This window comes from Lepidochelys kempii, chromosome 21 (genome assembly GCF_965140285.1).
Source record: "Lepidochelys kempii isolate rLepKem1 chromosome 21, rLepKem1.hap1, whole genome shotgun sequence".
Classification (NCBI taxonomy): Eukaryota; Metazoa; Chordata; order Testudines; family Cheloniidae; genus Lepidochelys; species Lepidochelys kempii.
Window position 1 is genome coordinate 74,891 of NC_136400.1, and position 71,288 is coordinate 146,178.

General features: G+C 48.0%; 1 protein-coding gene and 1 pseudogene across 2 annotated transcripts; both read right to left on the bottom strand.

Moving 5' to 3' along the window:
* Positions 1-13,801: 13,801 nt before the first annotated feature.
* Positions 13,802-41,864, bottom strand: LOC140901439 (uncharacterized). The gene is given in 8 exon segments (XM_073320294.2): positions 13,802-20,171; positions 20,173-21,443; positions 21,805-21,918; positions 29,260-29,386; positions 30,069-30,136; positions 32,508-32,562; positions 41,234-41,373; positions 41,730-41,864. Coding segments are annotated over 5 exon segments (1,677 nt in total). The 5' UTR covers positions 30,126-30,136; positions 32,508-32,562; positions 41,234-41,373; positions 41,730-41,864; the 3' UTR covers positions 13,802-20,063.
* A 13,532-nt stretch (positions 41,865-55,396) lies between these two features.
* On the bottom strand, positions 55,397-59,842 carry LOC140901474 (uncharacterized; annotated as a pseudogene). The gene is made up of 3 exons (XR_013634887.1): positions 59,818-59,842; positions 56,800-56,913; positions 55,397-56,439 (listed from the first exon to the last, which is right to left on the bottom strand). The product of XR_013634887.1 is annotated as an uncharacterized LOC140901474 (transcript).
* Positions 59,843-71,288: the final 11,446 nt, after the last annotated feature.

Below are 71,288 nucleotides of genomic sequence, written 5' to 3' on the forward strand. Positions count from 1 at the left end.
TGCCCGAGCAATATTTTTATACTTTTCCCTGGTCATTTGTCCAATCTCCACTTCTTATAAGCTTCATTTCTGTGTCTAAGATCAGCAAGGATTTCACTGTTAAGCCAAGCTGGTCGCCTGCCATATTTACTATTCTTTCTACACATCGGGATGGTTTGTCCCTGTAACCTCAATAAGGATTCTTTAAAATACAGCCAGCTCTCCTGGACTCCTTTCCCCCTCATGTTATTCTCCCAGGGGATCTTGCCCATCAGTTCCCTGAGGTTGTCAAAGTCTGCTTTTCTGAAATCCAGGGTCCGTATTCTGCTGCTCTCCTTTCTTCCTTGTGTCAGGATCCTGAACTTGACCATCTCATGGTCACTGCCTCCCAGGTTCCCATCCACTTTTGCTTCCCCTACTAATTCTTCCTGGCTTGTGAGCAGCAGGCCAAGAAGAGCTCTGCCCCTAGTTGGTTCCTCCAGCACTTGCACCAGGAAATTGTCCCCTACACTTCCTGGATTGTCTGTGCACCGCTGTATTGCTCTCCCAGCAGATATCAGGGTGATTGAAGACTCCCATTAGAACCAGGGCCTGCGATCTAGTAACTTCCGTTAGTTGCCGGAAGAAAGCCCCGTCCACCTCATCCCCCTGGTCTGGTGGTCTATAGCAGACTCCCACCACGACATCACCTTTGTTGCTCACGCTTCTAAACTTAATCAGAGACTGTCAGGTTTTTCTGCAGTTTCATACTGGAGCACTGAGCAGTCATACTGCTCCCTTCCATACAATACTACTCCCCCACCTTTTCTGCTCTGCCTGTCCTTCCTGAACACTTTATATCCATCCATGACAGTACTCCAGTCATGTGAGTTATCCCACCAATGGGCAGCCTCTTGGGAGAATGCACAAAGCATTTCCCTAATGGAACAACAGTGACACTGGGTGGTCACTCGGGGTAATGCACAGAGCATTTCCTTCATGGAGCAACTGTACATTACTTGAACAAGAAAACTTCAGAAACAGACTTCAAAGAGAAACAGCAGAACTAAAATTCATTTGCAAATTTAACACCATTAATTTGGGCTTGAGTAGGGACTGGTTGGCTCACTACAAAAGCAGCTTTGCCTCTCCTGGAATTGACACCTCCTATCAATTATTGGGAGTGGACTACATCCACCCTGATCGAATTGGCCGTCAACACTGGTTCTCCACTTGTGAGGTAACTCCCTTCTTTTCATGTGTCAGTATATAATGCCTGCATCTGTAATTTTCACTCCATGCATCTGAAGAAGTGGTTTTTTACCCACAAAAGCTTATGCCCAAATAAATCTGTTCATCTTTAAGATACAGCTGGATTCCTTGTTGTTTTTGTGGATACAGACTAACACGGCTACCCCCTGATACTTGACACCCAGTGTCACTGTTCCTCCAGGAGGGAAATGCTGTATGCATTACCCCAAGTGGCCATTTGGTATCACAAAGCATTTTCCTCATGGAGCAAGATTGACACTGGGTGGCCACTCGGGTTAATGCACGAAGTATTTCCCTCATGGAGGAACAGTGACACCAGGTGGCCAGTTGGGGTAATGCACAAACCATTTTCCTTATGAAGTGACAGTGATAATGGGTGGCCAGTCTGAGTCATGCACAAAGCATTTCCCTCAGAGCAACAGTGACCTGTCAGAGTAATGCACAAAGCGTTTCTCCCACAGCATTACAATGACATCCGCTGGCCAGTTAGGGCAACGTACAGAGAGAGCCCTCGAGTAGCAGCGAGCACAGGGGTTAGGACCCAGGAGCCTGAGCTGGAGCAAGTCAGTCCAGAGTGCTGTGCATAGCCCTGGACCCTCCACATGCCCTGGGTGATGCAACCTGGTGAGTGGAGACACAGGCCGAGGGCTACTCTCAGACCCCTGCTCACATCTTCTACTGAATATGGCCTGCTTCAGAGAGGACGACGAGACTGGCATGACCACTGATGTAGAAGGAAGACTCCTGAGGACGAAGCATCTCTTGTTACAGTCAAGTTGCTCTCCACGAAGTTACTGGACTTCAGGAAGATTCCATAGCACCTGACAACTCCTTGGGAGGGCACAAAGGATTCCCCCACGCTTATCGTGCCCCAGTTAGATGCAGAGGTCTTTTCTGAGGGGCCCACCCTGTGACGGGTTTGACCCCCATTCTGGGATGCCACCTGATGTACTGGGATTTCACTGAGCCTGCCTGCTGCACTAGCCTGGCCTCCCTCTCCCTGTTTTGCTGACTTAGGCTCTCCAGCCTCTGGTAGCACACACACACAAGCTGTAGAATCACACAGAGTCTGTCAACAGCTCTCTATGAGAAGACTCAGCTAGGAAATCACCCAGCACTCAAGTGCAGTTCCCCTCTGGAAAGTACACCCAAAATAATATTGTCTTGGGCTGTAGAGAAATCTATACAACATAAGCTCATAAATTCACCCCCTCCCTCAATGTGGAGGAAGATATGTACAACTGTTGCCCCCCAGTTAGAAGTTGCACAAACTGGGTTTAATAAACTTGTTTTTGTTTATTATTAACTATAGGAAAGATTTTAAGTGATTATAAGGGATAGCAAACAGAAGAAGGCAGATTACTAAGAAAATAAAACAAACATGCACACTAAACCTAAAATCTTAAAGAGACTGGATTCATGAAGTAATTTCTCACCCTAAATGTTGTTTTTAGGCAAGTTGCAGGGTTTCTGCAGCTGAGATTTCCAGTTATTTCTCTTTACAGACCAGACTCCTGTCTTAGTCTGGACTCAGCCCTGGACTTTCCCCCACTCAGTTCCTTTGTCCCTTCAGGAACTTTTAGCAAGCTTTCTACTTGGACAGGAAAGCAATGGAGAAGAGACCTGTTTGCGTTACTCCCCAGCCTTAGGTAAGATTTACATAAGGCGGGAATCTTTTGTTTCCCAGTCTTGACCTCCCCCTCCTTTCAGTGGAAAATTACTACAAGTCCAAGATAGTGTTTAGTACCAGGTGACAGGACCACCTGACCTAGTAGCGTCACAGCTACATCCCAGCACGCATCTCAGGAAGGAGAGAGATTAGTGTCTTCAAAGTCTTATTGTTTCTTCCTAATGGCCCAGCAAGGCTGATGGCATGCTGTCTGGTGGGAGTTTCCCAAGTATACACCTGGTTTTAATGGTTACATAGTCAATATTTCCAACTTTAGATACAGAAATGATACATGCATACAAATTGGATAATCACATGCAGTAAATTATAACCTTTCCAATGATACCTTAAAGACTATCTTGCATAAAATATATCACTTATCTCACTGACAGTGGCAGCTGCTCCACTCCCAAATGTATGGCTCCTGCCCCATTTCAACAAGGCTCACAGTTTCCCTGCCCTCGCTCGCTTTCCATCGCATGACTGGAGTAAACTCTGTCATTTGACTTCTTTCCCCTTGGTACCAAACCCAGCACAAGGGAGAAAAACAAAGAAGTTAGCATCTCAGTCAGCAATGTGGCATAAGCTCTTCTTCTTGCATCTAACACACCCCAGGGCTCTGCCCTCAATCCCCCTCCCATTACACTACAAGTAGAAAGCACCCCGGCAATGATACCCGAAATAGTCACTCTGCATAGCAGACTCTGGTCAAACACACCAAACCTGTAGGGAAAATGCAGACATTGGGCTTGTTTTTTGCTTAACTGGCTTGAGAGTTGCTTCTTGGTGAGTTTTTGGCTGCTGGCTTGTTGCTTGTTTACCTTGCAGCTTGTTACTTTTTTTTTTTAAAAATCGGCTCCTGGCCAGCAGGGGCAAGCAAGGGCACGGGGCAAGGAGAGGCAAAGTGGGGGAGAGAGTCAGGGGTGCACAGTGGGCCCACCACACTCCCAGACTGCACGCCAGGGGGATCTAGTCACAGAGTGTTCACGTTCTTACAGATTCCTTGTTTTGAAATGGGATTAGCTTGATTTTTGGTTTATTGTGAAAGTTGGGGTGCTTATTTACCCCGTGAAAGATGGCAACTGTGAGTGTGATACCTTCCCCAGCCTTAAATACCAGAGAGCCACGTATCCAATAAGCAAGCACACTGCCTGTGACGAAAACAACTACAGAGGAGGAATTCCAATCACTGACAGCTTACGCAGAGGCAGAAAGGGGAGGACTGTTCATGTCTCCTTAGAAGGATGCCCAAGCTGCTCAGCTACACCTCTGCCACGGCTCCTGGACAATTCCTCTGCAAGAGCAGCTGCAAAAGCCAAGCATGAGCCATCACTACACAAAGCTCTACCGGTGCTTGACATCTTTCCCTCAGCCCTGCCTCCCTTTCCAAACCCATCTACACTGCCCCCACTTGACAACCAAGTCAACACCGACTACCACGCATGATTTTCATCTGCTCCAACTTCTCCAGGGTTCCCGAGACCTCACCTGTCGGGATGCAAACCTAGTACCCCGCCTGCGTCCTAAGAAAGGAGACAACACGAGGAGAGGAGAGAGAGAGTTGGCCAACACACGAGAGTAGAGAGAAAGAAAGACAAAAACATGGGAGGAAGGCAAGCAACTCAACACCTGAAGTCATCCTCCTAGATGCAACCTTCTGCTACGGAGGACACACTGCTCCTGGCCAGAGAAATGAGCAGCCCCTGAAAATGGGGACCTTGTCTCCCTCATAACCACAGCTAGTCAGGAACATTTTCTTACAAACCCAGCCTTAGCTAAAGGAGCATCCATACCTGGAACCAGGTGGGCCCTGAGCAGAGCAATCACCAGAACAGACACTTATCTCACAGAGTGGCAGCGGTTCTGCTCCTAGTTAGACGGCTTTTGCGTGGCATCAACAATACTTGTGGTCTTGTCACTGTCACTCGCTTTCCATCGCATGAGGGCAGTAGACTCCGGCACGCAACTTCTTTTCCCTTGGGACTAAACCCAGCACATGGGAGAAAAACAAATCAGTTACCATCTCAGTCGGCAACATCTCGTTGGCCCTTCTTTTCCCCTCTCCTGCATGGCGGGGCTCCGCTCTCAACCCTCTTCCCATTACACCTTTAGCATTACAACCAAAAAACACCCCTTGCAATGGCACCCCACATAGTCACTCTGCACAGCAGACGTGGCCCCTCCTCAGCCTTAATACCACAGAGCCTCGTACTCAACAAGGAAGCACACAGCCTGTGAAGAATACTACAGAGAGGACAGATGAGGAATTCCAAGCACTGACCACTTACTCACAGCCAGTTAAGCGGGAGGCAGAAAGCAGAGGACTGTTCATGTCTGCTTAGAACAATGTCCAAGCTGCTCAGGTCCATCTCTACCACTTTCTCCTCCGGCTAGGGCTCCTCAGCAATTCCCCTGCAAGAGCAGCAGCAGAAGCCATCGCTACACAAAGCTCTATTGGTGCCTGAAATCTTCCTCTCATTCCTGCCTCCCTCTTCCATTCCATCTACATTGGCCCCACTTGATGAACAGAGACCAAGTTAATACCGACAGTCACCGCTCCACTCTCGCACCCACTGCCCTGCATGATTTTCGTCCCCTCCTACTTCTTCATGGCTCCCAAGACACAGCCTGTGGGGATGCACACCTTACACACCTCCCAGTATCCTATGAAGGGAGAAGGCACAAGGAAAGGTAAGGACAGAAAGGTAAGGGGGAGGGTGTGTGTTGGCCAACATATTAGAGAAGAGAGAGAGACACAGAGAAAAAACATGGAAGGAAGGCAAGCGACTCACCACTTGGAGTCATCCTTCTGGATCGAACCTTCTGCTGCAGAGGACACACCGCTCTTGGCCAGAGAAATGACCAGCCCCTGAAAATGGGGACCTTGTCTCCCTCGTAACCACAGCTAGTCAAGAACATTTTCTTACAAGCCCAGCCCCAGCTAAAGGGGCGTCCCTACCAGGAGCGAGGTGGGCCGTGAGCAAACCAATCACCAAAACAAACACTTACCTCACCGAGGGTGGCGGCTGTTCTGCTCCCAGTTGGACGACTTTTCCGTGGCATCAACAACGCTCACAGTCTCGTTGCTCTCTTTCCATCGCATAAGGGCAGTAGACTCCGACGCTTGACTTCTTTTCCCTTGGGACTAAACCCAGCAGAAGAGGGAACAACAACAAAAATTAGTATCTCCATCTGCAATGTCGCGTTGTCTCTTCATTCCATGTCTGCCGTATCCCAGGGCTCTGCCCTTAACTCATCTCCCATTACTACTTTAGAACTGCAACTGGAAGATACCCATTGTAACGGCACCCAAAATAGTCACTTTGCTCAGGAGACTCTTGTCCCTTCCCCAGCCATAATCCCAGAGCCTCGTACCCAACGAGGAAGCACATGGCCTGTGAAGAAAACTACAGGGAGTACAGATGAGGAATTCAAAGCACTGACCTCTTACTCACAACCAGTTATGCAGAAGGCAGAAACATGAGGACTATTCATGTCTCCTTAGAAGGATGTCCAGGCTGCTCAGGTCCACTTCTGCCACCTTCTCCTCTGGCTAGGGCTTCTGAACGATTCCTCTGCAAACTAATAAAGCTAAGCAAGAACCATCACTACACAGAGCTCTATCGGTGTGTTTAATCTTGCCCTCATCCCTGCCTCCCTCTCCCATCCCATCTACACTGGCTCCACTCAATGTACATAGACAGTCACTGCTCCATTCTCACACCCACTGCCCTGCATGATTTTCGTCCCCTCCTACTTCTTCATGGCTCCTGAGACCTAGCCTGTGGGGATGCACACCTACCCATGTCCTGTGAAGGGAAATGGCACAAGGAGAGGAAAGGAGAGAGTCAGTCCATGGGGCTGATTGATGAACAAGTTCAGTAGGCAATTTGAGGTATGCGCATCAGTGGCTTAGTCGTATGAATGACTGTCTATCATAAAATATCAGGGTTGGAAGGGACCTCAGGAGATCATCTAGTCCAACTCTCTGCTCAAAGCAGGACCAATCCCCAACTAAATCACCCCAGCCAGGGCTTTGTCAAGCCTGACCTTAAAAACTTCTAAGGAAGGGGATTCTACCACCTCCCTAGGTAACACATTCCAGTGTTTCACCACCCTCCTAGTGAAAAAGTTTTTCCTAATATCCAACCTAAACCTCCCGCACTGCAACTTGAGACCATTACTCCTCGTTCTGTCATCCGCTACCACTGAGAACAGTCTAGATCCATCCTCTTTGGAACACCCTTTCAGGTAGTTGAAAGCAGCTATCAAATCCCCCCTCATTCTTCTCTTCCGCAGACTAAACAATCCCAGTTCCCACAGCCTCTCCTTGTACGTCATGTGCCCCAGCCCCCTGATCATTTTTGTTGCCCTCCGCTGGATGTTTTCCAATTTTTCCACATCCTTCTTGTAGTATGGGGCCCAAAACTGGACTCAGTACTCCAGATGAGGCCTCACCGATGTCAAATAGAGGGGAACGATCACGACCCTTGATCTGCTGGCAATGCCCCTACTTATACGTCCCCAAATGCCATTGGCCCTCTTGGCAACAAGGGCACACTGCTGACTCATATCCAGCTTCTCATCCACTGTAACCCCTAGGTCCTTTTCTGCAGAACTGCTGCCAAGCCTTTCGGTCCCTAGTCTGTAGCCGTGCATGGGATTCTTCCGTCCTAAGTGCAGGACTCTGCACTTGTCCTTGTTGAACCTCATCAGACTTCTTTCGGCCCACTCCTCTAATTTGTCGAGCGCCCTCTGTATCCTATCCCTACCCTCCAGCGTATCTACCTCTCCTCCCAGTTTAGTGTCATCTGCAAACTTGCTGAGGGTGCAATCCACACCATCCTCCAGATCATTTATGAAGATATTGAACAAAACCAGCCCGAGGACCGACCCTTGGGGCACTCCACTTGATACCGGCTGCCAACTAGACATGGAGCCATTGATCACTACCCGTTGAGAAGCCCCAGAGAGGAAGGCAGGGGAGGGCAAACTTTTTGGCCTGAGGGCCACATTGGATTTCCAAAATTGTATGGAGGGCTGGTTCGGGAAGGCTGTGTCTCCCCAAACAGCTAGGTGTGGCCTGGCCCCTGCCTCCTATCCAACCCCCCTGCTTCTTGCCCCTGATGCCCGCCCCCCCCCGCCCCCTCCAGGACTCCTGCCCCATCCAACGCCCCCCGTCCCCTGACCACCCCTGAACCCCATCCAACCCCCCCGTCCCCTGACCACCCCTGAACCCCACACCCCTGACTGCTGCCTGCCACCCTATCCAACACCCCTCCCATTCCTGACTTGCCCCCCCAGGACCCCTGATCCCCGACCGCCCCCCGCTGCCCCATCCAACCCCCTCTCTCCATCCTGACTGCCCCCCAGGACCCTTGCCCCCATTCAACCCCCCCATTCCCCACCCTCTGACCACCCCTATCCACACCCCTGCCCCTGACCACCACCCCCAAATCCCCTGCCCTCTGTCCAACCCCCCCTGCTCCCTGCCCCCTTACCACACTGCCTGGAGCACCAGTGGCCACCCAGATTGTCGCGCCGGCGGCGGAGTGCACTAAGGCTGCGGGGGAAGGGGAACAGCAGGGGAGGGGCCGGGGACTAGCCTCCCAGGCCAGGAGCCAGGCAGGAGGGTCCCTCAGGCCTGATGTGGCTCACGGGCCGTAGTTTGCCCACCTCTGGAGTAAGGGCAGGGTGGACGGGGGTTGGAGGTCCCCAGGGTGGCTGGGAAGGGGAACCCGGCAGATTCGAGAGGGAACAGGAATTGGAGAGGGAAACCTGGCAGGCTGTGGATGGCGTGGTGGAGTGCGGAGCTGGGAAAGTGGGGCCCAGCAATGGAGAACTAGGTTGGAGGGGGTTGGGGTGTAGGGATGGGGTGTCATGGAGGATGTTGGGGGTGCCCTGAGATGGAGAAGCAGATGGGGTGGATCAGGAGGGCCAAGGGAAAGTCCAGGTAAAGGGGTCAGCTTGAGGTGGGGTGAGCGGAGTGTTGGCAAGCCTGGGGATGCGGGAGCAGGTTGGAAGATATGGAATGGGTCCTGGTGGGGAGCACTGAAGGAGATGCTGTGTGCATTACTTCAAGTGGCCACCTGGGGTCACTAAGCATTTCTCGCTTGGAGCAAGAGTGAAGCCAATCCAGGTAACGCAAAAACCATTTCCCTCATCAAGGGACAGTGAAACCAGGTGGCCACTTGCTGTAATGCACAAAGCATTTCCCTTATGGAGCAACAGTGACATTGGGTGGCCATTCCGGGGAATGCACAAGTGTTTCCCTCATGTTGCAAGAGTGACACTGGGAGAGGTGAGTGAGGGAGTTGGCCAACACATTACAGGAGAGAGAGGGAGGGAGGGAGGGAGGAAGTAAAACATTGGAGGAAGGTAAGTCGTCCTACTAGATCCAACCTTTTGCTGCGGAGGACACATGACTCCTGGTCAGAGAAATGAGCAACTCCTGAAGTTGGGGACCTCGTCTCCCTCGTAACCACAGCTCATCAGGATCCTTTTCTTACAAACCCAGCCCCAGTCAATGTGGCTTCCCTACCTGGACCCAGACTGGTTTGGTGATTGCTCTGCTCACAACCTCACACTTATTTCACAGAGTGGCGGCTGTTCTGCTCCCAGATGGACGGCTTTTGCCCGGCATCAACAATTCTTGCGGTCTTGTCGCTCTGGCTCCCTTCCCATCGCATGAGGGCAGTAGACTCTGATGCGTGACTTCTTCTCCCTAAACCCAGCACATGGGGAAAAACATTTAAGTTAATTTCTTGGCAACTGGGGTTGGGGTGTAGGGATGGAGTGGCACCCCTAGTGGCCTCAGCTGGGCACAAGGCAATGGGTGTGCTGTGGCTTGGGGGGGAAGGGGACCGGGGGACGAGCAGAGGGATTGGGGCTCCCTGCACTGCTGGGAGGGGGAGTTGGGGTGAGGCCCAGCTGGGGTGAAGTGGGGGCAGGTCGGTTTAGGACCCGCCGAGGGGACCTGGGCAGGGGCAGGAGGGTTGCAGGGGCAAGGGTAGATGAGGGGATTTTGGATGAGGAGGATGGGGGGGTGCAAGATGGGGGGTGCAGGTGTCCCGGGAGAGGGAATGAGAGGGGTCAGGGGTCTTTATCTAGTGCCTGGGGTGAGGTAGGAGCAGGAGGTGACATGGTTTCAGAGGAGGAAACTGAGACACATAAGCCAAGGGGGAGAATGGCTAAGGCTGCCCCCCTGTAACCGACTGTCCCCAGTCCTGGGGGGAGGGTCACCCATCCCCCTCATCGAGAGGTTGGCTGCACCCCCGGGCAGCACAGCTCAGGGATGCTCCCTCGGTGACGTGCTGTTGCACACACTGGGGGCACTTCTCAGAGCAGCTTGTGCTTCCCCCCCACCCCTGAGCAGCTAGAAATTTCTGGCTCCTCACTCCATGGTGGAAGACAGCACAAAATGCTCCATCTCCCACACCACCTCCAAAGTCCAAGAAGCAAGGTAGGCAAAGACACCCTACATCTCTCACAGTGCACCCCTGGACCCCTTTCCCCTCAATCCAACCCCCTGCTTAGTGCCTTGCCCCTGCTGTGACATCTCAGTAAAGAGCTGGGGCAAAAGGGGACCTGCAGAAGTCCTGGGCTATCTCCCCTCCAGCACGGTACAGGTGGTTCAGAGTGAAGGAAAAGGGGAGGAACCTGCCCCCTCTTCCCACATGTTTAGTAGTTTGTGATGTAACAATCCTGCTGTGAAGATACACATGGAGAAACAGATCTTTCTATACATGATCACAGAGATTCAATGCCCATGACCTGTCCATGACTTTTATTAAAGTAACCATGACAAAATCTTAGCTTAACAATGATGGGTCAACTTGCCACCCCTTCTCCAACACTTTAGTCCCCTGTAGCAAACATGAACCTACCCCTCCCTAGGGTCCTACTGACACTAAAATGACCTAAAAACCCCTACTTATAAATCACTATTGGTTGGCACTCCATTGCCACCCGCACTTCTATGCTGCTGCTGGCCAAACTCTCCCCCCAAAATATAAACCCCAACTCCACCCCCTACCTGGAACCCAACTTGAACCAAACTGGAACCCTTACCCTATAACCTGGTCACCAACCCTAAACCCCTTAACCAAACCATAGCCCAATCCTCACCCTAACCCTAAACTCTAGCTCTGAACCCAGCCCCTCTAAGCCTGACACCGCTTTAAGGCAGAGGCCAGTTCCCCATTCCCACCCTGTGCAACAACAGTGCAAACACCCCAGGAATCGTGCTTCTTACGACCACTGGTTTTGAAATGAACCTTTTCTTCCTTTACATTCCAAAAACCTTCATTGGCGTTGGATGGGTTATTTAGTGACAGGGGTTTACACAATGTAACTGTTTGCTATTAACTTACTGTATCCTGTTATAGTGTTTCAGGACATTTAAGCACCCAATACACTTCTACATTTAACAATCGCTTTGATCTATACTAATACACACATCAATTGGCCTGAATACACTGACATAACCTGCCCTGCCAGCGTCACACCTTGTACAAACATTACTGCAATAGTGTGTAGGGCAGCGTGACCCCCGGGGGTCTGTGAGCTGGTTTCAGGAGGTCTTCAGGGCCTTGCGGCTGAAGCCCAGAGCCCCCACGGCTCCCGCAGGAAAGAAGCCTGGAGTCCCAATGCTCTCCACAGGGCAAAAGCCCCGAGCCTCCACGACCCAGCAGCTGTAGCTCAGAGACCCGAGCTGCCTGCCTACCCCAGCTGGGCCTTGGAGTTTTTATAGCACGTTGGGGGGGGCTCAGAAAGAAAGAGGTTGAGAACCCCTGGTGTAGGGTGTGAACATGGGTGTTAGTCTGTCACGAGAGCCTCTTTCAAAACTACCTTGGGAAACAAATACATGGGCCTTTTGCCCAGTTCTTTGTTACTTATTGTGGAATTCTCTCCCCAGATCATGAGACAATACTGACCTAAAACAAATCGAGCAGCAGTGTGATTGTGTGCAGTCACTTCAGTTAGTTGCACAAGCTGGGGTGTGGTCTAGTTCGCCATTTCAGACTGGAGATTTCAAAACAGTTGGTAGCACGTCCAATAGCTTGGAGTAGTCTCTCCTGTTGATTGAACTGCACTTGAAGTTTCTCCATGTCACCATGGAGGGAGCAGAGAAAAAGCAAAAATAAAATAAGAAATGACTATTTCAGTAAATAGTCACTTTTGCAAAGTCCCCAGGAAATCTGAGCTACAGTCTGGCAAATAAAATAAACAACTGATTTTGTGACCAAATGTCCTGGAAGAGGAAAAACCCACATCACACAAGATACATCCAGTTTCATATAACTAGAAATTCTAGAGCAGGTTAAACATGATGACTGTGGCCTGATTTAGGGTATGCTAATATAAAATAAATTAATTAAATTAATGTTATTTTATCTTATTAATTAACAATATTAACAGTATTGGTTTTAGGCTTGCCAATTTGTTTGAATAGAAGATAAAAGTTTTTGTTCCAAATTAGGCTTCACGGAATTTACTAAGGACACTCGGGGGTATGACAGAAAGCTCACACTGAGACAGATATAGGCTTAAAGAGCTTTTATTAAAATTTATAATAGTAAGTAACTGGTAAAATACCCAGAGTTACAAAGTTACAATTGCATTACTGCTATTCAAAAGATACATATGATAATATAGTACTATATGCTACAAATCTTTGGTCAATACACTCACACCCTTCCTTGATAACCTGGGGGTAAGAGACACAGGTCCAGTCTTGCAGTTCAGGTTTCTCAATTCTTGATGCAGAACTTAGAAAAACTAATGCTAAGAGCTAACTTAGGGTTTACTTGACTAACTTAAACCCTAATAAAAGAAAACTAAGAATAAAAGCTTAGGGAAACCAAGCTTAGCCTAGTTCCTTTGAAACTTAAAAGTTTAAAAAGAACAAGTATAGCCTGCCAATAGTAGTAGCCATTGTAGATAGAATAGATAGAGTGAGTGTAAGACAGAGTAAGTGAAAATGATGAAGTGGAGTGGAGTGAAGTGCTCTAGCGAGGTGGGTGACCTCTTTTACAGGGCACAAGTGCCGGAAATCCTCCCTCCTATGCCCAAATTTTATTCCTCACCCACAATTATTAGGGTACACTTACCCCATAGGCTAGTAGGTTTGTGCGTATTGATGACACGTATATACGCATGTTAAGTTTCCTTGTGATGTACCTGTTAAGTCTGTGGGTACATTAAAAAAAACCCTATGCCATTCTTCATTATCTGTTGGTCTAGATAGAAGGTTATAGACATATGTGTGAATACTTATTTATTTAGGTAACAAGATATAGGTTAACTTTATTTTTCTGGGTAAATGATCTTAATATAGATGTGTTAACTGTCCTTAGCTTAACATACAGGATATGGCCTTTACGTCTCTTGCGTTACAGCCAAGCTTACTTTAATATAAATCTCTAAACCTATTACAATAAACCAAATACTTAAACGTATACAAAAAAAATATATCTATGCAAGCAAGCAGGTTAGTCCTATAAGCTACACGACTCAGAATCAGGACAAGAGATTCTCCCATTGCATTCTCCTCTGAGCCATTCAAACCTCCTTCACTCATTAGTTTTGAGTCATATTATTTACAAAAGTTCTAGTACTGTCGTAATGGAAAAAAACCAAAAAACAAACAAACCAGCCAGCCTCCCCATCTGCAAACAATCCCATCTCAGTAGGAAAAGTCCTACAACAGGCTTTGCCAACAGTTGGAAACTGGGACTTAAACTCCAAATGATCTCACTATATTTCAGATCCATTCAAATTCCCCATCCAGGTCTGAATGTATCCGATGAAGTGAGCTGTAGCTCACGAAAGCTTATGCTCAAATAAATTTGTTAGTCTCTAAGGTGCCACAAGTACTCCTTTTCTTTTTGAGAATATAGATTAACACGGCTGCTATTCCATCTAGGTCTGTGATACTTCCATCTCAGGCCCTAAATTACTGTTTTAGGAGCAAAGAAAACAAATTGTCATCCACAAACAGAGGGCTGAGAACCCTGGATCATAGGACACATTGAGCGGTGGAACTGTAGAGAGTGGAGATCAGGTCTACATGGCTCAGAAAGAGGAAACGCTGCTGGGCTAATTCGGAAGGTGCGAATCCCTCCGACTCCCCACTTCAGGTGTCACAGAGCTTGAAAACACACACTCTCCCCCCAAGTCAGAGTCACCAGGCGATGCTCTGGAACTACTCCATATGAAGCTAATCAGGACTTTGGGGGAGCATGTCTCCTCTCTCTCAGCACACTGTCACTAGGGCAAGAAGCTGACACAACTTCGACCTTCCTAGGTCTGACTGCAAAGTATTCAGAATCCCCTTCCACACAATGTGCTTCCTGCAGTGAGTCTGCCCGGACGGGGCTCCTGGGGAAGCCAGAGGGCCCTGCACCCGAGCTCCACAGTGACGCTCAGCCAGCCAGTAAAACAGAAGGTTTATTATTAGACAGGAACACAGCGTAGAACAGAACTTGTTGGCACAGAAATCAGTGACTTTCAGCCAAGTCCATCTTGGGGAGTCATGGGCCAGATGCCCTGGACTCCCCCTCTTCCAGTCCCCCCAAGCAGACTGCCAACTTCCAGCGACCCGAAGTCAGACACCCCCATTGCTCCTCCTCCTTGTTTTTGTCTCTCTTCCTGGGCAGAGTCACCTGGTTGCTTCCCATTCCTGGGTCTCAGGTTACAAAGGGCACCGTGTGACGGGTTCAGTCACAGATGCCCCCTTGGGACTGTCACCTGACATCTGAAATTACCTCAGAGCCTGTTTTCCCTGCTAGCTTGGGACCTCAAGAACCCTATCTTGTTGAGCCAGACACGCGAGCCTGCTGCAACACAGACCCAGGGTCTGAACCACGCCCCAAAGCTGCAGGTTTTAAGTGAAAACGGGGGGGAGTGATAGCTTAGTGGTTTGAGCATTGGCCTACTAAACCCAGGGTTGAGAGTTCAATCCTCAAGGGGGCCAGTTAGGGATCTGAGGCAAAAAATCTGTCAGGGACAGTACTTGGTCCTGCTAGTGAAGGCAGGGGACTGGACTCGATGACCTTTCAAGGTCCCTCCCAGCTCTATGAGATAGGTATATCGCCATATAAAAAAAAAAAATATATATATATATATATATATATATTAAAAAAAACAAAAAAAACAAAAGTGATGTTATTAAGTATGAAAAGTAGGATTTAAGTGGTTTCAAGTAATAACAGACAGAACAAAGTAAGTCACCCAGCAAAATAAAGAAAAACATGCAAGTCTAAGCCTAATACATTAAGGGCGGGTAGTGATCCATCTATCAGGGGTCGATTTATCATGTCTAGTCTAGACACGATAAATCGATCCCCAAGCGCTCTGCCGTCAACTCTGGTACTTCAGCACCGCAAGAGGCACAAGCAGAGTAGACGGGGGAGTGACAGCAGTCGACTTGCCACCCCATAAAGACGCCGAGGTAAGTCAACCTAAATACGTCAACTTCAGCTACGCTATTCCTGTATTCTTAGGTCGATCCCCCCCTTAGTGTAGGGCTGGCCTAAGAAACTGATGACAGGTAATCTCCCCCCCTCAGAGATGTTCCAATAAGCTTCTTTCACAGATTAGACTCCTTCCTCGTCTGGGCCCAATCCTTTCCCCAAGTAAAAAGAAAAGGTGGCACCTTAGAGACTAACAAATTCATTAGAGCGTAAGCTTTCGTGAGCTACAGCTCACTTCATCCGATGCATACAATGGAAAATATAGTGGGGAGATTCTCTCCCCGATGAAGTGAGCTGTAGTTCACAAAAGCTTATGCTCTAATAAATTTGTTGGTCTCTCAGGTGCCACAAGTACTCCTTTTCTTTTTACAGATACAGACTAACACGGCTGCTACTCTGAAACCTTTCCACAGGTAGTGTTAGTTCCAGCAGACATCTCAGGTGGTAAGCAGGGGATTTCTCATGACTGGCCCTCTTTGTCCTGCTCCACCCCCTTCTATAGCTTTGGCACAAGGCGGGAATCTTTTGTCTGTCTGGGTCCCCACCCCTCCTTCTAAATGGAAAAGTACCAGATTTAAGATGGATTTCAGCACCAGGTGACATGGTCACATCACATGTCACTGTAAGACCCCTAGTCTCCATTCCCCATGGGCTAGCCCACACGTACACAGGAAAGCTTTCAAGTAACTAAGGCCATTTACAACTGATTGTTTCTGGAACACACTTAATGGCCTCTACTTAATATGTTTACATCAGTGATACAATTTTATAGCTTATTCTCCTAGCTCCAGATATAGAAATAATACATGCAAACAAATAGGATGAACACACTTAGTAGATTATAAGCTTTCTAATGACACCATACAAGGGGTATTTAGCGTAAAGCATATTCCAGTTGTCATATTAATAAGCATATTTCCATAAAGCCTACAGACTGCAATGTCACACACCGGTCATAGCACAGCTGGAGCAGCCTCACCTCCCCAGAGGTCTCAGCAAAGTCACACATCCCTATTCCCACCACCGAGGTATTGGTGCAGCACACAGGAAAACTGAGGCACATGCAGTATTCATGCAAAACAGTAAAACTCACATAGGCTCAACAGTAAGACTCACATACAACATAACAAGGGAAAATCCACACTTCGTGACACCCTCTATCCCTGCACCTTCTCTGTTATATTTACATTGAGAATATATTTATATTGAGAACATAGCTAATATAACGCCAATATTTAATAAGGGCCCTACAGGTGATCCTTGCAATTACAGACCAGTAAGTCTAATGTCAGTACCGGGCAAATTAGTTGAAACGATAGTAAAGAATAAAATTGTAAGACACATAGAAGGACATAAATTGTTGGGCAAAAGTCAACATGGTTTCTGTAAAGGGAAATCACGAAAGCTTATGCTCAAATAAATTTGTGAGTCTCTCAGGTGCCACAAGTACTCCTTTTCTTTTTGCGAATACAGACTAACACGGCTGCTACTCTGAAACTAATCTACTAGAGTTCTTTGAAGGGGTCAACCTGAGCCTGAGGGGGAGACTGAATTTACTAATGTACATTGCCAAAGAGCCACAGTAATATGTCAGCAGCCCCGCCATCAGCTCCCGCCTGCTCCCAGTGCCTCCCGCCCACCAGCTACCCTGCCCATCAGCGCCTCCCCATCCCTCCCGATCAGCTGTTTTGTGGCATGCAGGAGGCTCGGAGGGGAGGGAGAGGAGCGAGGGCATAGCAGGCTCATGGGTAGGGGTGGAGTGGGGGCACATTGGAAAGTTGGCGCCTGTAGCTCCAGCCCCAGAGTCGGTGCCTATACAAGGAGCCGCATATTAACTTCTGAAGAGCTGCATGTGGCTCCGGAGCCACAGGTTGGCCACCCCTGAACTAATCTATTAGAGTTCTTTGAAGGCTCAACAAACATGTAGACAAGGGGGATCCAGTGGACATTGTGTACTTAGATTTCCAGAAAGCCTTTGACAAGATTTCTCACCAAAGGCTCTTACGTAAATTAAGCTGTCATGGGATAAGAGGGAAGATCCTTTTATGGGTTGAGAACTGGTTAAAAGACAGGGAACAAAGGATAGGAATAAATGGTAAATTTTCAGAATGGAGAGGGGTAACTAGTGGTGTTCCCCAAGGGTCAGTCCTAGGACCAATCCTATTCAACTTATTCTTAAATGATCTGGAGCAAGGAGTAAACGGTGAGGTGGCAAAGTTTGCAGAGGATACTTGTCATGGAGTCCAGGGGCGATGCTCTGGAACTGCTCCCTACGAAGCCAGTCAGGACTTGGGTGAAGTCTCCCCTCTGTGAGCAGCTTGTCTGAAGGGCAAGAAGCTCACATGGCTTCCACCTTCCTGGGTCTGACCTCGGAGCATTCAGCATCCTCTGCCTCTCTGTGTGCTTCCCACAGCGAGTCCGCCCAGGCTGAGTCCTGGGGAAGCCAGAGGGTCCTGCACCCCAACTTCACAGTCAGACGTGACTCTCAGCCAGCCAGTAAAACAGAGGTTTATTAGATGACAGGAACATGGTCTAAAACAGAGCTTGTAGGTACAGAGAACAGGACCCCTCAGCCGGGTCCATTTTGGGGGGCAGTGAGCCAGACAACCCCGTCTGCACTTCACTCCATGTTCCCAGCCTGCCCAAACTGAAACTCTCTCCAGCCCCTCCTCCTCTTTGTCCCTTTCCCGGGCTAGGAGGTTACCTGATCTCTTTGTCTTCAACCCTTTAGCTCTCACCTTGCAGGGGGGAAGGGCCAGGCCACCAGTTGCCAGGAAACAGGGACACACCCCTGCACACACCTCTAGGGCTCTGCAATGATCATACACCCTTATCCCACCACCTAGATACTTAAGAACTGCATAGGGGAAACTGAGGCACCCCCACAATATTCAGAGGAAACATTAAGAACTGTCCCACTTCATCACAATACAATACAAACTGCTCAAGAAAGTAAAGACCCAAGCAGACTGTGAAGAACTTCAAAAAGATCTCACAAAACTAAGTGATTAGGCAGCAAAATGGCAAATGAAATTTAATGTGGATAAGTGTAAAGTAATGCACACTGGAAAAAATAACCCCAACTTTACATTCGATATGATGGGGGCTAATTTAGCTACAACTAATCAGGAAAGAGATCTTGGAATCATCGTGGATAGTTCTACGAAGATGTCCATGCAGTGTGCAGCAGCAGTCAAAAAAGCAATCAGGATGTTGGAATCATTTAAAAAGGGATAGAGAATAAGACAGAAAATATCTTATTGCCCCTATATACGTTCATGGTACGCCCACACTAGAATACTGCATACAGATGTGGTCTCCTCATCTCAAAAAAGATACACTGGCATTAGAAAAGGTTCAGCGAAGGGCAACTAAAATGATTAGGGGTTTGGAATGGGTCCCATATGAGGAGAGATTAAAGAGACTAGGACTTTTAAACTTGGAAAAGAGGAGACTAAGGGGGGATATGATAGAGGTATTTAAAATCATGAGTGGTGTGGAGAAAGTGAATAAGGAAAAATTATTTACCTGTTCCCATAATATAAGAACTAGGGGCCACCAAATGAAATTAATGGGCAGCAGGTTCACACAGCGCACAGTCAACTTGTGGAACTCCTTGCCTGAGGAGGTTGTGAAGGAGAGGGTTATAACAGGGTTTAAACGACAACTAGATAAATTCATGGAGGTTAAGTCCATTAATGGCTATGAGGTAAGGAATGGTGTCCCTGGCCTCTGTTTGTCAGAGGGTGGAAATGGATGGCAGGCAAGAAATCACTTGATCCTTACATGTTAGGATCACTCCCTTTGGGGCACCTGGCATTGGCCACTGTCAGCAGACAGGATACTGGGCTGGATGGACCTTTGGTCTGACCCAGTTTGGCCATTCTTATGTTCTTATGAGAAAAATGGTACAAAACCCAACTGCTATTCAGCAGAACCCAGGGCAACGTAGGAACAACTGGGAACAAGGCAATCGGTCCCTAATGGGGGAACCTGGTGACTAACAATCATAGAATCAGAATATCAGGGTTGGAAGGGACCTCAGGAGGTCATCTAGTCCAACCCCCTGCTCAAAGCAGGACCAATCCCCAATTTTTGCCCCAGATCCCTAAATGGCCCCCTCAAGGATTGAACTCACAACCCTAGGTTTAGCAGGCCAACGCTCAAACCACTGAGCTATCCTTCCCTCCAAAAATCAGCCCCCTCCTTTTGCAGTGGGAGGAAAAGTATAAAAGTGATGCTCCAAATTTGGTTAGACTAGGAAAAGCGATGGAGGTTGTGTCCAGTGGTGAGGAAATTTGCTACGTTACCTTGGACGCTATATGGGCTATTTTCTTTATTGAAAACATAGTTGTGTTTATATCAGGATCACTAACTCAATTTAGTTAACTCCATGAAAAACCCTAGTGGAGTCAAAGCCCAGGTAGCTTTAACCTCCATGTACCGAGTAGAGGTCACTCCTGGTTCCCCCACCTGGTACTGATGGGCACTCCTGTTGGAGGGACGCACACGTCCATGACACAGGACAAAGGAGTTGATGAAAAACACTGTGCTTCAACTCCAAGGAAGGGTGAGCTGCAAAAGGGAAAAGCAGACAACTCACCTGAAGGAGCTGAGATGTCACAAATGCTGCCCTAAAGTTCGCTACTTGGGAATTAGGAAAAGGAAAAAACAATCTTTTCTGAGCCCTAGACAAGATTTTCATGGTGTTTATCTCCCTTGCAGCTTCTCTGGTGATAAATAAGAGAAGAGCTGCAATGGAAGAATTTCCCGCACTCACAGCATTCATAGGGTTTTCTCATCTGTGTGGCTCCTCTGATGTGTAATAAGCTCTGACCTCCGAGCAAAGGTTTTCCAACACTCACAGCATTCAAAGGGTTTCTCCCCTGTGTGGATTCTCTGATGGCGAATAAGGTCTGAGCTCCGAGCGAAGGTTTTCGCGCAATCACAGCATTCATAGGGTTTCTCCCCTGTGTGGCTCCTCTGATGTGTAATAAGGCCTGAGTTCCAAGCAAAGGTTTTCCCGCACTCACAGCATTCATAGGGTTTCTCTCCTGTGTGGCTCCTCTGATGTTTAATAAGGCCTGAGCTCCGAGTGAAGGTTTTTCCGCACTCACAGCATTCATAGGGTTTCTCCCCTGTGTGGCTCCTCCGATGTGTAATTAGGTCTGAGCTCCAAGCAAAGGTTTTCCCGCACTCACAGCATTCATAGGGTTTCTCCCCTGTGTGGATTCTCTGGTGGCGAATAAGGGTTGAGCGCTCAGTGAAGGTTTTCCCGCACTTGCAGCATTCATAAGGTTTCTCTCCTGTGTGGCTCCTCTGATGTGTAATAAGGCCTGAGCTCCGAGTAAAAGTTTTCCCGCACTCACAGCATTCATAGGGTTTCTCTCCAGTGTGGATCCACTGATGGTGAATAAGGGTTGAGCGCTCAGTGAAGGTTTTCCCACACTCACAGCACTCATAGGGTTTCTCTCCTGTGTGGCTCCTCTGATGTGTAATAAGGTCTGAGCTCCGAGCAAAGGTTTTCCCGCACTCACAGCATTTATAGGGTTTCTCTCCTGTGTGGCTCCTCTGATGGCGAATAAGGGCTGAGCTCCGAGCGAAGGTTTTCCCGCACTCATAGCATTTATAGGGTTTCTCTCCTGTGTGGCTCCTCTGATGTGTAATAAGGTGTGAGCGCCTCCTGAACTTTTTCCCGCACTCACAGCATCCATAGGATCTTAATCCGGTGTGGATTCTCTGATGGCGAATAAGGTGTGAGTGCCTCCTGAACTTTTTCCCACACTCAAAGCCTGTATTATCTCTCTCTCCCATCAGGATTCTCTGCTGGGCCGTGGTTTCCTTGAGGCCTTTGAGAGTTCCCAGATAGTTAACAGATATTCCAACTTTCTGCACTGGCTGGTTTCCCTGCTGCTTCTCTGGCCTGTGCTGCCCCTGAGAGCCTTTTCCCTGCTCACAACTCCTGGACACACTCCCTGTGCATCTTTGCAATAACGCCTCATGCAGTTCCGCTTGCTCATCTTCCTGCTGAGGATTCTGTTCCACGGTCTCTCTCACCATCCCATCACCTGCAAGGACAGAGAAAGAAAAACCTCAGAAACCGGAAGGGAAAAAGAAGAGAACAAACCAAGAGAATAGCTGAAGATGGAAAAAAACTAGGTACCGAATTTCCCCAAACTCTTCCCCAAAGGGGCGAGAGGAGGGGATCAATTCTGAATCCAGTTCCCATCCAAACACTCCCCAGGGAGAAGGGAGTTTCGGGAGGAATCTACTGCCAGGAGTTAGGATGGGTAGGGAGCCATGAACAGTATCTGCCCTGAGGATATGACACCTGCTGGGGACCATCCTGAATCCAGAGACCTCACAAGGTCTTTGTTGGGAATCCCAGCTGTTTCCTTCAAGCACTGAGTAGGTTTAATCATCCCTCACCCATGCGGCTGCCTCTCAGGATCTCTCTTTCCTCTGAGCCCCAGAGATCTGGGGCCCACGTCTCTTCCCCTCGCTCCAGCTGGGAGATGACATCGGGTTTGGAAACTGGGAACCCTGCCCAGGGTAAAGACGACCAGTGAGATCAGGTAACAGCAAAAGAAGAAATTACTCAACTTGTGCACCAACGATGCTTCTTTGAGATGTGCCTCCCTATGGTGCTAGCCGATTAAACACAGCTGTGTAGATCGGTGTCTTTCCACACTACTGTGCCCCTTCCACGAGTCCGATTTGTCTTGCAAATTACACCAAGTTACACCTCATTTAAAAACTACTTGCTTATAAAATCAGACAGAAAAATACAAAAGTGTCACAGCACACTGTGAATTGCTGACTTGCTCATTTTTACCATATAATTATAAAATAAATAATCAAAATATAGATATTGTACATACATTTCAGTATATAGATCAGCATAAGCAAGTCATCGTTTGAAATTTTACTTTGTATTGTCTTGGCTAGTGATTTTTCCATAGTAACTTTGGAAGACATCTGCGTACCCCAGGGGTACATATACCGCTGGTGTAGACATTGCAGCTCAAGCTTAAGAGACTGAGCTCCAGACCAATCTGCAACATATACGCAATAATATACAGCCCGCCAAGGCCAGTCTGGGTACCCAGGCTGGGAGGGTCTCTCCCAGAGGCAGCACAGACATCCCAATAGGTGCTACTTCCGAGGCTTTGCTTTTCGAAAGGGCGATCCCCACAGCTCCACCACTCTGACACAGGCCATTCTGGAGGCAGCATCTGTGTGTGTCATGATGACACCTCAGCGAGTCCCACTGATTTCAGATTCCTCATAAACATGGTCTCTCCTGGAGTGCTGCAGCCAGCAGGTATTTTCAGCAACACAAGAGAGGCTTTTCAGAATCAGACTGCATTGCTTAGGCAACGGGAACACGGGATTTACAGATCCCTTGGTCAGTTTGGGAAAGCAAAACTGAACTCTACATTCATTTTGGAAGTTTCATCTGCCTGGCTTTTTCAAAGCCTCCTTGATTTCATCTCTCTCTCTGTTGCCTTGTCTCAGTCTTTTTGCCCCAAAGAGCAGCAAACTGAAGCCCAGTCTGTTTATACCCTAGTTCCTGTGTCCCAAAGTGCAGTGTAGTTGTGTTCCCGTTTTCTGCTTCCCTCGGACCCAGTCATTACACATTAACGTCCAGTCTTTGAGACTTCCATTGTCCAGTGTGCTTCATACTATGCGGACAGTTCTTGATAGTGTTTCCATGTAAATGGAGACAGGCCTATGTTACTTCAACAGGAATTACATCCCCATCCCAGAAAAGGAATTCATTCCTTCACACCCAGTGGCTAACAAAGCAAACTGAGAGGGAAGCTGACCCATGCATATTTTTCATTAAAAAAAACCCCTACTAAATAAAGCCCCCATTCTCCAGAGGGAGACAAGGTCAAAGTGAAGGACTAGGATAATGAATCATAAAATCACAGAAACTCAGGGGTAAAAGGACCTCAAGATGTCAGCTAGTCCATCCCCTCCAGCCCTGAGGCAGGACCAAGTATACACAGACCATCGGTCTAACCTCTTCTTAAAAATCTCCAATGACCAGCGTTCCACAACCTCTCTTGGTAACATATTCCTGTACTTATCTATACTCACAGTAGGACAGTTTTTCCTAAAATCCAACCTGAACATCCCGTGCTGCAGAACCTGCCAGTTACTACTTCTCCCTACCCTAACCAGGAGAGGATAAGGGAAGATCAGATTTCAAGACGACGACCATGGTCAGTGGTGTCAGACAGCTGACAAGTCAAGGAGGAGGAGGGGGATGGAGTGCTGGTTCTGAGCTTCGCCTAGGGACAGGTGATTAGAGACTTCAGCAAAAGCAGCCACAGTGAAGTGCTACAATCTCTGACTCCCTGAATCCTTCCCTTCCTACCCCCACCAGAACCCGTCACAGGAGGATGAGTCAGAGAGACCACCTTGGGACTGTCCCCTGATGTGCTGGAACTACCTCTGAGCCCATTGCTCTGTCAGTTAGCGATGTGAAAAATCGCATCCCCACCCGACATAAATTGCAGCAAAAACTGTAGTGTCGACACAGTTATAGTGGCAAAGAAGTCCATTAAACAGAAAAACAAGGAAATTAAAGGCCCATAAAGTACATTAAGCAGAGTTAAGGATGCCTAGCACTATCTTGTGCCCTTCCAGCATGTGGATGGTGGTGAAAAATAAAACCTCTGAAAACCAGGAAATGAAGAATTAAACTACACACCACCAGTGATTTCCCTAGACCCCCCGCACCCTGTTTCATGCAGTGTTGCCAACTTAGTTGTTGGTTGGAAATCTGAATTGAAATTCAAACATTAATACGCACTTTAAAAGCATACACAGTATATGAGAAAATACTTGTCCCTGAGAAAGCACAATGGGTTTGGAAAATATGAACAGAGACTAGCCTCCTCACACGGCTATTATTTATGACAATGTCAGCACATTCGTTTCAGCAATGTTGGCCTACCTTATAATTTAAGGTTATGATTTGTAAGCAAGATCTGAATGAGCTCTCCCCTGACAGCTAGTGATGAGCCAGGGGTGGGTGTAAAGGTTTCAGGACCAGACTGTATTTACATGAACACACCTACTCTGCCTAGGTATCCAGCAGACAGAGCTGTGCTGCCCAACTGATCAATTTTGGCTGGTGTTGGCTTACAAATCCCTGTAGTATTCAATGTGGGGGTCATAAAATATTGTTCTCCGCATTGTAGGAGTAAAGGGCAGCAGACCTGTGCTGAGCCTGCCTGACTGAGGGGGTCTCCCTCAGTGCTTAATTTGTGCTAGGGCTTGCCAGGACTGAGCCCCAGCACCTCCAGGCTCGGCTGTTCAGAGCCCTGGGACCTCTGGGCTTGTCACATCCGTTATGAAAGTAACAAACTTGCTTGAGCCCTGACACCTCTTTCATTACAAATTAAGCACTGGTCACCCTCAACTGAACTGCACTCCCTAAGCAGGAGGTTTGGATGCCAGATCCCAGTGAAGAGAGAGAGGGTGGGGACAGGTGTTTTGGGTGGTGTGGGCTCTGCTTAAGAGTTATAGGCACTAGTTGACCTGTCCCTCTCTCCTGTTTAGAGAGAGAGCTGATTAGGCTTCATAGAGAGTCTTTTGGTTTATTAAATGACCACTAGAGCTGAAATCATTGAGAATCAGGTCGAAGTGCTTAGACCTGCTGTAGAAGAGAAAGCCCAGCCTGCACGAGCAGCAAGGTTCCCGCATTAAGAGCTGAAATCACTGAGAGCTGGCGGAACCGTGAGAGACCAACTCACAGAGGTCACAGTGGCAGATGGCAGAAGGTGACAGTGCAGGGCCATTGGAGACAGAGTGGTAGAATGACCAGTGGTACAACAAACAGTGGCCAGAGCATTGGACTACATTTTAGTGACTTCGTTCCAGAATGCTAGATTTATGACTGGGAAACTTATATAAATATACATTTCCTAGTAGGCCAAGATTTTTAAAATGCATTATTTGCCAAGGTCATTATCTCAAGAGGTCATTATCTGGGGAGTTTCTGAACTAAACTTTTTGATTATAATAATTATTTTTTATATAAGAATGGAGTACTGGGTCAGACCAATCGTCCATCTATCCCAGTATTCTGTCTTCCAACAGTGACTATTCCAGGTGCTTCAGAGAGTCATAGAGTGATCCATCTCCTGTTGTCCACGCCCAGCTTCTGGCAAACAGAGGGTAGGGACACTCGGAGCATGGTGTAGCATCCCATCCTGGCTAATAGCCATCGATGGACCTAACCTCCATGAACTTATCTAGTTCTTTTTTGAACCATGTTATAATTTTGGCCTTCACAACGTCCCTGGCAAAAAGTTCCACAGGTGACTGTGCACTGTGTGAAGAAATACTTCCTTGTGTTTGTTTTAAACTTGCTGTCTATTAATTTCATTGGGTGACCCCTGGTTCTTGTGTTAAGTGAAGGGATAAATAACACTTCCCTATTCATTTTCTCCACGCCAGTCAAGATTTTATAAGCCTCTATCATATCCCCTCTTAGTCGTCTCTTTTCCAAGCTGAAAAGTCCCAGTCTTTTTAATCTCTCCTCACATGGAATCTGTTCCATACTCCTAATCATTTTTGTTGCCCTTCTCTGAACCTTTTCCGATTCCAATATATCTTTTTTGAGATGGGGTGACCAGATCTGCATGAGGTATTCAAGATATGGGCATACCATGGATTTATATAGTAAAAGTGGAGAAGCCTGGTTTGCCAGACTGATCAGCTAAGCCAACTGTGACAACCTATATGAAAAGGCTGCAAAACACCATGCCTCGGGACTGCATCAACATGCAGAAAGCCTTATAAGCCAGTTACTGTCAAAGCCCATTTTAGAAGAATTTAATGAGGCTTTTAAGAATGCTTGAGACACAACTCAGTTTATTTGAACCAACATAGCTGTTGCACCATATTTTCTATTTAAGTAAGAGATACCACACACTACAAACTTAAGGCCAGTGTTAAGTGCATTGTCACTTGTTTGAAACCAGTGTCCACCTTCAGGATTAACAAGACTGGCAAATGCTCGCTTCTCTTTCTGAAAAAACTCAGCGGACTCTCTAGAAGCATGCAGTGCAACAGTGAAAGACTCAGCAGTTGAAAAAGTGAAGAACTCTCTCACCATATTCAAAATATGTGCACACATGGCTGATGAAGCACCAATGCAAATAGGCATCAGGTCATTGCATATGTTATCTCGATGTCCGTGGTAGGCCAGTCGATGCATTCTAGATGTTCAAATTATAGAAGACTCATCAGCTGCATCTGTGACATCTTAGAAGAGTTAAATGCTTGTAAACTGAACCCCAAACAGATGGATGCTTGTGCATTTGATGGAGCTACAAACGTCTTTGGAAGACATGGTGGAGTACAAGCTTTGCTCAGGGAAAAGTGTATCCCTAATCTCTCCTATACACACTGCAAAGGCCATATCATATGATGAATTAATGAAGATTTAACTTCAACTTCTTTCTCATCACTAGTGGTTCAACCCCATCTTTGTGCTATGTTTCCTGGGATAAAAGAAGTAGGAATTCTTCTCTTGCTACTCCCAGTCACAACAGCTAAAGTTGAGCGTTCTTTTTCCTCAATGAATCAAAGTTTGTGTTCTGAAAGAAGTCGCTTTCTGCCTGACCATGAGCATATCGTGAAGGCCTGGAAGTAACAGACATACAAGATGACACCAAAGAGTGCAAAATTACAACAAGAAACCAAGACAGATGTAGTGCTTTGTAGCAGGACTGAATAGACAACTTGAATTTGTGTGATGATTTTAAAACAGGAGTTAAATCTAATAAAATGGTCATGAAACATTTTTCAGTTTTTACTATGGTGCCATACAGCCCATGTTCGCCCTCACAGTCTCAACCCTCATCAGCCCTTACCCCCCAGAATATTCTAACACCCCCTCTAATTTCAATTCCTGGGGAAAACACTGCATGCCACCCCTGCAACGCAACCTGAACTCTGCCCTTACCCCCGACCTCTGGAGCTGGCAAACGTCACTGGAAATAGGTCAGTAAGGGTGGGGCAAAGGTTAACCAACTACGCAAGGAAGGGGCCAGTTTTCCATCTCTTGAAGGCTTCAAGTCAGGACACGATGCCTTTCTGGAAGATGTTCTCATCAAACACAAGGTATTCAGCGCTCTACAATGGTAACTGGATGAAACTCCACGGTCCGTGGTACACAGGTGGTCAGACTAGATGACCTAATAGTCTCCCCTGGCCTTAAAATTTATTGATTGACAGAAGTGTTAGGATATAGATGTTCAGGGCTATCTGTAAAGGCCTATACTCTAAGAATTTAGGTCTGTTCTTATCACTTGGCTAGTTATAGAGATATAAAAGAAAGAATCAAAATCACTGTCTGCCAGTGTAAGAGCCTTCTCTTTCTGTGACAGTCTGAGGCCCTGTTCTTAGGCTAAGGCCTTTGGCTAAGCAGCAGAGGCAGCCATAAGCTGGGAAGTAAATGGTCACACCCTCACATTCCAAACTAGTCACATTGAAATAAGGTGCTATTGGGCTGTTAGGAATACAATCCTGTCCTGCTCATGCCTATCGCCTCCAGAGAAAGGAAAGTGCCTTGAAGACGTAAAAGAAAACTTAGTTTGATAGCATCTTGTCTGGCAAGATCTCACTTATCAATAGCTGGGATGTGAAATCCTCATTTCTGTCTTTGTTCCATCACTGTAGTCCCCATTTCCCTATTGTTTGTCTGCATAATCTCTGTCTGGTTCTCTGATTGTTCCTGTCTGCTGTATAATTAATTTTGCTGGGTATAAACCAATTAAGCTGGTGGGATATAATTGGTTAAATAATCATGTTACAATATGTTAGGATTGGTTAGTTAAATTTCAGGAAAATGATTGGTTAAGATATAGCTAAGCAGAACTCAAGTTTTACTATATAGTCTGCAGTCAATCAGGAAGTGAGTGGGTGGGGGAAAAGGGAATAGGGGTGGGGAAATTGGAATCATGTTTTGCTAAGGGGGGGGGAATGGGAACAGGGACACAGGTAAGGCTCTATGATGTCAGAGCTGGGAAGGGGGACACTAAGGAAGGAAACTGGAATCATGCTTGCTGGAAGTTCACCCCAATAAACATTGAATTGTTTGCACCTTTGGACTTTGGGTATTGTTGCTCTCTGTTCATGCGAAAAAGACCAGGGAAGTAAGTGGGTGAAGGAATAAGCCCCTAACAAGAAGTAAGGACTAAGAACATGCCACTGTGTGTTTTATGTCCCTCAGATTTGAACAGCAGCATTTCTCCCCATTCACTCCAGTAGCGTGCACTGTGCCAGCTGTAGCTTTAAATGAATGGTGGAGGGACTAGTTGAAGCAGCCTGGCAGAGCTATGACCTGAAGAGAGGTGCATGTGAAACTGGAAGGAACAGATAGTCCTCATTTCAGTGCTGAGTGGTGTAGGCAGCGTCAATAAAGGTGCACAAGGGCGTGTTCTTGCCACAAGGATTGTCAACAGGCTGGTGCCGTACATGCTAGGGGGTCTCCAGAGCTCAATGAAGGCAACAACTCAGAAGGAATCCTCATTGGAAGGATAAAGGGTTGGTGACATTATGAAAGTCTGAGATGTGCTGTAGACTCAGTGTCTGAGTGCAGGCCAGGGGTAGGCAGCTTCTGTTCCCTAGATCAGACCTAACCCCAAGTTTTGTTTTAGCAAAGAGACAGTGTTAGCGTTTGTGCTGTCCTACGCCTGTGCTCTGCTCCCAAAGCGTTCTGTAGCAGGGAGGGTCGAGTGTAGTCTGTGTGTCATTGGCCTGTAGGGGTGTTGCTGAAACAAGGCAAAACTGAGGGTGCAATGTGAACCTTAACTCTTCATTTCCCCTTCTAAGAACCGAGGGGACAGGAATCCTTACCCAGCGAGGTGACATTCTCATAGTTCTCCTGCATGACTTCTCCATAGAGGGCTCTCTGAGTGGGGTCCAGCAGAGCCCACTCTTCCTCGGTGAAATACACAGCCACCTCCTCGAAAGTCACCGGCCCCTGAAAGAGCAAGAGACCCCAACTCTGCACCTGCTGCCTAGTGACAACCCCACCATTCACAGGGGAGGAGGGTCAATCACATGGAATCTCTGGGAGGCAGGCAGGCAGGAAACCACCCCCTCCACATCAGAGCAGCCAGGAGGCATCAGGGTGAGGGGAGAAAGAGAGAGAGCCCCAACCCCTTCTACCAGACAGAGATGGCTAGGGTCTTCACCTACCAGTCAGAAGTGGATACAGAAGATAGAGCCCCCAGGAGGGTCCAGGGACAGCCAGTCCCCTGGTAGGAATCCCAACCCCCTCCCCAGTGCCAGCAGTTGGATGGGAAGGGATGGGGTGTCTTTCCCAGGCCTCACTGGGGGTTGCCCTCTGGCTAGTAGGTTCAGACTCCAGTACTGGAGTCTGGTACATTTCCCCAGCCCAGTCCGGGGTATGTGTGTTTTCTGCTTGACAAATTAGGGAATTTCCACTCACAAACCCCATGGGACTGTTGCTCGAATCTAGGCCCCACCGTAAACAAATCCCAGCAGGTTTGTCACACCCTGTCTCCCTGCCTTTCTCCACCCTGTGTATTTCTTTGCCCCTCCCACCTCCCCGACCACCCCAGAAGCACCCATCTCCTATGTATTTACTGCCCTTCTCCTGCCAGCAGGAGCCCCACCAGCAACTCCCCGATGACCCCTACCTGAACAGGATCCATGGCAGCCATTTCCTTTTCCTGGTTCCTGGAAGGACGGGACATAACGCTGCAGTCTGTCAGGGCAAGAAGGGGACGTATCAGAACAGGACAGTAACGTCACATCACAATTCCCCCTGGCTCTTTCCCCGCAGACTGATGATCTCAACTCTACCATGCAAATAACAGAAATATTCAAAACACTATTAGTAATGGGGAGGGGACTTTAACTTCCCAGACACCTGTTAGAAAAGGAATTCAAAACAAACTCAAAGTGTCCAATAAGTTCTTGGAATGTGTTGGGGACATCTGTTTGCTTCAGAAGATGGGATGTAGTAACCGGAGGGACGGGCTGTAACGACGCTGGTTCTGGAGGGACCCAACTGAGAGTGCCAATTCAGGACAAATTGCTTCAAGCAGGGCAGTTACAGCCCAAGGCAAACCAAACTAGCCAAACAGAGAAGATTTTGGTTTTACCCCACTGGCTAACCACACGTCACACAGGCAATTCCCTTAGACACTCCAGTTTCCCAATATCACCACCAGTGCCACTCGTTATGGGGACAAATTGTTATGAAAACCAATATCCCAGTAAAAGAAAAAAGGTTTTCTCGATCCCAAAGGACCAAACCCCAGACCCAGGTCAATAAACAAGTTAGATCTTACCCACAAATCATGCTGTTGCCAATCTTTTAGAATCTAAAATCTAAAGATTTATTCATAAAAGGAAAAAGATAGAGATGAGAGCTAGAATTGGTTAAATGGAATCAATGACATACAGTAACGGCAAAGTTCTTGGTTCAGGCTTGGAGCAACGATAGAATAAACTGCAGGTTCAAATCAAGTCTCTGGAGTACATCCACAGCTCGGATGGGTCTTTCAGTCCTTGGTTCAAAGCTTCAGTGTAGCAAAGTCCCTCCAGAGGTAAGAAGCAGGATTGAAGACAAGATGGAGGAGCTGCAGCAGTTTTTTATATTCTCTTGAAATGTGGTCTTCCTTTCTTTGTTCCAAAGACAAGCTGTCCATCACATGGCACGGAAACACCTCAGAGTTCTGTCCATAGGCATGTCCCTGCATATCTTGCTGAGTCCCAAGGCATGTCTGCCTTCTCTCAGTAGGTCAGTTGTATAGCTGATGGTCCTTAATGGGCCATCAAGCAGGCTAGGTAGAGCTGACACCAACTTCTCTGTGGTGTCACCCAGAAGCATAGCACAAGTTTGAACTACAGACAGTACAGAGCCAATATTCATAACTTCAATTACAAAAATGATACACACCTACGATACGCCTAAAATAACATTTAGAGTAAGAAATTACATTGTGTAACCTGTTTTTTAAGTATATTGAGCTTAGCTTGCGTATTTTGCTTTATTTGGTCAGTAATCTGATTTGTTCTCTCTCTTATATTCACTTAAAATTCACCTTTTGTAGTTAATAAACTTATTCTTTTTTATAATTTAACCCAGTTTATGTCATTTCTACCTACAGGGGGCAAGAAATTGTGCATATATCCCTCCACATTGAGAGAGGGGGCAAATTTCATAAAACCTTTGAGTCTGTACAGCTTAAAGGGAGTGGGCACCAGAGTGCTGGGGCAAGCCCCTAAGGCTGAGTATTTCCAGAGTGGATCTCAGTCTTTCTGTGCAGCTGGGCATGGCCCTGCCCATGTGCTTGGCTGGAAGAGGCTTGTGAGCCTAACCCAGCCAGGTAAAGGACACCGAGGCTGGTAGAATAGGCTGCCTCAGTGGCACCCCAGCACATCAGGTGACACCCCAAACGACCCAAACCTGTCACAGTGAAGTCCCATGGGAATAAGATTCTAAGAAGACTAATGCTCAGGAGAGCTGGCCGTTGCTCCGTTAATGCTGTCTATGAGAAACAGCAAACTATCCCAATGGGAAGGAAAGACAGAAAGAATAGTAAGCTTCTTTTACAACAGGGTTACACTTTTGACTCTCATTTAGCTTCTGATCCACTATGACCCCCCAGATCTCTTTCCACAGTTCTCCTCCCTAGGCAGTCATTTCCTATTTTGTGTGTGTGCAACTGATTGTTCCTTCGTAAGTGGAGTACTTTGTACTGGTCCTTATTAAATTTCATCCTATTTACTTCCGACCATTTTGTCCAGATCATTTTGAATTTTAATCCTATCTTCCAAAGCATTTCCAACCCCTCCCAGCTTGGTGTCGTCCACAAACTTTATAAGTGTATTCGCTATGCCGTTATCTAAATCACTGATGAAGATATTGAACAGAACCGGACCCAGAACTGATCTTGGTGGGACCCCACTTGATATGCCCTTCCAGCTTGACTGTGAACCACTGATAACTACTCTCTGGGGAAAGTTTTCCAACCAGCTATGCACCCCCCCAATAGTACTTCAATCTCAGGGTTTTTTTTCTAGTTTGTTTATGAGAAGGTCATGCAAGACAGTATCAAAAGCCTTACTAAAGTCAAGATACACCACATCTACCGCTTCCAATCTATCCACAAGCTTGTTACCCTGTCAAAAAAAAAAAAAAAAAAAAAGCTTTTAGGGTGGTTTGACATGATTTGCTCTTGACAAATCCATGCTGTTACTTATCATCGCCTAGATGTTTGCTAACTGATTGCTTATTTGTTTGTTCCATTATCTTTCCGGGGAATTAAAATAAGCTGATTGGTCTGTAATTCCCCGGATTGTCCTTACTCCCCTTTTTATAGATGGGCACTAGATTTGCCCTTTTTCAGTTCTCTGGAACCTCTCCCATCTTCCATGACTTTTTGAAGATAATCGCTAATGGCTCAGATATCTCCTCAGTCAGCTCCTTCAGCATTCTAGGGTGCATTTCATCAGGCCCTGGTGACTTGAAGACATCCAACCCAAGTAATTTTTAACTTGTTCTTTCCCTATTTTAGCCTCTGTCCCTACCTCATTTTCATTGGCATTCATTAAGTTAGATGTCCAATTGCTACTAAACTTTTGGATGAACACTGAAACAAAAGCTATTTAGCACTTCTGCCATTTCCACATTTTCTGTTACTGTTCCTCCCCGCCACCGAACACACACACACACACACACACACACACACACTCTCATTGAGCACCGTGAGCATGTGGGGACAAAATCAGAAAGATTAACTCTCAAAATAAGTTACACCTAGCAAGGGATGTAGTAAGATGGGTCCCTGACACACAAATCCTTGTATCAGAGGCCAGGTTTGAGGCCTAAGGCCTGAACTAAAGGAATGGTCAAGACCTCGCTAACATGAAGCAAAGTTGTGCTGTGAGTTAGAGGCAGGCTCTGCTCACAGAAATTGGCAAGGAGAAGCTGCTAAAAGCACGTAAACACATATAAACACTAATAATATGTACATGTGCCAGGATGGCACCAGAACCCCCTGTACTAGAACATTCCACAGAGATAATAAGGAACAGGCAGACCCATCCTAAAGACAGGGTCAAAAGGACAATATGATGGATAGACTTGTTTGTTCGAACGAACACGCACCGGGGCGAGGCAGCATCCTAATGCGTTGAGGGACTGTACCTCACTGTGTCAGGAGCGATGTGTAACCTGCTTGTACCTGTGCATAAGAATGCATCCCTGAGTGGACATCTTTGTCCGGCCTAGGGGGCAGTGGAGAGTCCTGCCACTGACTAAGCTGGTCAATGTCAGGGGGCACATATTCGTAGTATGTCCTATAGAGTCTGCGGGAAATTACTGTGCTTCATTTGACAATCAACCTGGCTGGGTGCCTTCATGCCTTATCAGAATCTGTGGTCATTGGGGGTTCTCTCAGGGTCTGCTGTGTCAGCTATTTGAGCAGAGCCGGGGCAGCACACAGAGGGAACACAAACACACACGGCCGACTGTTATCATCATCGAACAAGAGCAGAGCACTACACTGGTAGCGTCTGACAACAAGGGACATAGAAGGCAATAAGTAGGATACTACTTAAATCATGGGGGAGGGGAGAGGGGGAATCAAACAGTTTTCAAGGGTTGGTCATGGCATAAATAGTGAACTTCATGGATGTGTTACACACCAGCAAAAATGTGCTACTTATGTAGTGAGTAACCCATATGCTACCCAGGTGGGCAGGTGGCGTATGTGTGCATTCAGTGCAAGGAGCTCCTGGCCCTCAGAGACCGCGTACAGGCTTTGGAGGCCAGGGTGGCGGAACTGGAGGAGCTAAGGGAGACAGAGAGGTATATTAATGAGGCTTTCCGGGACACTGTACATTTGTCCCACCTCTGGTCAGACAGCCTCTGTGCTGCTGAGGAGGATGAAAGGCCCAAGGAAGGAGCAGTCAACAGGAGCAGAGGGAAACCTTCCCACAGTTGGGACCCTCCTCCCAGATAGTGTTGGGGTATCCTCTTGCACTGAGGTTGCCTCGCCGTGGGAAGGAACTCCAGTCATCAAGAAAAGGCAGGTGTTAGTAATGGGAGATTCGATCATTAGAAACATAGACAGCTGGGTTTGTGATGACCAGGAGAACGGTATGGTGACTTGCCTGCCTGGTGCGAAGGTTGTGGATCTCTCAAAGCATCTAGATTAGACTTGTGTGTAGTGCTGGAGAGGACCCGGTGGTCTTGGTACATGTAGGTACCAATGACATACGGAAGGGTAGGCGAGACGTCCTGGAGGCCAAATTTAGGCAGCTAGGAAAGAGACTGAAATCCAGGATCTCTATGGTGGCATTCTCAGAAATGCTTCCAGTTCCACGTGCAGGGCCAGGTAGGCAGGCAGAGCTTCAGAGTCTCAATGCGTGGATGAGACGATAGTGTAGAGAGGAGGGGATTAGATTTATTAGGAACTGGGGAAACTTTTGGGATAGGGGGAGCCTACAAAGGAAGGATGGGCTCCACCTAAACCGAAGTGGAACCAGACTGCTGCTGGCACTAAACTTTAAAAAGGCTGTAGAGCAGTTTTTAAATTAAGAGATGGGGAAAGCCGATGGCTCCAGAGGTGCACGTGGATTGGACAGAGACTTCTCTTAGAGGAGAGTCGAGTGATAGAGATTCTCTAGTTTTTAGTCAGGAGGAGAGGATGGAAGAGGATAAAGTAGGGGTCAGATCAGACGAGAAGCATTCACATATAAAAGAATCTGACATCAAAAAAGGGCAGACAAATAAACAGTGATAAGTTTTTCAAGTGCTTGTACACAAACACTAGAAGTCTAAACAATAAGATGGGTGAATTAGAGCATCTCGTGTTAAAGAAGGATATTGATACAATAGGCATCACAGAAACCTGGTGGAGTGAGGACAAATCAATGGGACACAATCATTCCGGGGTACAAAATATATTGGACGGACAAAGCAGGTCGTACTCGGGAGGGAGGGAAAGAGCGGCACTGTATGTTAAAGAAAATGTAGAATCAAATGAAGTAAAAATCTTAAATGAAACCACATGTTCCATAGAATCTCTATGGATACTAATTCCATGCTCTAATAAGAATATAAGAGTAGGTATCTATTATTGACCACCTGACCAGGGCAGTGATAGTGACGATGAAATGCTAAGGGAGATTAGAGAGGCTATGAAAATAAAGAACTCAATAATGGTGGGGATTTCAATTCTCCCCATATTGACTGGGTACATGTCACCTCAGGAAGAAATGCAGAGACAAAATTTCTTGTGACTGCTTCTTGGAGCAGCTGGTACAGGAACCCACAAGGGGAGAGGCAACTCTCGATATAGTCCTGAGTGGAGCACAGGATCTGGTCCAAGAGGTAACTATAACAGGACCACTTGGAAATAGTGATCATAATATAACAACATTCCGGTGGTGGGAAGAACACCGCAGCAGCCCAATACTGTGGCATTTAATTTCAGAAAGGGGAACTATGAAAAAATGAGGGGGTTAGTTAAACAGAAATTAAAAGGTACAGTGACTAGAGTGAAATCCCTGCAAGCTATATGGACACTTTTCAAAGACACCATAATAGAGGTCCAACTTAAATGTATACCCCAAAATAAAAAACATAACAAAAAAACTAAAAAAAAAAGAGCCACCGTGGATTAACAACTATGTAAAAGAAGCAGCGAGAGATAAAAAGGCATCTTTTAAAAAGCAGAAGGCAAATCCTAGTGAGGTAAATAGAAGGGAGCATAAACACTGCCAAATTAAGTGTAAAAAGTAATAAGAAAAGCCAAAAAGGAGTTTGAAGAACAGCTAGCCAAAAGCTCAAAAGGTAACAAAATGTTTTTTAAGTACATCAGAAGCAGGAAGCCTGCTAAATGACCAGTGGGGCCCCTGGACATCGAGATACAAAAGGAGCACTTAAGGATGATAAAGTCATTGCGGAGAAACTAAATGAATTCTTTGATTCAGTCTTCACCGCTGAGGATGTTAGGGAGTTTCGCAAACCTGAGCCTTCTTTTGTAGGTGACAAATCTGAGGAATTGTCACAGATTGAAGTGTCACTAGAGGAGGTTTTGGAATTAACTGATCAACTTAACTGTAACAAGTCACTGGGACCAGATGGCATTCACCCAAGAGTTCTGAAAGAACTCCTATGTGAAATTCCAGAACCATTAACTATGGTTTGTAATCTGTCCTTCAAATCAGCTTCTGCACCCAGTGACTGGAAGATAGCTAATGTAACGCCAATATTTAAAAAGGACTCTAGAGGCGATCATGGCAATTACAGACCTGTAAGTCGAACGTCTGTACCGGGCAAATTAGTTGAAACAATAGTAAAGAATAAAATTGTCAGACACATAGAAGAACATAAATTGTTGGGCAAGAGTCAACATGGTTTCTGTAAAGGGAAATCATGTAATCTACTAGAGTTCTTTGAAGTGGTCAACAAACATGTGGACAAGGGGGATCCAGTGGACATAGTGTACCTAGATTTCCAGAAAGCTTTTGACAAGGTCCCTCACCAAAGGCTCTTGCATAAATTAAGTCATCATGGGATAAGAGGGAAGATCCTTTCTTGGATTGAGAACTGGCTGAAAGACAGGGAAAAAAGGGTAGAAATAAATGGTAAATTTTCAGAATGGAGAGGGGTAACTAGTGGTGTTCCCCAAGGGTCAGTCCTAGGACCAATCCTATTCAACTTATTCTTAAATGATCTGGAGCAAGGGGCAAACAGTGAGGTGGCAAAGTTTGCAGAGGATACTAAACACCAAAGCAGACTGTGAAGAACTTCAAAAAGATCTCACAAAACTAAGTGATTGGGCAACAATTTAAAGTGGATAAATGTAAAGTAACGCACATTGGAAAAAATAACCCCAACTATATACACAATATGATGGGGGCTAATTTAGCTACAACTAATCAGGAAAGAGATCTTGGAGTCATCGTGGATAGTTCTCTGAAGACATCCACACAGTGTGCAGTGGCAGTCAAAAAAGCAAACAGGATGTTAAGAATCATTAAAAAACAGATAGAGAATAAGACGGAGAATATCTTATTGCCCTTACATAAATCCACGGAGTGCCCACATCTGGAATACTGTGTACAGATATGGACTCCTCATCTCAATAAAGATATACTGGCCTTAGAAAAGGTTCAAAGAAGGGCAATTAAAATGATTAGGGGTTTGGAACAGGTCCCGTATGACGAGAGATTAAAGAGGCTAGGACTTTTCAGCTTGGAAAAGAGGAGACTAAGGAGGGATATAATAGATGTATATAAAATCATCAGTCGTGTGGAGAAAGTGAATAAGGAAAAGTTTCAGAGTAGCAGCTGTGTTAGTCTGTATCCGTAAAAAGAAAAGGAGTATTTGTGGCACCTTAGAGACTAACAAATTTATTAGAGCATAAGCTTTCGTGAGCTACAGCTCACTTCTCAGATGAATAAGGAAAAGTTATTTACTTGTTCCCAAAATACAAGAATGAAATTAATGGGCAGCAGGCTTAAAACAAATAAAAGGAAGTTCTTCTTCACACAGCGCAGTCAACCTGTGGAACTCCTTGCCTGAGGAGGTTGTGAAGGCTAGGACTATAACAGGGTTTAAAAGAGAACTGGATAAATTCATGGAGGCTAAGTCCATTAATGGCTATTAGCCAGGATGGGTAAGGAATTGTGTCCCTCGCTTCTGTTTGTCAGAGGGAGTGATGGATGGCAGGAGAGAGATCACTTGATCATTACCTGTTAGGTTCACTCCCTCTGGAGCACCTGGCATTGGCCACTGTCGGTAGACAGGATACTGGGCTGGATGGACCTTTGGTCTGACCCAGTATGGCCATTCTTATGTTCATGAAAAAGTGTTATTTCTCCACAGCGTTTCTCAAACTAGGGGCCCAGACCCAAAAGGGGGTTGCAAGCCTACCATGGTATTGCCACCCTTACTCCTGAAAAAAGAAAAGGAGTACTTGTGGCACCTTAGAGACTAACAAATTTATTTGAGCATAAGCTTTCGTGAGCTACAGCTCACTTCATCGGATGCATTCAGTGGAAAATACAGTGGGGAGATTTATATACATAGAGAACATGAAACAATGGGTGTTACCATACACACTGTAACCAGAGTGATCACTTAAGATGAGCTATTACCAGCAGGAAGGCGGGGGGGACGGGGACGGACCTTTTGTAGTGATAATCAGGCTCCGCCATTTCCAGCAGTTGACAAGAACAGGAACAGTGGGGGGAGGCAGGGGGGATAAACAATGGGGAAATAGTTTTACTTTGTGTAATGAGCCATTCACTCCCAGTCTCTTTTCAAGCCTCAGTTAATTGTATCCAGTTTGCAAATTAATTCAATTTAGCAGTCTCTCGTTGGAGTCTGTTTCTGAAGTTTTTTTGTTTAAGTATTGCCACTTTTAGGTCTGTAATCGAGTGACCAGACAGATTGAAGTGTTCTCCAACTGGTTTTTGAAATTTGTCAACTGTGTCCACATAGCTATACAGGGGACACCATCACAGGGCCTAATCACATCAGCCACACTATCAGAGGTTCGTTCACCTGCACATCTACCAATGTGATATATGCCATCATGTGCCAACAATGCCCCTCTGCCATGTACATTGGTCAAACTGGACAGTCTCTACGTAAAAGAATAAATGGACACAAATCAGACGTCAAGAATTATAACATTCCTTTTCTTTTTGCGAATACAGACTAACATGGCTGCTACTCTGAAACCTTACTCCTGAGCTGATGCTGGCAGCGGCACTGCCTGGAGCTGGGTGGTGAGAGAGCGGTGCATGCTGGCCGGTGCCCAGCTCTGAAGGCAGAGAAGTAGGGGTGGCTTAGAACTGCCACCCTTACTTCTGTTCTGTGGCAGCGCTGCCTTCAGAGCTAGGCAACCTGTCGGCAGCTGCTGCTTTCCACTCTGCCTTCAGAGCTGGGCAGCCGGAGACCAGATTTCATGGTCTGTGACGCAAATGTCCGCACTCATTTTTCTGCCCCATTTTTCTACTCCCCAGCTCCACTTTGTACCCTTGGTTTCTGTCCCACTCACCCCACCCTAGTTATGGCCCTGTAGCTGCACCAAATTGTCTGGTTACCAAAAAAATTCACAGGCGTAATGTAATAGTTGATTGTTTATATTATTCCAGCAGATTTTTCTTAAACATATAGGTCTGCTGTGGCTTTTCCAAATTACAGCATTTAATAAAGGTCCATTATTACTTTTCTGCAATTTTCCAAGCCTCCTTTAAACTCAGCTGCAATTATTTGAAGATCATCCTGTGATTCAGGTAGGGTCTTAATTATTATTAACCAACAGGAGAAAGAAACAGAAACCACAATAGGGAAAGAACAAGTTAAAAATATGTACACGTTAGATACGTTAAAGTCAGCCATAAAATTCATTTTAGGGCACTCAAGGAATTAGCCGAGCCAGCATGGATTTGCAAAAACAAATAATGCCAAGTCAATCTAATGTTCTGCTTTCACAGGGATACTGGACACTGTAGACACGACATATCTTGATTTTAGTCAGGCTTTTGACACAGGCCCCCATGACATTCTCATAGTGAACAAGGGAAATGTGGTGTACATGAAAGAGCTATAAAATGGGTGAAAATGTTGTTGAAAGGCTGTACTCAGATAAGAATCATTAGTGGTTCGCTATCCAACTGAGAGGATGTATGCATTGGGGTGTCCAGGGGCCAGTCCTGGATCCGATATATTCAATATTTTCACTAATTACTTGGAAAACTCACTGGAGAGCATGCTGTTTAAATATGCAGATAATAGCAGTTGCAAGCACATTGGAGGACAGGATTAGAATTCAAGGTAACATTTACAAATTGGAGAAGTGGGCTGAATGAATGAGATGAAATTCAATAAAGACGAGTGCAAAGTACTAGACTTAGGGAAGGAAAACCAAATGCACAACTACGAAGCGGGTAATAGCTGGTTACGAGGTAGTACTACTGAAAATGATCGGGGGTTATAGTGGATCACAAATTGAATCTGAGTCAACCACGTGACTCAATTGTGAAAAAAATATAATTAAGCACTGGAATAGACTAGCAAGAGAGGTGGTGGAATCCCCATCATTGGAGGTTTTTAAGGACAGGTTGGACAAACACTGCAGCGCTGGGGCTGGACTAGATGCCCTCTCATGGTTCATTCCAGCCCTACCGTTCTACGATTCTATGCTGGGGAAATGTTTGGTCACTTGATTACAGCACTGACCGGCCCCACTCACTAGCACTAAACCACCGAGACATTTTGAAACCCTCCCAGTAACAAAGTCTGGGAACCGAATGGGAGAGAAGAGCAGAACAAAAGGAGTGACATTGGGGGATTCCCCCTGACATTGTCCCAAGGGCAGCACACTCCTACAGCAGGGGGTACAGGGAGAGTCAGGAGCTGGTTTTTCCTCCCCCTGCACCTCACCTTGTTCATAGCAAAGTGAATCTGCCCAGGGATGCGGCAATAAGTGTGCATGGGCCTGTCAGAAATCTGGTAATCTCTCCCCCCAATTATTTCTCCCACTGCCCTTTTCTCTCTCTCTCTCCTTGTGTCTCCCTTCCCCTGTCTCTGGCTGGCAGCCAATCCTGGGGGTTCGCTCTCCTGTCGCTGGATCAGCTCCTGCAACTGCTGAAGGGAGGAGAGACATGGGGTGAGGAGGGGCTGTTTGTGCAGAGTCACTTTCATGCCCATTCCCTGCACGTTCCCTGAGGTCTCTATCAATCACCTGGAGTCTCTGGCTCAGATGTTGTTGTGGGCAGAGCCTTGGGTTGACCTATGGGGCTAATTACAGCTGGAGAAAATCCTCACCTTGGCTGGGCACAGAGGAAGCTTTACTCACGGTCACTCCCCAGCCCCGATCCCGCTGGGAGAGCAGCAGCTGCTCAGCCTGGGCTCCCAGATCACAGTCGAGGCAGCAGCGTCTGAACCAGGAAGCTCACCCCAATATCCTGAGCAGAGAAAGAGAAACTGAGTAACTTTCCCCCCTTTCGCAACAACTGAAACCCCCTCCCCAGAGGGACACACCCATATCGTATCTGCCCCCCATGTTAATTTGGAGTCACTCCCTGTTCTGCCTTGCAGTGACTCCGGATCAACACGCGTCTCAGCGAGACCAGAAACGTGGCTCAGGCAGAAGGGGACCAGACTCCTTTTAAACGGATTGCAGCGGGGAATCGAACCTCGCTCCCCATGTGCTGAGAGGGATTCACAGCAACAGTTTTCCACCCCCCCACCTAACCCGCCCTTCACACCCTCTGCCCCCCCCGGCTGATTTTCCAGCCCCCCCCGATCCCCTGCTTCTCACCATCTGCCCCTCCCCCGGCTCCGGGAGTCTCTCTCTGCGCGGCTGACCCTGTGGTCTCTCCGCCAATCAGCGAGTGGGGCGCCCTCACGCGCACCGTTAACGGCCTCCGCCCGTCGGTTCGGGCAACGTCATTTCCAGTCTGAGGTGCGTCAGGAACTACATCTCCCAGCCTGCTCTGGGGCGCTGCTGAACTCTCAGGCCCAGCTCGTACAGACCGCCCCCTTCATACAGACCCCTCCGCACCTGGCCTATCAGACGCCGTGACAAGGGTCAGACCCGGGAGGCGGGTTTGCCGGCGATGGGCCCCCGCGCGTGCTGGCTTGGACTGAACATGCACATTGAGCACGGAGGGCGCATGCTCAGTACTATCTGCTGAAGCCGCTGCGCCCTCACTCTGCCCTGACTTGGCCCGAAACTCCCCTGCGGGGCGGGGGGCGGAATCTGGGCAGGGGGCAGACACTGACTGTGCGGAGCGTGGGGGGTCAAACAGCTGGAAGCGGGGACAGGGGAGCGGGGGCTAAGCGGGGGGGCAGAAACCCGGCACAGGGAGTGACTGCGGGGGTCATTTTTTAATCCCCCCCACCGACAGTCCAGCCCCCGTGTTATGTGTGTGTGTGACGGGTTGTGTGGCTGTAGTGTGTGCGTCGTCCAGCGTGTGTGTATGACGTGTTGTGTGTCGTTGTGCGTGTGTCTGTGTGTTGTGTGTGTGACGTGTTGTGTGTGTGTGATTGTGTGAGGCGGGTTGTGTGATGTGTTCTGTGTGTGTCGTGTTGTGTGTGTCTGTGTGTCGTGTGTCTGTGCCAGTGTCGTGTTCTCTGTGTGTGTGACGTGTTGTGGGTCGTGTTCTCTGTGTGTGTGTGTGTTGGTGTTGTGGGTGTGATGTTTTGTCTGTCCTGTTGTGTGTGTCTGACGTGTTGTGTCCCCTGTTGTGTGTGTGTCGTTGTGTGCCTTTGTCTGTCCTGTTGTGCCTGACATGTGTGACGTGTTGTCTGTTGTGTGTGTGTCGTTGTGTGCCTTTGTCTGTCCTGTTGTGCCTGACATGTGTGACGTGTTGTCTGTTGTGTGTGTGTCGTTGTGTGCCTTTGTCTGTCCTGTTGTGCCTGACATGTGTGACGTGTTGTCTGTTGTGTGTGTGTCGTGTGACGTGTTGTCTGTTGTGTGTGTGTCGTGTGACGTGTTGTCTGTTGTGTATCTCGAGTGTTGTGTCGTGTCATGTGTGTGGGGGTCGTCTTGTCCATGTGTTGTGTGTCGTCTAGTGTCTGTGTGTGAAGTTTTGTGTGTCGTGTGACATGTTGTGTGCCATTGTGTGTCGTGTGACGTGTTGTGTGTGTGTGTGTTGTTTTGTGTGTCCCGTCTTATGTGATGTGTTGTGTGTCCCATTTTGTGTGTCGTGTGACGTGTTGTGTGTGCTGTTTTGTGTGTCCCCTTTTATGTGACGTGTTGTGTGTCCAGTTTTGTGTGACGTCTTGTGTGTAAGACGGGTTGTGTGTGGGGTTTGTGTGTGTGACGTGCTGCGTGTGCGTGCGAAGTGCAATGTGCTGTATCTGCGCATGACATACGACATGTGACGTGCTGTGGACAACGTGCGGCGCACAGTGTGCTGTGTGTGCGATGTGCCACGTGTTGGGTCCGGGTTGCAATGTGCCACGTGTTGTGTGTGCGACGTGCGACATGTCACATTTTGTGGGTGACGTGCGACATGTGTGCGACATGCCACGTGTTGTACGCAACATGTTTTGTGTGTGTGACATACAACATGCGACGTGCTGTGTGTGCCACATGCAATGTGCGACTCGTGAGGTGTCGTGTGTGTGTTGTGTTCTGCCATCTTGTGTGTGTTTGTGTGTGTGTGATGTGTTTGTGTCATGTTGCATGTGTGTGTGTCGGTGTTGTGTCTTGTGTATGTTTTGTGTGTCTGTGTGCCATTTTGAGTCGTGTGAGGCGTGTCGTGGTGTGTATGATTTGTGTCATGTGTGCCACTGTGTGTCTGTGACATGTTGTGTGACGTGTTGTGAAAAGGGTGGCATGTGTGACGTGTTGTGAAAAGTGTGGCGTGTTGTGTGTCCTGTTGTGTGTGTGAGTATGATGTGTTTGTGTGACGTGTTGTGAAAAGTGTGGCGTGTTGTGTGTCCTGTTGTGTGTGTGAGTATGATGTGTTTGTGTGACGTGTTGTGAAAAAAGTGTGGCGTGTTGTTTGTGACGTGTTGTGTGACGTGTTGTGAAAAAAGTGTGGCGTGTTGTTTGTGACGTGTTGTGTGTCGTGTTGTGAAAAAAGTGTGGCGTGTTGTTTGTGACGTGTTGTGTGTCGTGTTGTGAAAAAAGTGTGGCGTGTTGTTTGTGACGTGTTGTGTGTCGTGTTGTGAAAAAAGTGTGGCGTGTTGTTTGTGACGTGTTGTGTGTCGTGTTGTGAAAAAAGTGTGGCGTGTTGTTTGTGACGTGTTGTGTGTCGTGTTGTGAAAAAAGTGTGGCGTGTTGTTTGTGACGTGTTGTGTGTCGTGTTGTGAAAAGTGTGGCGTGTTGTTTGTGACGTGTTGTGTGTCGTGTTGTGAAAAGTGTGGCGTGTTGTTTGTGACGTGTTGTGTGTCGTGTTGTGAAAAGTGTGGCGTGTTGTTTGTGACGTGTTGTGTGTCGTGTTGTGTGTGATGTCTTGTGAAAAGTGTGACGTGTTGTGTGTCATGTTCAGGTGTTGGTATGTGGGTGACGTGTTGTGTGTCAGGTTGTGTGTGTGTGTCATGTTGTGTGTGTGTGTCATGTTGTGTGTCATGTTTGTGTGAGATGGGTTGTGTGTCGTGTTTGGTGTGTCAGACGGGTTGTGTGTGTTGTGTGTGCGACGTGCTGTGTGCGTGTACGATGTTATGTGCGTGTGCGATGTGCGATATGCTCTGTACAATGTGCGATGCGATGTGTGTGCGACGTCCTGTGTGTACCACGTGCGAAGTCTTGGGTCTGCGTTTGCAACGTGCCACGTGACATGCTGTGTACGTGCGACGTGCCAAATGTTGTCTGTGTGACATGCTGTGTGTGCGACGTGTTGTGTGTGCAACGTGTGATGTGTTGTGCGTGACGTACGACATACTCTGTGTGCGACGCGTGAGGTGTCGTTGCGTGTGTGTGTCGGTGTCATGTCGTTGCGTGTGTGTCGATGTCGTGTGTCATCTATGATGTTTTGTGTGTCTTTTATGTACCATTTTGTGTGTGTGTGTCAGTGTCCTGTCTTGTGTGTGATTTTTGTGTGTCGTGTTGTGTGCCGTTTTGTCTCGTGTTGTGTGTGATTTTTGTCTGTTGTGTTGTGTGCCATTTTGTGTGTCATGTGACGTGTTCTGTGTCGGTCTTGTGTCTTCTGTGCCCTTTTGTCGTGAAACGTGTGTGTGACAGATATTCTGTGTGTCGTGTTGTGTGTGTGAGGGGTGTTTGTGTATGTGTGATGTGTTGTTTGTGTCAATGTGTGTTGTGTGTCATTTTTGTGTCGTGTTCTGTGCTGTTTTGTGTGTTGTTCGATGTGTTCTGTGTGTGACATGGTGTGCGTCATGTGCAATGCACAACGTACGTGCAACGTGCTGTGTGTGTGACGTGCGGCATGTGCCATGCAATGTGTGACGTGCTGCGTGTGCAACATGTGTGTGTGACATGCAACGTGTGACATGTTGGGCATTACATGTGACGTGCTATGTGTGCGACATGTTCTGTGTGCCATGCGACGTGCTGCGTGTGCGATGTGTTGTGTGCCATGCGATGTGCTGCGTGTGACATGCAATGTTCGACATGTTGGGCTTTACGTGCGACGTGCAATGTGCTGTCTGCGCTGTCTGTCATGTTGTGTGTCATGTGTGACGTGTGTCATGTCGTGTGTGTTTGTGTGTGATGTGTGTCATTTCGTGTGTGTGTACATGTCGTGTATTGTGTGTGATTTGTATGTCATGTGTGCCGTTCTGTGTGTCATGTGATGTGCTGTCATGTGTCTGTGTGACGTGTTGTGTGTGCATGTGCACGTGTGATGAGTTGTGCGGGTGAAGGTGCAAAATGTGACTTGTGCGTGATGTGCAACTGCTGTGTGTTTGACATGCAACATGCGATGTTTTGTGCGTGACGCGCGGGGTGCAACGTGTGGCATGCTGTGTGTGAGACGCGTTGTATGTGTGACATGCAACGTGCGACGTCTTCTGCATGACGAGCGACGTACAACGTGCGCGTGACGTGTTGTGTTTGTGACATGCAACATGCGACCTGTTGTGTGTGACGTACGACATGCGGTGTGTGACGTGCGAGTGATCTGCGAGAGCGACGTGTGACGTGTTGTGTGCATGACGCATTCTGTGTGTGACACCGGGTGGCCAGTCAGTGTAATGCATAAACACTTTACCTCATGGAGAAATAGTGACACTAGGTGGCCACGCAGGGTAATGCACAAAGCATTTCCCTCATGGAGCAACAGTGACACTACGTGGCCACTCAGGGTAATGCATGAACAATTTCCCTCATGGAGCAACAGTGACACTATGTGGCCACCCAGGGTAATGCACAAAGCATTCGCCTCACGGAGCAACAGTGGCACTGGGTGGCCACTCAGAGTAATACACTGCTACGAATTATACCCGACAGGTCACGCACAAGAACTGCTACGAATTATACCCGACAAGTCACGCACAGGAACTACTGCAAATTATACAGGACAGATCACGCACAGGAACTGCTACGAATTATACCCGAAAGGTCACGCACAGTTCGAGTCTCGGCTAAGGCACACTAACAAAGTCCACAACTGCAGAGTTCCCAAAGATACTAACTTTATTACACTCAAGGGTGGTGCCCCCCTGCTAGTCAGGAGGGGACCCCAAATGCAGGTTATACAGAGATTATATACCTTTTAGCAAAGCATGTTGCCCTCATGCATCGGAAACCTTAGCCAATAGACAAACCCTTCCCTTATCTACCACCTATCCCTGCTAGGTACATTCCCCGTGCTAGACCATTACTTCAGCTACACAACATGGTCCTAAAGCAATGCACCAGTAGCCTTTCTTCTCAGGATGGGAGGCTCACCTCAAGGCCAGGAGGCAGGGAGTTAGGAACAGACAAAGAACAGAAACCGGGAGTCGAGACAGGCTGGAAACAAGGGGGAGGGTTTTCACAGGAATGCAGTATCAAAGGAACACTCCTCCTGGTGCATGATGTGCTTGTTTTTAGACAATGGTGGGCCCCAAACGAAAATGGAGTCACATATGCTAACTTTTCCTTAACAACACAAATAATTTCCCTCATGGAGCAAATGTGACGCCACGTGGGCACTTGCACTAATGCACAAAGCACTTCCCTCACAGAGCAACAGTGACACTGGGTGGCCACTCAGGGTAATGCACAAAATGTTTTGCCTCATGGAACAACACTGACACCGTGTGGCCAATCCAGGTATTGCACAAAGCACTTCCGTCAAGGAACAGTGACACCGGGTAGCCAATCCACTAATGCACAAACCATTTCCTTTATGAAGGGACAGTGAGGATGGGTGCTGAATCCCAGTTATGCACAAAGCATTTCCCTCAGAGCAATGGTAACACACGGTGACCTGTCAAAGTAATGCACAAAACCTCTCTCTCACAGCACTGCTGTGACATTCGGTGGCCATCTGGAGCAATGCAGGGGGTGTCTGCCTTGGAGCAGGAGTGACACCCAGTGGCCAGTGGGGGGTAACGTACAGAGAGAGCCCTCTGGGGGCAGTGAGCGCAGAGGTTAGGACCCAGGAGCCTGAGCTGTAGCAGGTCAGTCTGGAGTGCTGTGCAGAGTCCTGGACCCTCCACATGCCCTGGGTGGTGCTACCTGGTGAGAGCAGACAAAGGCTGAGGGCTACTCTCAGACCCCTGCTCACGTCCTCTGCTGAATGTGGCCTGCTTTAGAGAGGACGACGAGACTGGCATGACCAAGGAAGCTCACCCAGTGATACAGCCAAATCTACAGATGCAGAGAGACAAAAGATTTTTGGATGCAGAGAGACAAAAGATTCCTGCCTTGTGCCAAAGCTATAAAAGGGGGTGGAGCAGGACAAAGGGGGCCAGTCATGAGAAATCCCCTGCTTACCACCTGAGATGTCTGCTGGAACTAACACTACCTGGTGAAAGGATCGGGCCTGGACTAGAAAGGAGTCTAATCTGTGAAAGAAGTTTATTGGAACATCTCTGAGGGTGAGATATTACCTGTAATCAGTTTCTTAATGTATCAGGCTTAGACTTGCGTGTTTTTGCTTTATTTTGCTTTGTGACTTACTTTGTTCTGTCTGTTATTACTTGAAACCACTTAAATCCTGATTTTTATACTTAACATCATTTTTGTTTACTAATAAACCTAGAGTAAGTGATGAATACCTGGTGGAGCAAACAGCTGTGCATATCTGGGGGAGGGATAGCTCAGTGGTTTGAGCATTGGCCTGCCAAACCCAGGGTTGTGAGTTCAGTCCTTAAGGAGGCCATTTAGGGATCTGGAGCAAAAAAAAATTGGGGATTGGTCCTGCTTTGAGCAGTGGGTTGGATTATATGATCTCCTGAGGTCCCTTCCATCTCTGATATTCTATGATCTCTCTATTAGTGTTATAGAGGGTGGACAATTTATGAATTTACTCTGTATAAGCTTTATACAGAGTAAAATGGATTTATTTGGGGGTTGGATCCCATTGGGAACTTGTTGTCTGGGTGCTGGAGACAAGTAAGCTGCTGAGCTGTTTTCACTTAAAGCCTGCAGCTTTGGGGGCATGCTTCAGACCCTGGGGCTGTGTTGCAGCAGGCTAGCATGTCTGGCTCAACAAGACAGGGTTTTGGAAGTCCCAAGCTGGTAGGTAAAATGGGCTCAGAGGTCATTTCAGCACATCACGTAACAGTCCCAAGGGGGTCTCTGTGACTGAACCTGTCACACGGTGCCCTTCGTAACCTGAGACCCAGGAATGGGGTGTGACCAGGTGACTCTTTGCCCAGAAAGCGAGACAAAGACAAGGAGGAGGAGCAATGGGGGTGTCTGAATTTGGGTTGCTGGAAGCTGGCAGTGTGCTTGGGGGAACTGGAAGAGAGGGAGTCCAGGGCATCTGGCCCACGACTCCCCAAGATGGACTTGATCGAAAGTCACTGATTTATGTGCTAACAAGTTCTGTTGTACGCCATGCTCCTGTTGAATAATAAACCTTCTTTTTACCGGCTGGTTGAGAGTCACTGGGGGGCAGGGCCCTCTGGCTTCCCCAGGAGTCCCATCCGGGCGGACTCGCTGCGGGAAGCACACGGTGTGGAAGGGGATGCTGAATACTTCGAGGTCAGACCCAGGAAGGTCGAAGTTGTGTAAGCTTCTTGCCCTAGTGACAGTGTGCTGAGAGAGAGGAGACATGCTCCCCCAGAGTCCTGACTGGCTTCATATGGAGTAGTTCCAGAGCATCGCCTGGTGACTCTGTGACTTGGGGGGTGGGGGGAAGAGTGTGTGTTTTCAACCTCTGTGACAAGTGAAGTGATGAGTCGGAGGGATTCCCACCTGCCGAATTACCCCAGCAGCGTTTCCTCTTTTTAAGCCATGTAGAATTGATCTTCTCCACTTTCTACAGTTCCAGCGCTCAATGTGTCCTATGATTCAGGGTTCTCAGCCCTTTGTTTGTGGATCACAGTTTGTTTTCTTTGCTCCTAAAACAGTAATTTAGGGTCTGAGATGAAAGTATCACAGACCTGGATGGGGAATTTGAATGGTTCTGAAATACAGTGAGATCATTTGGAGTTTAAATCCCAGTTTCCAACTGTTGGCAAAGCCTGTTGTAGGACTTTTCCTACTGAGATGGGATTGTTTGCAGATGGGGAGGCTGGCTGGTTTGTTTGTTTTTTGGTTTTTTCCGTTACGACAATACTAGAACTTTTGTAAATAATATGACTCAAAACTAATGAGTGAAGGAGGTTTGAATGGCTCAGAAGAGAATGCAATGGGAGAATCTCTTGTCCTGATTCTGAGTCGTGTAGCCAATAGGACTAACCTGCTTGCTTGCATAGATATATTTTTTTTCGTATATGTCTAAGTATTTGGTTTATTGTAATAGGTTTAGAGATTTATATTAAAGTAAGCTTGGCTGTAACGCAAGAGACCTAAAGGCCATATGCTGTATGTTAAGCTAAGGACAGTTAACATATCTATATTAAGACCATTTACCCAGAAAAATAAAGTTAACCTATATCTTGTTACCTAAATAAATAAGTATTCACACATAAGTCTATAACCTTTTGTCTAGACCAACAGATAATGAAGAATGGCATAGGGTTTTTTTTTAAGGTGGTACCCACAGGCTTAACAGGAACATCACAAGGAAACTTAACGTGCGTATATACGTGTCATCAGTATGCACAATTGTGGGTGAGGAATAAAATATAGGCATAGGAGGAAGGATTTCCGGCACTTGTGCCCTATAAAAAAGGTGACCCACCTCGCTAGAGCACTTCACTCCCCCTCCCCCACTCAACATGCTACAAAAACTCCAGGACCCAGCTGTGGTAGGGGGGCAGCTCTGGGGTTCTGCCCTGAGGAGTGGGGAGCATTGGGGCTCCGGGCTGTTGCCCTGAGGGAGGTGTGGGGGCTCTGTGCTTCAGCTGTGGGGTCCTGCAGACCCCCTGAAACCAGCTCACAGGCCCCCGAGGTCACGCTGCCCTACACACTATTGCAGTAATGTTTGTACAAGGTGTGATGCTGGCAGAGCAGCTTATGTCAGAGTGTATTCAGGCCAATTGATGTGTGTATTAGTATAGAGCAAAATAATTGTTAAATGTACAAATGTATGGGGTGTTTAAACCTCCTGAAAACTAGTGGAATGTTATTTGCACTGTTTTCACTTATCTGTGTCCTGTTACAATGTTATAGCAAAGAGTTGCATTGTGTATACCCCTGTAACTAAATAACCCATCAAATGGTACATAACACGACACACGACACCTCACATGACACACAAAATGGCACACAACACGACACACGACACCTCACATGACACACACAAAACGGCACACAACACAACACAAAAATCACACACAACACACGATACCGACACAGAAAACATCACACAACACGACACACGACACCTCACATGGCACACAAAACGGCACCCGACACCTCACACGGCACACAAAACGGCACACGACACGACACACGACACCTCACACGGCACACAAAACGGCACACGACACCTCACATGAGACACGATACCAGCGCACACACACGACACAAAAATCGCACCCGACACCTCACATGACACACGATACCGGCACACACACACGACACGACACCTCACATGACATATCGCACATACGTGTCACATGTACGTGGCACACGCACGCAACACGACACACACAACACGTCACATGACAGAAAACAGCACATAAAACATCACACACAACACACGTCGCATGTGGCACATGTCGCATGTACGTCGCACACACACAACACGTTGCACACAGCACGTTGCAGGTGGCACACCCAGCACATAACAGGTTGTACACCGCATGTCGTATATCGCACAAGACATCGCACGTCTCACACGCGGCACGTCGCGCATCGCAGGCATGTTGCGCATCTCACGTCGCACATACACAAACACATGGGTCACACGACACAACGGCAGACAACACGTCACACACAAAATGGCACACAACAGCAGACAACACGACACACAACACCGCACATGACACCGGCACATGATACCGACACAAAACACGTCACACACACAACACGTCACATGACACACAAAACAGCACACAACACGACACAAATCACACATGACAGCGACACAACATGATGCACTGCCTCACACGACACAACACAAAAACGGCACACACGACACACAAAAACGGCACACACGACAGCGACACACAACACGACACACCGCCTCACAAGACACACAACGCGACACACTGCCTCACACGACACGACAGCGACACACACAACATGACACACCGCCTCACACAACGCGACACACAAAAATGGTGCACACATCGTGACACACAAAGGGCACACGACACACAACACATCTCACACAAACACAACACGTCACACGACCCACAAAATGGCACACAACAGGACACACAAATCACACACACACACAACTCACAAAACGGCACCACACTCTCACAGGACACGTCACACACACACTAAACAGAACACTCAAGAAAACACGACACGTCACACACCACGTCACATGACACGTCACATCACACGACCCAGACACACGACACGTCACGTAACACATGACACGACACCGACACACACAGACAAGACGTTGCACGTGGCACAGCACGTTTCACGTACGTCACACGCACGCAACAGTTGACACAGAACACATCAAATGGCACGCAAAATGACACACAGAAAGCGCGCACGGCGCACAAAAAGCATGCACGGAGTGCCCCCGGCGCGCCCACAAATCGCCCCCGGCACACCCACAAATCGCCCCCGGCACGCCCACAAATCGCCCAAGGCGCGCGCACAACAGCCAAATCGCTGCCCCACTGACAGACCTAACCAAAAAGAAACAGCCAAATGCTCTTCAGTGGACCGGAAAGTGTCAGAAGGCCTTTAACAAGCTTAAAGCGACATTCATGTCTGACCCTGTACTAAGGGCCCCAGACTTTGACAAACCGTTCCTAGTAACCACAGATGCATCCGAGCGTGGTGTGGGAGCAGTTTTAATGCAGAAAGGACCTGATCAAGAATTCCACCCTGTAGTGTTTCTCAGCAAAAAACTGTCTGAGAGGGAAAGCAACTGGTCAGTCACTGAAAAAGAATGTTATGCCATTGTCTACGCTCTGGAAAAGCTACGCCCATATGTTTGGGGACGGCGTTTCCACCTGCAAACCGACCATGCTGCACTAAAGTGGCTTCACACCGTCAAAGAAACTAACAAAAAACTTCTTCGGTGGAGTTTAGCTCTCCAAGATTTTGATTTCGACATCCAACACATCTCAGGAGCTTCTAACAAAGTGGCTGATGCACTCTCCCGTGAAAGTTTCCCAGAATCAACTGGTTAAAATCGTCCTTGAGATGTGGAAAATATTGTTAGTCTTTATGTACTTGGTAGTATATTTAGAGATGCATGTGTCTTATTAACTCTGTTTTCCTAGAGCTCCAGGAAGAAATCCCAGCCAGTGTTTCACCCTAGCTGAGATTTGGGGGGCGTGTCATAAATATAAAGGGAAGGGTAAACCCCTTTGAAATCCCTCCTGGCCAGGGGAAAGCTCCTCTCACCTGTAAAGGGTTAAGAAGCTAAAGGTAACCTCGCTGGCACCTGACCAAAATGACCAATGAGGAGACAAGATACTTTCAAAAGCTGGGAGGAGGGAGAGAAACAAAGGGTCTGTGTCTGTCTGTAGTCGTCTTGGCCAGGGACAGAACAGGAATGGAGTCTTAGAACTTTTAGTAAGTAATCTAGCTAGGTATGTGTTAGATTATGATTTCTTTAAATGGCTGAGAAAAGAATTGTGCTGAATAGAATAACTATTTCTGTCTGTGTATCTTTTTTGTAACTTAAGGTTTTGCCTAGAGGGGTTCTCTATGTTTTTGAATCTAATTACCCTGTAAGATATCTACCATCCTGATTTTACAGGGGGGATTTCTTTATTTCTATTTACTTCTATTTTTTATTAAAAGTCTTCTTGTAAAACACTGAATGCTTTTTCATTGTTTTCAGATCCAAGGGTTTGGGTCTGTGGTCACCTATGCAAATTGGTGAGGCTTTTTATCCAACATTTCCCAGGAAAGGGGGAGTGCAAGTGTTGGGAGGATTGTTCATTGTTCTTAAGATCCAAGGGTCTGGGTCTGTAGTCACGTAGGCAAATTGGTGAGGCTTTTTACCAAACCTTGTCCAGGAAGTGGGGTGCAAGGTTTTGGGAAGTATTTTGGGGGGGAAGGACGCGTCCAAACAGCTCTTCCCCAGTAACCAGTATTAGTTTGGTGGTGGTAGCGGCCAGTCCAAGGATAACGGGGGTAATATTTTGTACCTTGGGGAAGTTTTGACCTAAGCTGGTAAAGATAAGCTTAGGAGGTTTTTCATGCAGGTCCCCACATCTGTACCCTAGAGTTCAGAGTGGGGGAGGAACCTTGACAGGCCCAATCCTCCAATTTGTCTAGGTTCCTCTGTATCCTATCCCTGCCCTCCAGCATATCTACCGCTCCTCCCAGTTTAGTATCATCCGCAAATTTGCTGAGAGTGCAATCCACACCATCCTCCAGATCATTTATGAAGATATTGAACAAAACCGGCCCCAGAACTGACCCCTGGGGTACTCCACTTGACATCAGCTGCCAACTAGACATTGAGCCATTGATCACTATCCGTTGAGCCCGACAATCTAGCCAACTTTCTACCCACCTTATAGTGCATTCATCTAGTCCACATTTTTTTAACTTGCTGACAAGAATACTGTGGGAGACCGTGTCAGAAGCTTTGCTAAAGTCAAGAAACAATACATCCACTGCTTTCCCTTCATCCACAGAACCAGTAATCTCATCATAGAAGGCGATTAGATTAGTCAGGCATGACCTTCCCTTGGTGAATCCATGCTGACTGTTCCTGATCAGTTTCCTCTCATGTAAGTGCTTCAAGATTGATTCTTTGAGGACCTGCTCCATGATTTTTCCGGGGACTGAAGTGAGGCTGACTGGCCTGTAGTTCCCAGGATCCTCCTTTTTTAAAGATTGGCACTACATTAGCCTTTTTCCAGTCATCAGGGACTTCCCCCATTCGCCACGAGTTTTCAAAGATAATGGCCAATGGCTCTGCAATCACAGCCGCCAGTTCCTTTAGCACTCTCGGATGCAACTCGTCCAGCCCCATGGACTTGTGTACGTCCAACTTTTCTAAATAGTCCCTAACCACCTCTTTCTCCACAGAGGGCTGGCCATCTATTCCCTATGTTGTGATGCCCAGCGCAGCAGTCTGGGAGCTGACCTTGTTCCTGAAGACAGAGGCAAAAAAAGCATTGAGTACATTAGCTTTTTCCACATCCTCTGTCACTAGGTTGCCTCCCTCATTCATTAAGGGGCCCACACTTTCCTTGGCTTTCTTCTTGTTGCCAACATACCTGAAGAAACCCTTCTTGTTACTCTTAACATCTCTCGCTAGCTGCAGCTCCAGGTGCGATTTGGCCCTCCTGATTTCATTCCTACATGCCCGAGCAATATTTTTATACTCTTCCCTGGTCATATGTCCAACCTTCCACTTCTTGTAAGCTTCTTTTTTATGTTTAAGATCCGCTAGGATTTCACCTTTAAGCCAAGCTGGTCGCCTGCCATATTTACTATTCTTTCGACACATCGGTATGGTTTGTCCCTGTAACCTCAACAGGGATTCCTTGAAATACAGCCAGCTCTCCTGGACTCCTTTCCCCTTCATGTTAGTCCCCCAGGGGATCCTACCTATACGTTCCCTGAGGGAGTCGAAGTCTGCTTTCCTGAAGTCCAGGGTCTGTATCCTGCTGCTTACCTTTCTTTCCTGTGTCAGGATCCTGAACTCAACCAACTCATGGTCACTGCCTCCCAGATTCCCATCCACTTTTGCTTCCCCTACTAATTCTTCCTGGTTTGTGAGCAGCAGGTCAAGAAAAGCTCCCCCCTTAGAAATTTGCTGCGTTACCCTGGCCACTACATGGGCTATTTTCTTTATTGAAAACATAGTTGCGTTTTTACATCAGGATTGGTAATTCAATCTAGCTAACTCCATGGAAAAGCCTAGCGGAGTCAAGGCCCAGGTAGATTTAACCTCCATGTACCTAGTAAAGGTCACTCCTGGCTTCCCCACCTGGGACTGATGGGCATTCTTGTTGGAGGGATGCACACTTCCATGACACAGAACAAAGGAGCTGATAAAAAACATTGTGGGCTTCACTCCAAGGAAGGGTGAGCTGCAAAAGGGAAAAGCAGAGAACTCACCTGAAGGAGCTGAGACGCCACAAGTGCTGCCTTAAAGTTCACTACTTGGGAATTAGGAAAAGGAAAAAAAAATCTTTTCTGAGCCCTAGACAAGATTTTCATGGTGTTTATCTCCCTTGCAGCTTCTCTGGTGATAAATAAGAGAAGAGCTGCGATGGAAGAATTTCCCGCACTCACAGCATTCATTGGGTTTTCTCTCCTGTATGGCTCCTCTGATGTGTAATAAGGCCTGAGCTCTGAGCAAAGGTTTTCCCGCACTCACAGCATTCATAGGGTTTCTCTCCAGTGTGGATCCACTGACGGCGAATAAGGGTTGAGCGCTCAGTGAAGGTTTTCCCTCACTCACAGCATTCATAGGGTTTCTCTCCTGTGTGGCTCCTCTGATGTGTAATAAGGTGTGAGCGCCTCCTGAACTTTTTCCTACACTCACAGCATCCATAGGATCTTAATCCGGTGTGGATTCTCTGATGGCAAATAAGGTGTGAGTGCCTCCTGAACTTTTTCCCGCACTCAAAGCCTGTATTATCTCTCTCCCCCGTCAGGATTCTCTGCTGGGCCGTGGTTTCCTTGAGGCCTTTGTGAGTTCCCTGATAGTTAACAGATATTCCAGCTTTCTGCACTGGCTGGTTTCCCTGCTGCTTTTCTGGCCTGTGCTGCCCCTGAGAGCCTTTTCCCTGCTCACAACTCCTGGACACACTCCCTGTGCATCTTTGCAATAACGCCTCATGCAGTTCCGCTTGCTCATCTTCCTGCTGAGGATTCTGCTCCATGGTCTCTCTCACCATCCCATCACCTGCTAGGACAGAGAAAGAAAAACCTCAGAAACCAGAAGTGAAAAGGGGGGAACAAACCAAGAGAATAGCTGAAGATGGAAAAAAAACAGGGACTGAATTTCCCCAAACTCTTCCCCAAAGGGGCAAGAGGAGGGGATCAATTCTGAATCCAGTTCCCATCCAAACACGCCCCAGGGAGAAAGGAGCTTCGGGAGGGAACTACTGCCAGGAGTTAGGATGGGTAGGGAGCCAAGAACAGTATCTGCCCTGAGGATATGACACCTGCTGGGGACCACCCTGAACCCAGAGATCTCACAAGGTCTTTGTTGGGAATCCCAGCTGTTTCCTTCAAGCACTGAGTAGGTTTAATCATCCCTCACCCATGCGGCTGCCTCTCAGGATCTCTCTTTCCTCTGAGCCCCAGAGATCTGGGACCCACGGCTCTTCCCCTTGTTTCAGCTGGGAGATGACATCGGGTTTGGAAACTGGAAATCCTGCCCAGGGTAAAGACGACCAGTGAGATCAGGTAACAGCAAAAGAAGAAATTACTCAACTTGTGCATCAATGATGGTTCTTTGAGATGTGCCTCCCTATGGTGCTCCACTGTAGGTGCTAGCCCATTAAAAACAGCTGTGTAGACCGGTGTCTTTCTATACTACTGTGCCCCTTCCACAAGTCCGATTTGTCTTGCGTACCTCCAAGTTACACCTCATTTAAAAACTACTTGCTTATAAAATCAGACAGAAAAATACAAAAGTGTCACTGCACACCATGAATTACTGAGTTGCTCATTTTTACCATATAATTATAAAATAAATAATCGAAATATAAATATTGTACTTACATTTCAGTGCATATGTCAAGGTTCCTTCCCCACTCTGTACTCTAGGGTTCAGATGTGGAGACCTGCATAAAAGACCCCCTAAGCTTATTCTTACCAGCTTAGGTAAAAAACTTCCCCAAGGTATAAACTTTGCCTTGACCTTGAACCCTATGCTGCCACCACCAAGTGTGTTAAACAAAGAACAGGGAAAGAGTCCACTTAGAGACGTCTTCCCCCAAAATATCCCCCCAAGCCCTATACCCCCTTTCCTGGGGAAGGCTTGATAAAAATCCTCACCAATTTGTACAGGGGAACACAGACCCAAACCCTTGGATCTTAATAACAATGAAAAAGCAATCAGGTTCTTAAAAGAAGAATTTTTATTAAAGAAAAGGTAAAAGAATCACCACTGTAAAATCAGGATGGTAAATACCTTACAGGGTAATCAGATTCAAAACATAGAGAATCCCTGTAGGCAAAACCTTAAGTTACAAAAAGACACAAAAACAGGAATATACATCCCATTCAGCACAGCTTATTTTACCAGCCATTAAACAAAAGGAAATCTAACACATTTCTAGCTAGGTTACTTACTAACTAACAGAAGTTCTGAGACTGCATTCCTGATCCGTTCCCGGCAAAAGCATCACACAGATAGAGAAACCCTTTGTTTCCCTCCCTCCAGCTTTGAAAGTATCTTGTCTCCTCACTGGTCATTTTGGTCAGGTGCCAGTGAGGTTATTTTAGCTTAACAACCCTTTACAGGTGAAAAGGTTTTGCCTCTGGTCAGGAGGGATTTTATAGCACTGTATACAGAAAGGTGCTTACCCTTCCCTTTATTCTTATGACAGCATAGTATATAGATCAGCATAAGCAAGTCGTATGAAATTTTACTTTGTATTGACTTAGCGAGTGATTTTTCCATAGCAACTCTGGAAGACCTCTGCGTACCCCAGGGGTACACAGACCACTGGTGTAGACACTGCAGCTCAGGCTTAAGAGACTGAGCTCCAGACCAATCTGCAACCTCTCTCTCTCTCTCTGTGTTGCCTTGTTTTTTTGCCCTGAATAGCAGCAAATTTAAGCCCAGTCTGTACTTTTGTACCTGTGTCCCAAAGTGCAGTGCAGTTGTGTTCCCGTGTTCTGCTTCCCTTGGACCTAGTCATTACACATTAACCTCCAGGAAACTTCCATTGTCCAGTGTGCTTCATACATATGTGGATAGTCCTTGATAATGTTTCCATGTAAATGGAAACAGGCCTATGCTACTTCAACAGGAATCACATCCCCATCCCAGAAGGGGAATTCATTCCTTCACACTCAGTGGCTAACAAAGCAGATTGAGAGGGAAGCTGACCCATGCATATTTTTCATTAAAAAAAACCCTACTAAATAAAGCCGCCATTCTCCAGAGGGAGACAAGGTCAAAGTGAAGGGCTAGGATAATGAACCATAAAATCACAGAAACGCACGGGGTAAAAGGACCTCAAGATGTCAGCTAGTCCATCCTCCAGCCCTGAAACAGGACCAAGTATACATAGACCATTGGTCTAACCTCTTCTTAAAAACCTCCAGTGACCAAGATTCCACAACCTCTCTTGGTAACGTATTCCGGTACTTATCTATATGCACAGTTGGAAAGTTTTTCCTAATATCCAAAATAAACATCCCATGCTGCAGAACAAGCCAGTTACTACTTCTCCCTACCCTAACCCTAAGCAGAAGAGGATAAGGGAAGATCAAATTTCAAGACGAGGACCATGGTCAGTGGTATCAGACAGCTGACAGGTCAAGGAGAAGGAGGATGGAGTGCTGGTTCTGAGCTTTGCCTAGGGACTGGTCATTAAAGACTTCAGCAAAAGCAGCCTCAGTGAAGTGCTACAATCTCTGACTCCCTGAATGCTTCCCTTCCTACCCCTCACCAGCCCCCCCTGTGATGGGTTGGGTCACAGAGACCCTCTTGTCACCTGAGGTGCTGGAACTAACTCTGAGCCCATTGCTCTGTCAGTTAGCGATGTCAAAAATTGCATCCCCACCTGACATAAATTGCAGCAAAAACTGTAGTGTCAACATAGTTACAGTGGCAAAAAAGTACATGAAAAAGAAAAACAAGGAAATTAAAGGCCCATAAAGTACATTAAGCACAGTTAAGGATGCCTAGTCCTACCTCGTGCCCTTCCAGCATGTGGATAGTGGTGAAAAATAAAACCTCTGAAAACCAGGAAATGAAGAATTAAACTACACACCACCCCTGCAATGTAACCTTAACTCCACCCCTACCCCCTAGCCCTGGAGCTGGAAAATATCACTGGGAATAGGTCAGGAAGGGTGGTGCCAAGGTTACCAAACTACCCAAGGAAGGGGCAAATTTTCCATCTCTTGCAGTCTTCAAGTCAGGACAGGATGCCTTTCTGCAAGATGTTTTTGTCAAAAACAAAGAATTCTGCGTACTACAGTGGTAACTGGATGAAACTCCACAGCCTGTATAACACAGGAGGTCAAATAGTCTCCCCCAGCCTAAAAATTTATTGATTAACAGAAAGAAGGACTAAGAACATGCCATTGGGTGTTTTACGTTCCTCAGATTTGAACAGCAGCATTTCTCCCCATTCACTCCAGCAGTGTGCACTGTACCAGCTGCAGCTTTAAATGAACGGTGGAGGGACTAGTTGGAGCAGCTGGGCAGAGCTGTGCCACGAAGAGAGGAGCACGTGAAACTGTAAGGAACAGGTAGTCCTCATTTCAGTGCTGAGCGGTGTAGGTAGCATCAATAAAGGCGCACAAAGGCATGTTCTTGCCACAAGAATTGTCAGCAGGCTGGTGCTGTACATGCTAGGGGTCTCCGGGGCTCAGTAAGGGGTAAGTGAAGGCACTGACTCGGAAGGAATCCTCATTGGAAGGGTAAAGGGTTGGTGACATTATGGAAGTCTGAGATGGACTGTGCGCAGTAGGCTCAGTGTCTGAGTGCAGGCCAGGGGTAGGCAGCTTCTGTTCCCTAGATCAGACCTAATCCCAAGTTTTGCCTTAACAAAGAGACGGTGTTAGCGGTTGTGCTGTCCTGCGCCTGTGCTCTGCTCCCAAAGCGTTCTGTAGCGGGGAGGGTCGAGTGCGAAGTCTGTGTGTCATTGGCCTGTAGGGGTGTTGCTGAAACAAGGCAAAACTGAGGGTGCAATGTGAACCTTAACTCTTCATTTCCCCTTCTAAGAACCAAGGGGACAGGAATCCTTACCCAGCGAGGTGACATTCTCATAGTTCTCCTGCGTGACGTCTCTGTAGACGGCTCTCTGAGTGCGGTCCAGAGGAGCCCACTCTTCCTCAGTGAAATACACAGCCACCCCCTCGAAAGTCACCGGCTCCTGAAAGAGCAAGAGACCCCAACTCTGCACCTGCTGCCCAGTGACAACCCCACCATTCACATAACATGTTGTGTGTGTTGTCTTGAGTGTCGTCTTGTGAGTTTGTGTGTCAATGTGTCTTGTGTGCCGTTGTGTGTGTCGTGTTGTGAGTTTGTGTGTCAATGTGTCTTGTGTGCCGTTGTGTGTGTCGTGTTGTGAGTTTGTGTGTCAATGTGTCTTGTGTGCCGTTGTGTCTCGTGTGACGTGTTGTGTGCCATGTTGTGTGTTTCCTTGAGTGTGTCCGTGTCATGTGTGAGATGTGTTTCTGTATGTGTGACATATGTCACATTGTGTTTGAAACGTGTTGTGTGTGTTGGTGTCATGTGTTGTGTGTGAAGTTGTGTCTCATTGTGTGTGTCGGGTTGTGTGTTGTGTGTCTCATTGTGTGTGAGGTGTGTCGTGTTCTACGTGTTGTGTGTTGTCTTGAGTACTGTGTTGAATTTGTGCGACATGTTGTGTGTGTTGGTGTTGTGTTGTGTGATTTGTGTGTAGTGTTGTGTGCCGATGTGTGTGTTGTGTGACGTGTGTGTCGTGTTGTGTTTCCTTGAGTGTTGTGTGTCGGTGTCACCTGATGTGTGTGTGTGAGAGACGTGATGTGTGTCATATTCTTTGTGAGACGTGTTGTGTGTCATGTTGTGTGTTGCCTTAAGCGTCGTGTGAGATGTGTGCTTGTGTGCTTGTGTGTCAGTTTCGGGTGTTGTTTGTGACTTGTGTGTGTCGTGTTGTGTGCCATTTTGTGTGTCGTGTGAGATGTGTGCTTGTGTGTCAGTTTCGGGTGTTGTTTGTGACTTGTGTGTGTCGTGTTGTGTGCCATTTTGTGTGTCGTGTGAGATGTGTGCTTGTGTGTCAGTTTCGGGTGTTGTTTGTGACTTGTGTGTCGTGTGACATTTTGTGTTTCATGCGACGTGTTTTGGTTGACGTGACGCATGACGTGTGCCATTTGCGAAGTGTGACATGTCATGTGTGTTTGTTGTGTGTGTGTGTGTGTGTTGTATGTGATGCTTTCCATGTCCTGTTGTGTGTGTATTGTGTTGTGTGTGGTATGAGGTATTGTGTGTCCTGTTGTGTGTGTGTGTTGGGTCGTGTGTTGCGTGTTGTCTTGAGGGTTGAGTGTGTGTGTGTGACGTGTTGTGTGTTGGGTCGTGTGTGTCGGTGTTGTGATTTGTGCGTGTCGTGTTGTGTGCTGCTTTGTGTGTCGTGAGACATGTGTGTGTCGTGTTCTGTGTGTTGTGTGTTTCCTTGAGTGTTCTGTGTTGTGTGTGATGTTTTGTGTCATGTTGTGCCGTTGTGTGTTTGTGTGTCGGTGTCATGTATTGTGTGACCTTTGTGTGTTCTGTTGTGTGCCGTTTCGTATTTCATGCGACATGTTGTTCGTGATGTGCACCTTGCGACGTGTGATGTGCAACGTGTTGTGTGTGTGACATTCAATGTGCGACATGCTCTGTGTTGTTGCATGCAATGTGCGACGTATTGTGCGTGATGTATGACATGCAACGCGCAAAGTGAGACGCGTGACATATGTGCGACGTACGTGCTGTGTGCCATTCGCGACATGCGACGTCTCATGTGTGTTGTGTGTGCATCAGTGTCGTGTGTTGTGTGTGTGACATTTTGTGTGTGATGCTTTGTGTTGTGGGTGTGTTGTGTTGTGTACCATTTTCTGTGTCATTTGAGGTGTTGTGTGTCATGTTGTGTGTGTTGGTGCAAAGTGTGACTTGTGTATGACGTGCAACGAGCCATGTGTGTGATGTTTTGTGTGTCATTTTGTGTGTCGTGTTGTGTACATTTTGTGTCATGAGTGTTGTGTGTGATTTGTGTGTCGTGTGTGACAGGTTGTGCAACATGTTGTAGGTGTGCGAAGTGTGACTTCTGCATGACGTGCAACGTGTCGTGTGTGTTGGTCGTGTGATGTTTTCTCTGTGATGTTTTGTGTGCAATTTTGTGTGTCCTTGTGCGGTGTGTGTGTCGGTGTCGTGGGTGTGTGCATATCTCACGTGCGTAGCATGTGCGACATGTGTCATTTTGTGTTGTCTTGAGTGTTGTGTTGAATGTGTGTGTGTCTAACGTGTTGTGTGTCATGTTATGTGTGTGTCGGTGTCATGTGTGATTTTTGTGCATCTTGTGTGCCACTTTGTGTGTCGTGTCACGTGTTGTGTGTGTTGGTGCCGTGGGTTGTTTGTGTGTGTCGGTGCCATATGTTGCGCGTGTAATGTTTTGTGTGTGATACTTTGTGTCGTGTTGTGTGTGTGCCATTGTGTGTGTCGGGTGAGGTATTGTGTATTTGTGTTGGTGCCCTGTGTTGTGTGTGACTTGTGTGTGTTGTGTGCTGTTTTGTGTTTCATGCGACGTGTTCTGCGTGACGTGCGACGTGCTGGGTGTGTGACGCTTTGTGTGCGTGACATGCAACGTGTGACGTGTTGTGCGTGACGTACGAGGTGCGATTTGCAACATGCTGGGTGTGCGACGCATTGTGTGCGTGACATGCAACGTGTTGTGTGTGACGTGTGAGGTGTGATTGTGATGTGCTGGGTGTGCGATGCGTTGCGCGCGTGACATGCAACGTGTGACATCTTGTGCGTGACGTGCGAGATGTGATGTGTGATGTGCGTGCGACGAATTGTGCGCGTGACATGCAACGTGTGACATCTTGTGCGTGACGTGCAAGGTGTGATGTGTGATGTGCGTGCGACGAATTGTGCGCGTGACATGCAACGTGTGACATCTTGTGCGTGACGTGCAAGGTGTGATGTGCGACATGCTGGGTGTGCGATGCGTTGTGTGCATGACATGCAACATCTTGTGCGTGACGTGCGAGGTGCTGGGTGTGCGATGCATTGTGTGCGACATGCAACGTGTTGTGCGTGACGTGCGAGGTGTGATGTGTGACGTGCTGTGCGTGCCATTTGCGACATGCGATGTCTCATGTATGTTGTGTGTGTGTCAGTGTCGTGTGTTGTGTGTGTGACATTGTGTGTAATGTTCTGTGTTTTGTGTTGAGGGTGTGTGATATTGTGTACCATTTTCGGTGTTGTGTGTGATGTTGTGTGTGTTGGTGCAAAGTGTGACTTGTGCATGACGTGCGACGTGCCATGTGTGTGATGTTGTGTGCGTATTGTGTACCGTTGTGTCATGTGAGGTATTGTGTGTCATGTTCTGTGTGTGTTTCGGGGTCGTGTGTGATTTTTTGTGTCATCTTGTGTGGGTGTGGTGTGCCGTTTTGTGTGTGTTGGGTGAGGGGTTGTGTGTTTGTGTCAGTGTCGTGTGTTGCATGTGACTTGTGTGGTATGTCCCGTTGTGTTTCGTCCGTATTGTGCATGACGTTCAACACGCAACGTGCTGAGTGTGACATGCAACGTGTTGTGCTTGACGTGCAACGTGACACATTGTGCAACATGCTGAGAGTGCCATTTGCGACGTGCCGTGTGTGTGTTGGTGTCGTGTTTCATGTTTTATGTGTGATGTTTTGTGTGCGCGTTCTGTTGGGTGACGTTTTGCGTGTTGTGTGTCGGTGTCGTGTGTTGGGTCTTCTGTGACCTTTTGTGTCATGTTTTGTGTGTGACATCCTACACACGGTGTGCGACATGCTTGCAATGCGCGACATGTGACGTCCAGTGGGGCATGTGTGACGTCCTGTCTGCGTGACCTGTTGTGAGTGTTGTGTTTCCTTGAGTGTTGTGTGTCGAGGGCGCGTGAGTGTTGTGTTTCCTTGAGTGTTGTGTGTCGAGGGGCGCGTGAGTGTGTGTGTTTCCTTGAGTGTTGTGTGTCGAGGGGCGCGTGAGTGTGTGTGTTTCCTTGAGTGTTGTGTGTCGAGGGGCGCGTGAGTGTGTGTGTTTCCTTGAGTGTTGTGTGTCGAGGGGCGCGTGAGTGTGTGTGTTTCCTTGAGTGTTGTGTGTCGAGGGGCGCGTGAGTGTGTGTGTTTCCTTGAGTGTTGTGTGTCGAGGGGCGCGTGAGTGTGTGTGTTTCCTTGAGTGTTGTGTGTCGAGGGGCGCGTGAGTGTGTGTGTTTCCTTGAGTGTTGTGTGTCGAGGGGCGCGTGAGTGTGTGTGTTTCCTTGAGTGTTGTGTGTCGAGGGGCGCGTGAGTGTGTGTGTTTCCTTGAGTGTTGTGTGTCGAGGGGCGCGTGAGTGTGTGTGTTTCCTTGAGTGTTGTGTGTCGAGGGGCGCGTGAGTGTGTGTGTTTCCTTGAGTGTTGTGTGTCGAGGGGCGCGTGAGTGTGTGTGTTTCCTTGAGTGTTGTGTGTCGAGGGGCGCGTGAGTGTGTGTGTTTCCTTGAGTGTTGTGTGTCGAGGGGCGCGTGAGTGTGTGTGTTTCCTTGAGTGTTGTGTGTCGAGGGGCGCGTGAGTGTGTGTGTTTCCTTGAGTGTTGTGTGTCGAGGGGCGCGTGAGTGTGTGTGTTTCCTTGAGTGTTGTGTGTCGAGGGGCGCGTGAGTGTGTGTGTTTCCTTGAGTGTTGTGTGTCGAGGGGCGCGTGAGTGTGTGTGTTTCCTTGAGTGTTGTGTGTCGAGGGGCGCGTGAGTGTGTGTGTTTCCTTGAGTGTTGTGTGTCGAGGGGCGCGTGAGTGTGTGTGTTTCCTTGAGTGTTGTGTGTCGAGGGGCGCGTGAGTGTGTGTGTTTCCTTGAGTGTTGTGTGTCGAGGGGCGCGTGAGTGTGTGTGTTTCCTTGAGTGTTGTGTGTCGAGGGGCGCGTGAGTGTGTGTGTTTCCTTGAGTGTTGTGTGTCGAGGGGCGCGTGAGTGTGAGTGTGAGTGTTTCCTTGAGTGTTGTGTGTCGAGGGGCGCGTGAGTGTGTGAGTGTGAGTGTTTCCTTGAGTGTTGTGTTGTCGAGGGGCGCGTGAGTGTGGAGTGTGAGTGTTTCCTTGAGTGTTGTGTGTCGAGGGGCGCGTGAGTGTGTGAGTGTGAGTGTTTCCTTGAGTGTTGTGTGTCGAGGGGCGCGTGAGTGTGTGAGTGTGAGTGTTTCCTTGAGTGTTGTGTGTCGAGGGGCGCGTGAGTGTGTGAGTGTGAGTGTTTCCTTGAGTGTTGTGTGTCGAGGGGCGCGTGAGTGTGTGAGTGTGAGTGTTTCCTTGAGTGTTGTGTGTCGAGGGGCGCGTGAGTGTGAGAGTGTGAGTGTTTCCTTGAGTGTTGTGTGTCGAGGGGCGCGTGAGTGTGAGAGTGTGAGTGTTTCCTTGAGTGTTGTGTGTCGAGGGGCGCGTGAGTGTGAGAGTGTGAGTGTTTCCTTGAGTGTTGTGTGTCGAGGGGCGCGTGAGTGTGTGAGTGTGTGTGTTTCCTTGAGTGTTGTGTGTCGAGGGGCGCGTGAGTGTGAGTGTGTGTGTGTTTCCTTGAGTGTTGTGTGTCGAGGGGCGCGTGAGTGTGAGTGTGTGTGTGTTTCCTTGAGTGTTGTGTGTCGAGGGGCGCGTGAGTGTGAGAGTGTGTGTGTTTCCTTGAGTGTTGTGTGTCGAGGGGCGCGTGAGTGTTGAGAGTGTGTGTGTTTCCTTGAGTGTTGTGTGTCGAGGGGGCGCGTGAGTGTGTGAGTGTGTGTGTTTCCTTGAGTGTTGTGTGTCGAGGGGCGCGTGAGTGTGTGAGTGTGTGTGTTTCCTTGAGTGTTGTGTGTCGAGGGGCGCGTGAGTGTGTGAGTGTGTGTGTTTCCTTGAGTGTTGTGTGTCGAGGGGCGCGTGAGTGTGTGAGTGTGAGTGTTTCCTTGAGTGTTGTGTGTCGAGGGGCGCGTGAGTGTGTGAGTGTGAGTGTTTCCTTGAGTGTTGTGTGTCGAGGGGCGCGTGAGTGTGTGAGTGTGAGTGTTTCCTTGAGTGTTGTGTGTCGAGGGGCGCGTGAGTGTGTGAGTGTGAGTGTTTCCTTGAGTGTTGTGTGTCGAGGGGCGCGTGAGTGTGTGAGTGTGAGTGTTTCCTTGAGTGTTGTGTGTCGAGGGGCGCGTGTGAGTGTGAGTGTGTGTGTTTCCTTGAGTGTTGTGTGTCGAGGGGCGCGTGAGTGTGTGTGTGTGTGTGTGTGTTTCCTTGAGTGTTGTGTGTCGAGGGGCGTGTGTGTGTGTGTGTGTGTGTGTGTTTCCTTGAGTGTTGTGTGTCGAGGGGCGTGTGTGTGTGTGTGTGTTTCCTTGAGTGTTGTGTGTCGAGGGGCGTGTGTGTGTGTGTGTGTGTTTCCTTGAGTGTTGTGTGTCGAGGGGCGTGTGTGTGTGTGTGTGTGTTTCCTTGAGTGTTGTGTGTCGAGGGGCGTGTGTGTGTGTGTGTGTGTTTCCTTGAGTGTTGTGTGTCGAGGGGCGTGTGTGTGTGTGTGTGTGTTTCCTTGAGTGTTGTGTGTCGAGGGGCGTGTGTGTGTGTGTGTGTGTGTTTCCTTGAGTGTTGTGTGTCGAGGGGCGTGTGTGTGTGTGTGTGTGTTTCCTTGAGTGTTGTGTGTCGAGGGGCGTGTGTGTGTGTGTGTGTGTTTCCTTGAGTGTTGTGTGTCGAGGGGCGTGTGTGTGTGTGTGTGTGTTTCCTTGAGTGTTGTGTGTCGAGGGGCGTGTGTGTGTGTGTGTGTGTTTCCTTGAGTGTTGTGTGTCGAGGGGCGTGTGTGTGTGTGTGTGTGTTTCCTTGAGTGTTGTGTGTCGAGGGGCGTGTGTGTGTGTGTGTGTGTTTCCTTGAGTGTTGTGTGTCGAGGGGCGTGTGTGTGTGTGTGTGGGTTCCTTGAGTGTTGTGTGTCGAGGGGCGTGTGTGTGTGTGTGTTTCCTTGAGTGTTGTGTGTCGAGGGGCGTGTGTGTGTGTGTGTGTTTCCTTGAGTGTTGTGTGTCGAGGGGCGTGTGTGTGTGTGTGTTTCCTTGAGTGTTGTGTGTCGAGGGGCGTGTGTGTGTGTGTGTTTCCTTGAGTGTTGTGTGTCGAGGGGCGTGTGTGTGTGTGTGTTTCCTTGAGTGTTGTGTGTCGAGGGGCGTGTGTGTGTGTGTGTTTCCTTGAGTGTTGTGTGTCGAGGGGCGTGTGTGTGTGTGTGTGTTTCCTTGAGTGTTGTGTGTCGAGGGGCGTGTGTGTGTGTGTGTTTCCTTGAGTGTTGTGTGTCGAGGGGCGTGTGTGTGTGTGTGTTTCCTTGAGTGTTGTGTGTCGAGGGGCGTGTGTGTGTGTGTGTTTCCTTGAGTGTTGTGTGTCGAGGGGCGTGTGTGTGTGTGTGTTTCCTTGAGTGTTGTGTGTCGAGGGGCGTGTGTGTGTGTGTGTTTCCTTGAGTGTTGTGTGTCGAGGGGCGTGTGTGTGTGTGTGTTTCCTTGAGTGTTGTGTGTCGAGGGGCGTGTGTGTGTGTGTGTTTCCTTGAGTGTTGTGTGTCGAGGGGCGTGTGTGTGTGTGTGTTTCCTTGAGTGTTGTGTGTCGAGGGGCGTGTGTGTGTGTGTGTTTCCTTGAGTGTTGTGTGTCGAGGGGCGTGTGTGTGTGTGTGTTTCCTTGAGTGTTGTGTGTCGAGGGGCGTGTGTGTGTGTGTGTTTCCTTGAGTGTTGTGTGTCGAGGGGCGTGTGTGTGTGTGTGTTTCCTTGAGTGTTGTGTGTCGAGGGGCGTGTGTGTGTGTGTGTGTTTCCTTGAGTGTTGTGTGTCGAGGGGCGTGTGTGTGTGTGTGTGTTTCCTTGAGTGTTGTGTGTCGAGGGGCGTGTGTGTGTGTGTGTGTGTGTGTTTCCTTGAGTGTTGTGTGTCGAGGGGCGTGTGTGTGTGTGTGTGTGTGTGTTTCCTTGAGTGTTGTGTGTCGAGGGGCGTGTGTGTGTGTGTGTGTGTGTGTTTCCTTGAGTGTTGTGTGTCGAGGGGCGTGTGTGTGTGTGTGTGTGTGTTGTGTTTCCTTGAGTGTTGTGTGTCGAGGGGCGTGTGTGTGTGTGTGTGTGTGTGTGTTTCCTTGAGTGTTGTGTGTCGAGGGGCGTGTGTGTGTGTGTGTGTGTGTGTTTCCTTGAGTGTTGTGTGTCGAGGGGCGTGTGTGTGTGTGTGTGTGTGTGTTTCCTTGAGTGTTGTGTGTCGAGGGGCGTGTGTGTGTGTGTGTGTGTGTGTTTCCTTGAGTGTTGTGTGTCGAGGGGCGTGTGTGTGTGTGTGTGTGTGTGTTTCCTTGAGTGTTGTGTGTCGAGGGGCGTGTGTGTGTGTGTGTGTGTGTGTTCCTTGAGTGTTGTGTGTCGAGGGGCGTGTGTGTGTGTGTGTGTTTCCTTGAGTGTTGTGTGTCGAGGGGCGTGTGTGTGTGTGTGTTTCCTTGAGTGTTGTGTGTCGAGGGGCGTGTGTGTGTGTGTGTTTCCTTGAGTGTTGTGTGTCGAGGGGCGTGTGTGTGTGTGTGTGTTTCCTTGAGTGTTGTGTGTCGAGGGGCGTGTGTGTGTGTGTGTTTCCTTGAGTGTTGTGTGTCGAGGGGCGTGTGTGTGTGTGTGTGTTTCCTTGAGTGTTGTGTGTCGAGGGGCGTGTGTGTGTGTGTGTTTCCTTGAGTGTTGTGTGTCGAGGGGCGTGTGTGTGTGTGTGTTTCCTTGAGTGTTGTGTGTCGAGGGGCGTGTGTGTGTGTGTGTTTCCTTGAGTGTTGTGTGTCGAGGGGCGTGTGTGTGTGTGTGTTTCCTTGAGTGTTGTGTGTCGAGGGGCGTGTGTGTGTGTGTGTTTCCCTTGAGTGTTGTGTGTCGAGGGGCGTGTGTGTGTGTGTGTGTGTTTCCTTGAGTGTTGTGTGTCGAGGGGCGTGTGTGTGTGTGTGTGTGTGTGTTTCCTTGAGTGTTGTGTGTCGAGGGGCGTGTGTGTGTGTGTGTGTGTGTTTCCTTGAGTGTTGTGTGTCGAGGGGCGTGTGTGTGTGTGTGTGTGTGTTTCCTTGAGTGTTGTGTGTCGAGGGGCGTGTGTGTGTGTGTGTGTGTGTGTGTTTCCTTGAGTGTTGTGTGTCGAGGGGCGCGTGTGTGTGTGTGTGTGTGTGTTTCCTTGAGTGTTGTGTGTCGAGGGGCGCGTGTGTGTGTGTGTGTGTGTGTTTCCTTGAGTGTTGTGTGTCGAGGGGCGCGTGTGTGTGTGTGTGTGTGTGTTTCCTTGAGTGTTGTGTGTCGAGGGGCGCGTGTGTGTGTGTGTGTGTGTGTTTCCTTGAGTGTTGTGTGTCGAGGGGCGCGTGTGTGTGTGTGTGTGTGTGTTTCCTTGAGTGTTGTGTGTCGAGGGCGCGTGTGTGTGTGTGTGTGTGTGTGTTTCCTTGAGTGTTGTGTGTCGAGGGGCGCGTGTGTGTGTGTGTGTGTGTGTTTCCTTGAGTGTTGTGTGTCGAGGGGCGCGTGTGTGTGTGTGTGTGTGTGTTTCCTTGAGTGTTGTGTGTCGAGGGGCGCGTGTGTGTGTGTGTGTGTGTGTTTCCTTGAGTGTTGTGTGTCGAGGGGCGCGTGTGTGTGTGTGTGTGTGTGTTTCCTTGAGTGTTGTGTGTCGAGGGGCGCGTGTGTGTGTGTGTGTGTGTGTTTCCTTGAGTGTTGTGTGTCGAGGGGCGCGTGTGTGTGTGTGTGTGTGTGTTTCCTTGAGTGTTGTGTGTCGAGGGGCGCGTGTGTGTGTGTGTGTGTGTGTTTCCTTGAGTGTTGTGTGTCGAGGGGCGCGTGTGTGTGTGTGTGTGTGTGTTTCCTTGAGTGTTGTGTGTCGAGGGGCGCGTGTGTGTGTGGTGTGTGTGTGTTTCCTTGAGTGTTGTGTGTCGAGGGGCGCGTGTGTGTGTGTGTGTGTGTGTTTCCTTGAGTGTTGTGTGTCGAGGGGCGTGTGTGTGTGTGTGTGTGTGTTTCCTTGAGTGTTGTGTGTCGAGGGGGCGTGTGTGTGTGTGTGTGTGTGTGTGTGTTTCCTTGAGTGTTGTGTGTCGAGGGGCGTGTGTGTGTGTGTGTGTGTGTGTTTCCTTGAGTGTTGTGTGTCGAGGGGCGTGTGTGTGTGTGTGTGTGTGTGTTTCCTTGAGTGTTGTGTGTCGAGGGGCGTGTGTGTGTGTGTGTGTGTGTGTTTCCTTGAGTGTTGTGTGTCGAGGGGCGTGTGTGTGTGTGTGTGTGTGTGTTTCCTTGAGTGTTGTGTGTCGAGGGGCGTGTGTGTGTGTGTGTGTGTGTGTTTCCTTGAGTGTTGTGTGTCGAGGGGCGCGTGTGTGTGTGTGTGTGTGTTTCCTTGAGTGTTGTGTGTCGAGGGGCGCGTGAGTGTGAGTGTGTGTGTTTCCTTGAGTGTTGTGTGTCGAGGGGCGCGTGAGTGTGAGTGTGTGTGTTTCCTTGAGTGTTGTGTGTCGAGGGGCGCGTGAGTGTGAGTGTGAGTGTTTCCTTGAGTGTTGTGTGTCGAGGGGCGCGTGAGTGTGAGTGTGTGTGTGTTTCCTTGAGTGTTGTGTGTCGAGGGGCGCGTGAGTGTGAGTGTGTGTGTTTCCTTGAGTGTTGTGTGTCGAGGGGCGCGTGAGTGTGAGTGTGTGTGTTTCCTTGAGTGTTGTGTGTCGAGGGGCGCGGTGAGTGTGAGTGTGAGTGTGTGTGTTTCCTTGAGTGTTGTGTGTCGAGGGGCGCGTGAGTGTGAGTGTGAGTGTGTGTGTTTCCTTGAGTGTTGTGTGTCGAGGGGCGCGTTGAGTGTGAGTGTGAGTGTGTGTGTTTCCTTGAGTGTTGTGTGTCGAGGGGCGTGTGTGTGTGTGTGTGTGTGTGTTTCCTTGAGTGTTGTGTGTCGAGGGGCGTGTGTGTGTGTGTGTGTGTGTGTTTCCTTGAGTGTTGTGTGTCGAGGGGCGTGTGTGTGTGTGTGTGTGTGTGTGTGTTTCCTTGAGTGTTGTGT